This window comes from Haematobia irritans, chromosome 2 (assembly GCF_050003625.1).
Source record: "Haematobia irritans isolate KBUSLIRL chromosome 2, ASM5000362v1, whole genome shotgun sequence".
Taxonomy (NCBI): domain Eukaryota; kingdom Metazoa; phylum Arthropoda; class Insecta; order Diptera; family Muscidae; genus Haematobia; species Haematobia irritans.
The window spans coordinates 172,177,572-172,249,660 of record NC_134398.1 but is presented as its reverse complement, the minus strand read 5'-3'; the positions used below and the strand labels follow the sequence as shown (position 1 = coordinate 172,249,660).

At 33.1% G+C, this 72,089-nt stretch overlaps 1 protein-coding gene and 1 long non-coding RNA gene across 5 annotated transcripts; one reads left to right on the top strand and one right to left on the bottom strand.

The window, feature by feature from the left end:
* Positions 1–38,345: 38,345 nt before the first annotated feature.
* Positions 38,346–68,427, top strand: Sam-S (S-adenosylmethionine Synthetase). Of its 4 annotated transcripts, none has more exons than XM_075296819.1 (8): positions 38,346–38,464; positions 45,244–45,544; positions 57,691–57,768; positions 60,358–60,480; positions 60,650–60,762; positions 64,208–64,351; positions 66,961–67,496; positions 67,564–68,427. In XM_075296819.1, the coding sequence occupies exons 2-8, from the start codon at positions 45,418–45,420 to the stop codon at positions 67,667–67,669; spliced, it is 1,227 nt and encodes a 408-aa protein (XP_075152934.1). In that variant the 5' UTR covers positions 38,346–38,464; positions 45,244–45,417; the 3' UTR covers positions 67,670–68,427. The 4 variants fall into 4 exon arrangements, with proteins under 4 accessions (XP_075152934.1, XP_075152933.1, XP_075152935.1 ...); XM_075296818.1 differs by lacking the exon at positions 38,346–38,464 and adding an exon at positions 44,196–44,337; XM_075296820.1 differs by lacking the exons at positions 38,346–38,464; positions 60,650–60,762 and adding exons at positions 44,590–44,743; positions 62,206–62,318.
* LOC142226695 (uncharacterized) lies at positions 60,262–64,211 on the bottom strand. The gene is made up of 2 exons (XR_012719727.1): positions 63,975–64,211; positions 60,262–60,951 (listed from the first exon to the last, which is right to left on the bottom strand). It is a non-coding gene; the product is annotated as an uncharacterized LOC142226695 (long non-coding RNA).
* Positions 68,428–72,089: the final 3,662 nt, after the last annotated feature.

Genomic DNA, 72,089 nt, shown 5'->3' with positions numbered 1-72,089 from the left:
ATCAAAATTTTATTTCTATAGAAACTTTTATCAAAATTTTATTTCTATAGAAAATTTTGTCAAACTTAATTATATACGTATTTAATCGGCCTTTTTTAGTTTAATATATACTACATATGGACTACCTTGCAATTTAGAAGACGGTGTTAGGAAGTTTTAAGATACTTTACCATCGACAAGTGATACCGCAACCCAAGTAATTCGATTGTGGATGACAGTCTTTAGTAGAAGTGTCTACGCAATCCATGGTGGAAGGTACATAAGCTTCGGCCTGGCCGAACTTACGGCCATATATACTTGTTTTTTTTTTTTTTACTTTTTTTAAGTAATTTAACTAACGTACGCAAAAACGTATTAACCCTTAAATGATACAATTAAAAAAATGCTTACGTCTTAAAATTTTGACCGAATTTTATGAAATCAAGTTTGTTGTATTTAATACATCATAACGTGTTTCTAAAAATATGTTTTTTTCTGGAAAATTTGTTGTACTTCTGAGTAATCTGCAGTCAAAATTAAAAATCAAATTTTTACCAAAAATTCAAAAAACTACAAATTGGAAGTTAAATAATATTTACGAGAGATGAATGTAATGTGGGTAAAATATACTGTGTAGTTTTAAAATATCTCTAGTCTCTAATTAAATCAAATTGTTTATTTGTAAATAAAAGCTTAGCTTAGCGGACTGTTTTTTTAAGATAAAAACACTGTTTAAAAAAAAAGAACAAATATTTTTTTTAAATGTGGTATCTAAATGTTCTTTATTTACCATTTTGCATATTATATTTTTTTGGAGGAATCGGCGATCTTGTGCATTTAAAGATTAAAGGTCGAGGAAAGTTTCTCTAACCATAATAATTCCATGAATTAAAATAGAGTTAAATTGGATTTAGGAACCTAGGGGGTTCACTCTTTCTGAGTGTACCAAAATCTTTGAATTAAATAAAAAAAAAAAAACACATACAAAGAAAACCCTTTGGAAAATGGTCTCAATCGTTGTTCTTCTTTTATATCAGGCACAAATTTTCAGGCAGATCGACCACACATTGGTGTAGGTTATAACGAGATTTCTTTAATTCCTTAGCGATCGATGGAAAATGTTACAGAATAAAACTATAAAATTCCGAAGCTATATTTGCTGCTTATACATACATGCATATATTCATTAGTACTTTATTATTTTGAAAAATTAAAACCGATAAGATGCCTTTGTCTTATCGCAATTCTATTAAATTCTATTAAAATATATTGTCAAGATCTTTAATGCTCAACAAATTTCGTATATGATCACATAGAAGAAATGCGCATCACTTCAATTGCTGAAGAATGCAATAAATGAAAATATGATCATATAAAATAAAAAACAATAGAGCTAAGATTATTTTAGTTATAAATCGACTGTTTTATTAAACAGCAAAGAAAAGTTGAAATCGTTAAATTCGACTTTGGATTATTTTGAAAATCTAAACAAATCGACTTTTAGTGTTGGCCCAAATCCACTCCATGTTTCCGACCTCAATGCTCGCATCAATTTTTAGGGTTTAAATACACCACACACATACACTATTTCACACTTTGAGATATCACTTTATTTTAGCAAATACATAGTACCAATATATAAGTAAGTATATACATGACATATAAGTATATATGTACACACATGCAGATGCCTAATAACGTCATAAAAGCTCTATCTCTTTTAATTTTATTTTATTAGTTGTCTGATCCTAGAGCGCGTGATGTTTATAATCAATGGCCGGATACGGTAGATAATATTTTTTTTCTATTTTATTTCAAATAAATGTAGAGCCTGGTGACAAAATTGTCTATTATTATATTATTATTTTTTAATTAGTGATGTTATTTAGCAGGCAGATGAATATAATAAAAATCTGAAAATTAAAATTATATTATTTATAATTGAACAGCTACCTCTAAATCTTGAAGTAAGCAATTCGTGATTAGTGACTGAGGATGATCTCTCGATTCACATATTGAGGCATAGTTTAGTCGATTTTAAAAAATTGGGCAAATAATATATATTTTTTTTTAATATTTATTGTGAAGGAATTTTGTAAAATGTCGTCAATGCTATACAAAGTTCACGACAAGTAAAATTTAAATAAAATTTCTAATTTTAGGCAGGCATTGTTAAAGAAATGTTAAAATAGTCTGTTCCTTTTACAGGCAAAGAAAAAAAACGTTTGGAAAACGTGTGCCGAAAACGTTTTTCTTTTGTTAGAGTTTTTGCTTCGAAAAGTATACACTTTTATCACCAAAAATATTCGTTTGTTACAAAATGTTTATTTTTTTAATAAAAAAAAAATTATTTTTGAACCGTCAACACAGTCCATTTCGATTATATCAAACACTGTTCTTTTCTGACTTTAGGTTTTTAATAAGACACATTTTACAGTTCATAGTAAAAGTTTATTTATTTATTTATTTATTTATTAAACTTATAGTAAATATAAGAATAATAGAGAAAAATCTAGCATTAGCTACTTAGGCTATCAGCTAGTAAAAATTTAATATAGTAGAATGTAATGTTGAACATTTTTCCGAAAAAAACTTTGGTCGAAGCAGAGATCGAACCCACTACCCTTGGCATGCAAGTCGGACGTAGCAACCGCTGTTCCACGGTGCCCAACTAAATGTATTTTTCTGTTAAATAAACTTTGTTTAATCGGCTCGTGGGCGCCGCAAGCTATGCTATATAAATATAACTTATATGGGTAATTGTCTATTGATGACAATAACGGCTACATAGCTCAAAATTTATAAAATCTTATAATTTCTTCTACATTGTTTGTATTACAGAAAAAAGTGCTAAGAACTAAAAAACTTCGTGGAAGTGAGAAAGGTGTGAGGGAAAATGCAATTAGCCAGAATTTTTTTTTTTGAGTTAGTCTTTATGAAATTGTTTTTACATCCTGGAAAAGAATAAACGTTTATCACAAAAAGTATATACTTTTCTTCCAAATACACTTCCTTTCAACGAAAAGCTAATGAGAAACGAACTTTGTTTGTCTAAAATTTCGTTTGGGAGGAAAGAATTATTTTTTTGCGTGTATATATCAAGTAACCTTAGATTTTTTTCTGTTTGAATTATTCGATTTACTCATTTTAGTAAAACAAAATTGAACTATTTTCGCATTTAGTAAAATTGTGTACTTCATTTGTAAAAACTTGCTTAAAATTTCATATAATTTATTTCTATATTCTCTACTCTTGATATTAAACTATTATTGGATCTACACACTTACAGAAATGCGGTCATTAGAATAATCAATTTTTCAACATATTCCATGTCCCTTGGAATGGGCCCAAGTAGTGTCTTAATGTGCAAATTTACCCTTTGAATGACAACCCCATCCCAGCATAAAAAGAGCTTCCAAAAAAGTAGTTTGGATCTCCAATCTGTGATAGTGCAAACTTGGATCATCTCCAATGAATTTTACATGGGATTGTCATAGGACGGAAGTACTCCCTTTTTGGATCCTTTGCATTGCTTTAGAAGTTGTGCCCTGGAAGTTAATTTGAATGAAGAAATTTAAAACGCGAAAAAAAAAATGTTCCAATTTCATTTTTTTTTTCAACCATATTTTTTTATTACACTATTATTTTCCTAATTATCTAATTTTTTACAATTTGAAGAATTTTTTCGCTCCGACCAGGGATTGAACCTGGGTTTGATGGCACCATAACAGAACGCCTTAGCACACTCAGCCACAAACGCCATTGAACATAAAGCGTCGAAAGGTCAATTCAAATTTTGTGATATGATCGATACGACACCAAGGAATAACATTCTAATTGCTTGTCGAGATTTTCTTTATTAGTATGAACGAAAAAATAAGAAATGCAGGTTCAAATCTCACCAGCGGCAATTTTTTTATCAAATATTTTTCTAAATTTTTTTTTTATGTTATGCATCGTCACAGGTTCAAATCCCAGCGGGGATGAAATTTCTTTATTTTATTATTATTTTTTTTATTTTTTTTATTAGATTTCTATTTTTTTTATTAGTTTTCTATTTTTTTTGTAAAATTTAATTTTCCAAAATTTGCACTTAAAATAGCCTGATTGCTTTCTTTCTAAAACTTGTCCACAAGGACTGCATCGGAAGTAGAAAAAAATCATTGGGGGATCCCAAGATGCGCTTTAGATGAAATGTTTGTGCACTTGTCCAAAAGGACTGCATCGGAAGTGGAAAAAAATCATTGGGGGATCCCACGATGCACTTTAGAAGAAATGTTTGTGGACTTGTCCAAAAGGACTGCGTCCGAAATTGAAAAAACTCGATGGTGGATTCTGGGATGGGCTTTAAAAGAAATGTTTATGGAACAACTTCCAATTTTTTTTACTGGGATGTTATAGAGACCGGTGCCTTCCATACATACCAAGTCTAGTGCCGCTCCTGCTGTTGATCCATTTCCAAAGATTTTTTGTTCTTAAAATATGAATGCATCTTGACTACAAAGCAAAACAGCGTTCAAAAAAAACAGAAGATTTCTTAAATTCTTTATTTTAAAGACGACTTTTACTTGAAACAAAGCATAATTTCTACTTGAAGTTGAGTCTACATTTTGAGAAAAAAGCGAATAAATTCAAATTTGTTCGTGAAATTCAAATTTAAAAGAGAGTTATGTCTTAAATGTATCCTTACTTGAATTCACCGCTTCTTTGGCTCGAACCTGACAAGCTTTTTTCAGTGTAGCGAAAACATACTAAATCTGTGTTATATCGGAGAGAATTATGTTTTAAATGTATCCTTACTTGAATTCACCGCTTCTTTGGCTCGAACCTGACAAGCTTTTTTCAGTGTAGCGAAAACATACTAAATCGGTGTTATATCGGGTACTATCTGGCAACTCTAGGTACACAAAAAAAAGTTTACTTCGATTCAAAGATTTTGACCTTCCTTTAAGGATTTTGGTATTGATTCCGTGCCAAAGATGCGGGTTCTTTAAAATAAGGAAATTTTTTTGCGACCCATCTGGCTTTTAATCTAGGTTGGGTTAGGTTAGGTGGCAGCCCGATGTATCAGGCACACTTAGGCTATTCAGTCCATTGTGATACCACATTGGTGGCCTTAAATCTAGGATCTATAAAATTAAAATTAGGATACAGATCTCATTTATCGAATTTTCATTATATTTTCCCGGTATATTAATAAAGCTATTCACGTACAAACAAATGCCAGTTTAAAAATCCAAATTATGACGGCTACTTCGAAGTACAAAATATTTTCTTAATTCCAAAAAAACTTTAAACCAATGATGCTAAATCATCTAAATAAGTCTTAGCCTATATTTGAAGCGCTTTTATCTTAAATCTAAAGATTCAATATTTCAGTTAATTTAAGGACGATTTCTTTAAATCAAATATGTGTTTCTTTACTTTAAGGAAAATTTGCCTTAGTTTAAAGACAAGCAACTTTAACGAAGGGACACAATTTTTCAAAATGTGTGTCCTAAATTTAATGAAAAAAATTTTTGAAGCAAAATTATAAACTTTCTTTTAATATAAATTTCATTATTTTAAAGAAATTTGTCCTTAATAGTGTGTAAATTGCGCATCCTAAAATTGAGGTTACATAATCTTTAATATCACGTAAATATTTTTTTTTTCAGTATACATCGCCAACAACTACGGGATATTTTTATAAGTATAATATTTATTTCCTCAAATTAAATAATAAAATGCAAAATTATTAGGATATAAAAATGGATTTTCTCCTATTTCGATCACAAAATAATTCAACAAAACTCGATTAATGATAATAAACGATTTCGACCAATTCAATAATTCGTACAACTGCTAAGATGTTTGTAAGATATTTCGGAAAAATACGCTCACGAAAATAATCCCGCCCACGGACATATAACGCTTACGAATTGAATTCATTTAAAATTTTAGTGACACTTGAGATGTTGAGTTTATTTAATAACGGTCTCGATTTTAATCATCCTCATGTTTTCAAACACGTTTCGAAGGTAAATTATTCGTTAATCACGATATTTTTGTGAGTCACTACATTTTCGTGCGTGAGTACAATTTTTTTCGTGAGTGTGCGTGAGTCCTATCAAACAATATCGAGCGTGAGTAAGATTTTTGCGTCTTGAGTGTGCGTGAGTAAAATATTACTCACGTGCACACCTCTAATGTAAATGTCTTTGTTTAGCTGTTATCAATATTTAGATTACTAGAAATAATAGCTTAGAGCTCGCTCCTCCTTGGAGGTATGGTCTGTTTACGCATTTCAATACGCTTTGAAATGGTTCAACACTAATTCATGTGTGGTATTACTTTTGAAAATGTGATAATGATATGCAGCGCAATCTCTGTCAGGAAGTGATTGTTCAAAAGCATTGGTTAGGTACAACAATGGATGAAAAAAAAAACGTTTTGTACTTTTCCAAAAAGCCTTGTACCCGTAAGAAACTTTTTGCAATTGAGTCTTTATGAATATACCGAACACTTGATAAAATAAGAGCAGTAGTGAACTACTTATTAGATATAAGGACCAAATCATAGTCATTTTCACTACCATTTAGTTTAAAAAAAAAAATTCAAAATAATTATTTTTGCTAGATCTTCAATAATTTCCGAAAAATTGAATTAACTAGATGTAAGTGCGATTAACTAAACTGAAGTTCATAACATGTTATAAATTACGAGATATATATTTTTTCTGTGAATGGATTCCATTCTGCACTTCCATTCCTTATTCCTATGGATCTAAATCTACACAGAAAATAATATTTCCAAAATATTTCCAATTAAAAAATTAATTGAAATTGAAAAAAATTGTCAACTAATAAATTAATTGATACAATTAATTTTTACTCAAGATAGAAGCATTAAGTCAATTAAGTCAGTGATTGAAAATTTTTAATTAAAAAATTAAATAAAAAATTAATACTAAATCAGTTAAAAACAAGTATATACAGCCGTAAGTTCGGCCAGGCCGAATCTCCATACGTGCACACAAAAAAATATTTTTTGTCTTCAATCACGAAATTAATTGATCCAATTAATTTTTAATTGAAATGTCTTCAATCACAGAAATGGTAGTATCAATTAAAAAATTAATTGAAAGTCAATTAAAAAATGTATTGATCCAAAAAATTAATTGATACTATTAATTTTGGTGATTGATTTTTGTTTCAATTAAAACCTTTGTTGAATCATTTAATTTTTTAATTGAATATTTTTTAAAACTCAATTAAATCTTTAATTGGATATTTTTTAAAACTCAATTAAAACTTTAATTGGATAATTTTCCGTGAAATTTTTTTCTGTGTGGTATATATTAGACAAAAAAGTTATGTTAGTATACAAATAAGTCTACAAATAATTACGAATCGATATGGACTTTTTGCACGATACGTAGAGAGCCAGAATTGAAATATGGGGGTCGCTTATGTGGGGGCTATATACAATTATGAACTTGATATGGACCAATTTTTGTGTGAGTGCTATATATAACTATAGACCGATATGGACCGATATGGACCTAGTTAGGCAAATTTCAACTGACTCGGTGTAAATTTCCTCCTCCAAGACGCTCCAAAACCAAATCTGGGGATCGGTTTATATGGGGGCTACATATGATTATGGACTGATATGGACCACTTTTGGCATGGTTGTTAAATATCATATACTACCACCACGTACCAAATTTAAACCAGATCGGATGAATTTTGCTTCTCCATAAGGCACCGGAGGTTAAATCTGGGGATCGGTTTATATGGGGGCTATATATAATTATGGACTGATATAAACCAATTCGTCCATGGTTGTTGGATACCATATACTAACATCACGTAGCAAATTTCGACCGAATCGGATGAATTTTGCTCCTCCAAGAGGTTCCGGAGGTCAAATCTGGGGATCGATTTATATGGGGGCTGTATATAATTATGGACCGATATGGACCAATTTTTGCACGGTTGTTAAATACCATATACTAACACCACGTACCAACTTTCAACCGGATCGGATGAATTTTGCTTCTCCAAGAGGCTCCGGAGGTCAAATCTGGGGATCGGTTTATATGGTGGCCAAGGCCGTATTCAGGGGGGGGGGATGAGGGGGATGAGGGGGACCCCCCGAAATGAATGAATATTTTTATATAAATAAATATATATTTTTAGCTGCATAGAAAAATCTTATCGAAGATGTTGAAGAAAAGCTGGAGGTTTTATTTTGAAAAATGCTTACCTATAAAACTTGCACAAATCATAGAATACTAGTTGAAAAGCCCGTCAAACGATGGTAAAAAAAACAAATTGTTTTTGTTCTCGCATCACAAATTTGGTTTTTGGAAAATGTATTTCTGCTTTTTATATGTGTTTATTGTTCTTTTTGTGAACATGACTCGCTTTGTTTGGCCATAGCAACAACAACGAAACAGCCAAACACACAAGTGTAAATGAAATGGCGCAAAATCTGCGAAAAAACCTGCCTAATTCAGCGATGGAAGCAATAAAGAGATATTTCCAAACGTGCATATTCTTTTAAAAATTTTTGGCCACTTTGCCAGTTACTCAGGGATGGAAAATACAATTTTTAAGAAAGTACAAAAAAGGTATTTTTTGAGCGGAACGATTATTGTCAAGAGACTGAATTTTAAAGAAAATAAAATTTTGACAAAATTTTCTATAGAAATAAAATTTTGCAAAAATTTCCTATAGAAATAAAATTTTTACAAAATTTTCAATTGAAATAAAATTTTGACATAATTTTCTATAAAAATAAACTTTTGCAAAAATTCTATATAGAAATAAAATTTTGACAACATTTTCTACCGAAATAAAAAATCGATAATATAGAATCGCATACTTTTTTCGACTAAAACTTTCTTGAAGTTCAATAAAATCCTGTTTTTGACTATGTCTTACAAAATCGAGATTTTCTTCCCACATGAACATGTCTTTTTTCCATATTTGTAAAAGACTATTAGCAAATAAGGTTGATAAAGACTTTCTCAAAATATTAAAATATTTTGTCAAAGCTATTGTACCATAAATCTGATATCGACTCAAAAATGTCTACACAAAAGGTACTAAATCATTCGCGGGGGTACTACGGTACTGACCGGGGTGAAAAAGGTTTGAAAAAAGTACTATAGTACTGCATTTTCCATCCCTGCAGTTACTACGTGCTCATCCGAACGTTCATTTTCAACAATGAAGAGATTAAAGACGTATCTAAGAAATTCGACTAGCGAGAGTAGACTCAAAGGATTGGCATTAATGTCGGTTCATCGCCGAATAAATGTGCCGACTGAAGAAGTCATTGATTTATTTGCTGCCCAAAAAGCCCGTCGGCTCAATTTAATATTATAACCAGTGAGTAAAGTAGAAAGTCGGACGGGGCCGACTATATCATACCCTAAACCACCCCTACTGAATTAGTAAACATAAGCATTTGTGGGGTATCATTGGTATAGGTTTTGGAGAACATAAAGGGGGGTACATGTTTATGTGTGTCGTGGCACAATCTGCGCAGAAATGTCTAATATTAGGAGCTATAGTTTATTTTGCACCAAAAGAGTTAGTATGCCACTAATATTGAGCCCATTATTAAAAAAGAGAAAATCGTTCAATTAGTGTGGGTAATAACTCCAAATTTGTAAAAATCGAGCAATATTCTTATGTAAGAGCTACAAGTACGTATAAATACGATCGGGTAGTACATCAAAATTTAAAATTTGAGTAACATTGGTTAATAAATAAGAGTACTATGGCCAAATTAGGGAAAATAGAGCGATGCATATATATGAAAGCTATATTTAAATCTGAACCAATTTGCATAATATTTTGCGGGTTTGATTATCATCACAAAAGGTTATCTTGTGCAAAATTTGAGAAAGATCAGTTAAGAAATGAGGCCTCTACGGTCAAAAATAAGGTTATTTGGGGCGAATTTTTCAAAACCGGGCGATACATATATGGGAGCTATATCTACATCTGAACCGATTTTGATGAAATTTTGCACATACCGTTAGTACTATAGTGGACTGGATCTAGCCAACTTTGAGTAAGATCGGTTAGTAAATAAGGGTTCTATGGCCAAATTTGGGAAAATCGGGCTATACATATATATGCGAGCTATACCTAAATCTGAACCGATTTCGATGATATTTCGCACATATAGGTAGTGCTATAGAAGATTACATTTAGCCAACTTTGAGTAAGATCGGTTGATAAATAAGGGTTTTATGGCCGAATTTAGAAAAATCGGGCGGTACATATATATGGGAGCTATAGCTAAATCTGAACCGATTTCGATGATTTTTTGCACATATGGTTAATGCTATGGAAGATTACATTTAGCTAACTTTGAGTAAGATCGGTTGATAAATTAAGGTTTTGTGGCCAAATTTGGGAAAATCGGGCGATACATATATATGAGAGCTATATCTAAATCTGAACCGATTTGGATGAAATTTTGCAGACTTGAAGGGCGGTAAAGAAGATAACCTTTTGCCAAATTTGGTGACGATCCGTTTGAAAAAAAGCACAACGTGACCGAATTTGTCGAAATCAGGCGATACATATATGGGAGCTATATCTAAATTTGATCCGATTTCTTCCAAATTCAATAGCGTTCGTCCTTGTGCCAAAAAACTCCCTGTACCAAATTTCATCAAAATCAAATAATTGCGACCGGAATCCTGTGAACAACAAATACATTGACGGACGGACGGACACCAAGCGCTAGATCGACTCAGGAGGTGATTCTGAGTCGATCGGTATATATTTTATGGGGTCTAAAATAAATATTTCTGGTAGGCACATTTTTTGGCAGATCAAACTTATTATACCGTAACCACTACGTGGTTTAGGGTATAATAACCCCTATGTAGTTTAGGGTATAAAAATATTGTATACATACCTATGCATAAATAAAATTTTCTACACATGAGATTATATGAATATTTTTTTTAAAGTTGAACCCCCCCCCCGAATTAAAATCCTGGCTACGGCCTTGATGGGGGCTATATATAATAATGGACCTATATGGACCAATTTTTGCTTGGTTGTTAGAGACCATATACTGAGACCACGTATCAAATTTCAACTACATCGGGCGAATTTTGCTCCTCTAAGAGGCTCCGGAGGTCAAATCTGGGGATCGGTTTATATGGGGCTATATATATATATTTATGGACCGATATGGACCAATTTTTGCATGGTTGTTATCGACCATATACTAACAAACCCATATTAAATTCATCGCTTCTGCGCCAATTTTGCACCACTTCTGGATTCAAAAATCGCATTTTCACTACCTTTTTGGCGACGCTTTTTTCGCTGGGTACTAAATTTGAAAACATAAGCATGTGTAGGTTATCATTGGTATAGTTTTGGGAGATAAACCGGATTTCCATTTTTAAGAACATTAAGGGGTACATGTTTATGAGAGTTTTATCACAATCTTAAAAGAAATATGTCATATTAGAAGCTATAGTTAGGTTAGGTTAAAGTGGCAGCCCGATTAAGTTTCAGGCTCACTTAGACTATTCAGTCCATTGAGATACCACATTTAACTAAAAGTACCTATTACATATGGGAAGCTATAGTTGATTTTACGATTGTATAAAGCGCTTTACAGACTATCAGTTATGCCGGACGGAATGTCGATGTTTGTAAAGAATCTTATAGTGTGTCGCATCGATACGACTTGTCGGCGATGACTAAATAATCGGTTAATGTGTTTTTGATCCCATAAACATCCAGCAGTATCGATTATGCCTTCGGACTTAACTTATAATGTGCAAAATATATGGATATATTCGACACGAGCACTGTCGTCCGGAATAACTGATAGTCTGTAAAGTGCATAATACAACAAATTTTAAAATTTGAGTAACATTGTTTAATAAATAAGAGTATTATGGGCAAATTTGGGAAAATCGAACGATGCATATGGGAGCTATATCTAAATCTAAACCAATTTGGTAGATGCCACAGAAAAATACCTTGTGCTAAATTTGAGTAAGATCGGATAATAAATAGGGTTATAAAGGCAAATTTTTAAAAATTGGACGATACATATATATGAGAGCTATATCAAACCGCTATATATGAACCGATTTGAATGACATTTTGCAGACTTGAAGAGTAATGAAAAAGATTACTTTGTACCTAATTTGATGATGATCGGTTAGTAAAAAAGTGCAACGTGACCCCATTTGTCGGGCGATACATATATATGGGAGCTATATTTAAATGTGAACCGATTGCCATGTTTTTTTGCACATATAGTTAGTACTATAGATGATTAGAGTACGCCAACTTTGAGCAAGATCGGTTGAAAAATAAGGGGTTTCCGGCCAAATTTGGGAAAATCGGGCGATGCATATATACGGGAGCTATATCTAAATCTGAACTGATTTTGATAAAATTTTGCACGCTTAAAGGTGACTTTACGGCAAATTTGACGCTGATCGGTTAGTAAATGAGCGCAAGCTGACTCTATTTATCGAAATCGGCCGATACATATATATGGGAGCTATATCTAAATTTGATCAAATTCAATAGCGTTCGTCCTTGTGCCAAAACAACACCATATACCAAATTTCATCAAAATCGGTGAATAATTGCGACCGGAATCCTGCGAACAACAAATACATGGACAGACGGGCGGACACCAAGGACTAGATCGGCTCAGGAGGTGATTCTAAGTCGATCGGTATATATTTTGTGCGGTCTGAAATCAATATTTCTGGTTGGCGCATTTTTGGTAGATCAAAGTTATACCTTGACCACTATTGATTGGATCAATTAATTTCGTGATTGAATCAGATAAATTTTTTTTGTGTGTATATTTCAAGGAATTTTTACTATATAATCAAAACACGTTATCAATATTCGACACGCGATAGAAAATGCTGAATTCATCAATATTTTTTTTTTTGCTCATTTTGTCTGGCCTATTGTTTGATCTAGGTTGTTGATCAATATTATTAAATAACGAATGCGACAGCAATGATAATAGTTGTGTACCTTTACTTGACTCGCAGTAAATGAGACAAAAATTTGGTTAAAATAATACGGGAAACGGAAAAATATTAAAAATGGTACACAGAAAATATTTTTTCTGATTCAATCAAAGAAATGAATTGATCCATGTCTAAACATAATAGTTTATACCTCATTCACATTATACTCCCAAAATCCACTTTAACTAGATTTCAACTGTAATTTGCCTTATAGAAAAAGGTATTTCAAATTCACTTTTAGTAGAATTCAAGCCTATTGTGAATGGGTTGTTAGACTTAAAATTGTATACTATCATAGACCAAGAAAATATAAAGACATACTTTGATAATTCACCGTGGTTTTGTTTATTTGCAGTGCGCAGTCAATCCACTCAATTGCGCAGTCAAGTGACTCAATTTCTTTTTTTGAAAACGAGAATTACCGTACAAATCAGTCAATTTGCATTACAAAAAAAGTGTGGATGTGTAGAATTTTATAAGCTTTTTCAATATTTGGTGTTTCATCAAAAGAACAAAGGAAAGAAAACAAATTAAAGCCAAATTAAAAAATCACTCATTTGCAGACGAAAAAGAGCCATCTAACAGGCTGGCTGATAAGTCCCCGGTCTGACACATAGATGGTGTCGCTAGTATTAAATGCATATTATTTTTATATAGTACCAACCTTCAAATGATTCGTGTCAAAATTTGACGTCTGTAAGTCAATTAGTTTGTGAGATAGAGCGTCTTTTGTGAAGCAACTTTTGTTATTGTGAAAAAAAATGGAAAAAAAGGAATTTCGTGTTTTGATGAAATACTGTTTTCTGAAGGGAAAAGATACGTTGGAAGCAAAAACTTGGTTTGATAATCAGTTTCCGGACTCTGCCCCAGGGAAATCAACAATAATTGATTGGTATGCAGTGGACGCCCGAAAGAGGTGGTTACCGACGAAAACATCAAAAAAATCCACAAAATGAATTTGAATGACCGTAAAATGAAGTTGATCGAGATAGGAGAGGCCTTAAAGATATCAAAGGAACGTGTTGGTCATATCATTCATCAATATTTGGATATGCGGACGCTCTGTGCAAAATGGGTGCCGCGCGAGCTCACATTTGACCAAAAACAACAACGTGTTGATGATTCTGAGCGGTGTTTGCACCCGTAATACACCCGAGTTTTTCCGTCGATATGTGACAATGGATGAAACATGGCTCCATCACTACACTCCTGATTCCAATCGACAGTCGGCTGAGTGGGCAGCAACCGGTGAACCGTCTCCGAAGCGTGGAAAGACTCAAAAGTCCGCTGGCAAAGTAATGGCCTCTGTTTTTTGGGATGCGCATGGAATAATTTTTATCGATTATCTTGAGAAGGGAAAAACCATCAACAGTGACTATTATATGGTGTTATTGGAGCGTTTGAAGGTCGAAACCGCGGCAAAACGGCCCCATATGAAGAAGAAAAAAGTGTTGTTCCACCAAGACAACGCACCGTGCCTCAAGTCATTGATAACGATGGCAAAAATTCATGAATTGGGCTTCGAATTGCTTCCCCACGTATTCTTCATATCTGGCCCCCAGCGACTTTTTCTTGTTCTCAGACCTCAAAAGGATGCTCGCAGGGAAAAAATTTGGCAGCAATGAAGAGGTGATCGCCGAAACTGTGGCCGAAGGAGTACTACCAAAATGGTATCAAAAAATTGGAAGGTCGTTATAATCGTTGTATCGCTCTTGAAGGGAATTATGTTGAATAATAAAAACGAATTTTGACAAAAAAAAATGTGTTTTCCTTTGTTAGACCGGGGACTTATCAGCCAACCTGTTACGGTGTGCAGACAAACTACAGCGCTGTGAATTCACTTGAGATGTCTATACCTTCCTTGGCCTGTGCTATAGAGTCAATAATCATGTATTTCATAGTTGTAAAAACATTGTTTTTTTGTAGTGATTTATTTATTAAAATATTTAAAAAAAACGTAACTAGTTTCAATCACATTCTACATTGACTTTGTGTTTTTTATTTTGGTTAAAACAATGATTGATTGAAATTTTGCACAGGGAGTAGAATTAGCATTATAGCTATACGTGCCAAATTTGGTTGAAATCGGTTCAGATTTAGATATAGCTCCCATATATAGCTTTCGCCCGATTTACACTCATATGACCACAGAGGCCAATTGTTTGCTCCGATTTAGTTGAAATTTTGCCCAGGGAGTAAAATTAGCATTGTAGCTATACGTGCCAAATTCGGTTGAAACCGATTCAGATTTAGATATAGCTCCAATATATAGCTTTCGGCCGATTTACACTCATATGACCACAGAGGCCAATTTTTTGCTCCGATTTAATTGAAATTTTGTACAGGGAGTAGAATTAGCATTGTAGCTATCCGTGCCAAATTTGGTTGAAATCGGTTCAGATTTAGATATAGCTCCCATATATAGCTTTCGCCCGATTTACACTCATATGACCACAGAGGCCAATTGTTTGCTCCGATTTAGTTGAAATTTTGCGCAGGGAGTAAAATTAGCATTGTAGCTATGCGTGCCAAATTCGGTTGAAATCGATTCAGATTTAGATATAGCTCCAATATATAGCTTTCGGCCGATTTACACTCATATGACCACAGAGGCCAATTTTTTGCTCCGATTTAATTGAAATTTTGCACAGGGAGTAGAATTAGCATTGTAGCTATCCGTGCCAAATTTGGTTGAAATCGGTTCAGATTTAGATATATCTCCCATATATAGCTTTCGCCCGATTTACATTCATATGACCACAGAGGCCAATTTTTAACTCCGATTTAGTTGAAATTTTGCACAGGGAGTAGAATTAGCATTGTCGCTATGCGTGTCAAATTTGGTTGAAATCGGTTCAGATTTAGATATAGCTCCCATATATAGCTTTCGCCCGATTTACACTCATATGACCACAGAGGCCAATTTTTAACCCCGATTTAGTTGAAATTTTTCACAGGTAGTAGAATTAGCATTGTTGCTATACGTACCAAATTTGGTTGAAATCGGTTCAGATTTAGATATAGCTCCCATATATATGTTTTTCTGATTTCGACAAAAATGGTCAAAATACCAACATTTTCCTTGTAAAATCGCCACTGCTTAGTCGAAAAGTTGTAAAAATTACTCTAATTTTCCTAAACTTCTAATACATATATATCGAGCGATAAATCATAAATAAACTTTTGCGAAGTTTCCTTAAAATTGCTTCAGATTTAAATGTTTCCCATATTTATACCCTTCACCACTACTGTGGTACAGGGTATAATAAGTTTGTGCATTTGTATGTAACGCCAAGAAGGAAAAGTCTGAGACCCATCGTTTAGTATACCGATCGTCTTAGAATTAAATTCTGAGTCGATTTAGCGATGTCCGTCTGTCTGTCTGTCTGTCTGTCTGTCTGTCTGTCCGTCTGTCCGTCTGTCCGTCTGTCTGTCTGTCTGTTGATGTATTTTTGTGTGCAAAGTACAGCTCGCAGTTTTAGTCCGATCGTCCTAAAATTTGGTATAGGGTCCTGTTTCGGCTCAAAGACTATCCCTATTGATTTTGGAAAAAATCGGTTCAGATTTAGATATAGCTGCCATATATATTTTTCACCGATCTGGTCATAATTGGCGTGTATATCAACCGATCTTCCTCAAATTCCGTACATCCGAATATTTTATGAGTCTCGAAAAACTTGCAAAATATCAGCCAAATCGGTTCAGATTTAGATATAGCTCCCATATATAGCTTTCGCCCGATTTACACTCATTTGCCCACAGAGGCCAATTTTTACTCCGATTTAGTTGAAATTTTGCACAGGGAGTAGAATTAGCATTGTAGCTATGCGTGCCAAATTTGGTTGAAATCGGTTCAGATTTAGATATAGCTCCCATATATAGCTTTCGCCCGATTTACACTCATATGACCACAGAGGCCAATTTTTTGCTCCGATTTAGTTGAAATTTTGCACAGGGAGTAGAATTAGCATTGTAGCTATGCGTGTCAAATTTGGTTGAAATCGGTTCAGATTTAGATATAGCTCCCATATATAGCTTTCGCCCGATTTACACTCATATGACCACAGAGGCCAATTTTTTGCTCCGATTTAGTTGAAATTTTGCACAGGGAGTAGAATTAGCATTGTAGCTATGCGTGCCAAATTTGGTTGAAATCGGTTCAGATTTAGATATAGCTCCCATATATAGCTTTCGCCCGATTCACACTCATATGACCATAGAGGCCAATTTTTAACTCCGATTTAGTTGAAATTTTGCACAAGGGGTTGAATTAGCATTGTTGCTATGCGTGCCAAATTTGGTTGAAATCGGTTCAGATTTAGATATAGCTCCCATATATATGTTTTTCTGATTTCGACAAAAATGGTCAAAATATCAACATTTTCCATGTAAAATCGCCACTGTTTAGTCGAAAAGTTGTAAAAATGACTCTATTTTTCCTTAACTTCTAATGCATATATATCGAGCGATAAATCATAAATAAACTTTTGCGAAGTTTTCTTAAAATTGCTCCAGATTTAAATGTTTCCCATATTTTTTTACTAACATTGTGTTCCACCCTAGTGCATTAGCCGACTTAAATTTTGAGTCTATAGATTTTGTAGAAGTCTATCAAATTCTGTCCAGATCGAGTGATATTTAAATGTATGTATTTGGGACAAACCTTTATATATAGCCCCAACACATTTGACGGATGTGATATGGTATCCAAAATTTAGATCTACAAAGTGGTGCAGGGTATAATATAGTCGGCCCCGCCCGACTTTAGACTTTCCTTACTGGTTTTTTACTAACATTGTGTTCCACCTTAGTGCATTAGCCGACTTAAATTTTGAGTCTATAGATTTTGTAGAAGTCTATGAAATTCTTCCAGATCGAGTAATATGTAAATGTATGTATTTGGGACAAACCTTTATATATAGCCCCCAACACATTTGACGGATGTGATATGGTATCGAAAATTTAGATATACAAAGTGGTGCAGGGTATAATATAGTCGGCACCGCCCGACTTTAGACTTTCCTTACATGTTTTAACTAAATTTATCTTCCGAGCTTGATTAAATTATATCAATTAATTTTTTAAATAAAACTTTAAAATTTTTCAATCGTGGACCTAATTGACCTAACGTTTCTAGTTTGATTAAAAAGTTAATTGTATCAATGGAAAAAGAGTCAACATTTAATACAACTTTTCTTCTAAACAAACTTTCTTCCAGCGAAAATCAATGGTACAGAATGGTTGTTTTTTTGGTATTTGTTTTACGTTCCAAAGCAAATATTTCAAGTCTCAAAACAGGCTTGATGTGGGCTTTTGTATCTGGCAAATTGTTATCATTTTTGAACAAATTGAATTGTTTGTTTTTGTTCTGACCGCACACTCTATCATAATCTCTGCAACCTCATCTCTCTTATCATAGATCTGGGAATATTTTTTGACGCAAATTCGTTTGTTTACAATGAATCGTTAGAACGCAGAACAAAACTTGGGCATTCTGAATGAAAGGAATTTTGGACTTTCAATAGTAAAATAGTCAAAACATTGCAAAGCTTTAGAAACTAAAATTTCGTAAACAATAAGTGTTGTCAAAGTATATTGAAAAATATAATACTTATACTTAAGGTTTCCAACTGTAGCATATCATCAAAGTCCATATAAAACATATAAGGAAGTGTCGACTGCACACTCAAAAAAAGGGAACTCTCTAGGCCACTAAAGTCAATTTAACTCTATTTTTTCTCATGGCAATTATTTTTAGTAAAAATTTAGAAACAATCGTTACGTTAAATTCGTATTTCCCACAAAATAGTTCAAATTTGTAAATTTTCTATTTTGTGGGAATTTTGTAAATTTTGTAAATTTTACCACAAATTAACTTTGTATGGCGCTAAAGTCATGTTTGCAAAATTGAACTTAAATTTTTCCTTCAAACTACGAAACAAATGAAAAAATTAATTATGTTTTATAAATTTTCTAGTATTTGTCGAAAAATTTTATTATTTTTATGATTTTGAATGTAGATCGACTCTGTTCTTTTAATCAATAATCATTAAAAATTTCTTGGACCTATAAAAAGCATCCCTACACTGAAAAAAATATTTACGTAATATTGAAGATTACGCAACCTAAATTTTAGGATGCGAAATCTACAAAAGGACAAATTTCTTTAAAATAATGAAATTTTAATTAAAATAAAGTTTATAATCTTTGCTTCAAAAAATTTTTTTCATTAAATTTAAATTTTAAATTTTAAAATTTCCGTCCCTTCGTTAAAGGTGCATGTCTTTAAACTAAGGCAAATTTTCCTTAAAGTAAAGAAAAACATTGTTGTTTTAAATAAGATAAAAACGCTTCAAAATAGGCTAAGACTTATTTTGAGAATTTAGCGTTTTTGCTTTAAAGTTTTTTTTTTTTGGAATTAAGAAAACATTTTTTATTTTGAAGTATCCGTTATAATTTGGATTTTTAAACTGGCTTTTGTTTGCACGTGAGTACTTTTATTACCTCGAAGAGAGAATGAAAATTTGACAAATGAGATCTGTATCCTAATTTTAATTTTATTGATCCTACACCCAGAAAAAAGTGACCCCTTCTTTAAGTTAAAATGAACTCATTGTGAAGAAAGTTGAACTTCTTATAGCGCCAAAGACATTTTTATTTGTTTGAACGATGTGATTTTCGTAGAAATTAGGTAGAATGCATTTCATATATTAGTTAACATTTTCCTATATTTATGTACCACTATACTACAGAATGAAAAAAATTAACTGAATTGAATTCATATATGGAATGTTTTTATTGAACTTTTTTCATTCATTTGGACAAATCTTACATATTTCTGGTAAACTTTTTACTTCAAAATTAGAACTGCTTACCTTTGTTTTTAAATACAGTTTTATTTATTTATGTAGGCATTTTTTTCTTAAATAAAAGACATGTTTTATTAATATATTAAATATATTTATTTAGAATCAACAGCATCGACTGACCTCGAAATATTAAAACACATTTTTTTCTTCTTCTAGTACCTTTCACTTTGAAAAAGTTGCTGCCTAGCAATTTTGTCCACCTTTTACAATTTCAATACCTACAAATATAAACAAAAAAATCCTAAACCAATTTTTCCACAAAAGGTTAGCGTCACTGAATATTACCTCATAATTGAAGAATCCAAAATGAAGTCGAATGAAGGGGTTGTTATTCTGCTGGTATTTTCTTTTTTTATAAACCAATTTTCAAAAAACCAAAATTTTCTCACTAATTTAAAATAACAAATATTTTATATATTTTATTTGTTTTTTTATTATATTATTTTACAATATTATTCTCTGACAATCTCTCCGTATACCATAACGCGATTCCAACTAAAAAAACAACCCACGCGCAAACACATCGATTACATCGATGACAGGTATCGATTACAGGTAGATAAAAGATATATAGGAAAATTTCCTTAAGTTTTGAAAGGATTGAATATTTCTTAGTACGAAAATATTTTTCTATGCCAAGTGTTATTCGTATGTATGATAAGATTTCTATTATAAAGGAAGTCAGAATTATCATTTTATAAGAAATCTTACTAAATTTGAGGAAACTTGGTTTTAGTTCGGTTTTTGTTTATTTTTACGAATGCTTTGTTATCAGTGAATAAAATTTTCTTTTTCAGTAGTAAATTCTTATACCCAGCGAAAAACAACAGTTTTAGTAAAATTCCATGCCATATTCTAGTTAATGAACTATTCCTAACTGCTTTCAGTTTAGGATTTTTTTACTGAAACAAGTAAATTTTATTATTTCACACAAAAATTTACCGTAATGGAAATAAAATGGCTAAACTAAATTGATGAACATTTTTTTCTTTAGTTTAGAAGGCAATTTTTTCTGTCCATATAAACCGATGCCCAAATTTGGCTTGCGGAAATTTCAACCGATTCGGTTGAAATTTGGTATGTGGTGTTAATATATGGCCTCAAACACCCATGCAAAAATTGGTCGAAATCGGTCCATAATTATATATAGCCCCCATATAAACCGATCCACAGATTTGACCTCCGGAGCCCCTTGGAATTGAATAATTTCTTCTACAATGTTTGTATTACAGAAAAAGGTGGTAAGAACTAAAAAATCTCGTGGAAGTGAGAAAGATGTCGGGAAATATACAATTGGGCAGAAACAAAATTTTGAGCATTCAGGTCGAAAACCTATGTTGTTAGCACCTATATTACCTGTTTATTTTCATAATTCATTACGATTGTAAATATATAAATAAATAAATAAAATGTTGAGCACAATATTGTTTGGGAGAATTTTTTTTAAGCATATAATATTTTTGGGTGCAAAATGCTTCCAAACATATTATATGGTCACATAATAACATATTGTTTTTTGGAAGACAACATTATTGAATTTGGATGCAAAAATACAAAATGTTTGGAACTTAGACTACCCAAACATATATTGTTTAGACCAATATGCTTTCAAACATATTATATATTGGTAGAGATCAAACATATAAATGTTTGGGCAATACCCAAAAATGTATATGCTTGAAGCCTAATATGTTTGGGAGTATATGTTACAGAAGCGATTTTTTGTGAGGGTGTGTTTGTTAGAGACAATATACTAACACCATGTACCAAATTTCAGCCGGATCGGATGAAATTTGCTTCTCTAAGAGCCCTCGCAAGCCAAATTTGGGGGTCCGTTTATATGGGGGCTATACGTAAAAGTGGACCGATATGGCCCATTTGCAATACCATCCGACCTACATCAATAACAACTACTTGTGCCAAGTTTCAAGTCGATAGCTTGTTTCGTTCGGAAGTTAGCGTGATTTCAACAGACGGGCGGACGGACGGACATGCTCATATCGACTCAGAATTAGATCAATATTTCGATGTGTTACAAACGGAATGACAAAGTTAATATACCCCCCATCCTATGGTGGAGGGTATAAAAACAACCCACGCGCAAACACATCGATTACATCGATGACAGGTATCGATTACAGGTAGATAAAAGAAATATAGGAAAATTTCCTATATTCTAACAAGTGTGTTTCCTTAAGTTTTGAAAGGATTGAATATTTCTTAGTACGAAAATATTTTTCTATGCCAAGTGTTATTCGTATGTATGATAAGATTTCTATAATAAAGGAAGTCAGAATTATCATTTTATAAGAAATCTTACTAAATTTGAGGAAACTTGGTTTTAGTTCGGTTTTTGTTTATTTTTACGAATGCTTTGTTATCAATGAATTCAGTAGTAAATTCTTATACCCAGCGAAAAACAACAGTTTTAGTAAAATTCCATGCCTTATTCTAGTTAATGAACTATTCCTAACTGCTTTCAGTTTAGGATTTTTTTACTGAAACAAGTAAATTTTATTATTTCACACAAAAATTTACCGTAATGGAAATAAAATGGCCTGCGGAGCCCCTTGGAAGAGCAACATTCATCCGATTTGGTTGAAATTTAGTACATGATAAAGGGTGATACTGTCAAAATTTGGTCAAGGGAAAACGCGTGCAAATCGGTGAAATCGTTTATTTAAAAAATCAAATTAAATTTCTTTTTCAAGTCCAATTAGTATAAAATTCAGGAAAAATATTCAGTTAGGCTTTCGCTTTTCCAAATCCGAATTGCCGGGCCTCACGCTTGACACCTGCCATCAGATTTTGTACAGCCACCTTCTTCGCCGCAGAAAGCCAGTTTGCCTTGAACTGCTGCTCGTCCTTAGCGTTTTTTTATACCCTTCACCACTACTGTGGTACAGGGTATAATAAGTTTGTGCATTTGTATGTAACGCCAAGAAGGAGTAATCATAGACCAACCTTTTAGTATACGGATCGGCTTAGAATTAAATTCTGAGTCGATTTAGCGATGTCCGTCTGTCTGTCTGTCCGTCTGTCTGTCCGTCTGTCTGTCCGTCTGTCTGTCCGTCTGTCTGTCTGTCTGTTGATGTATTTTTGTGTGCAAAGTACAGCTCGCAGTTTTAGCCCGATTGTCCTAAAATTTGGTATAGGGTCCTGTTTCGGCTCAAAGACGATCCCTATTGATTTTGGAAAAAATCGGTTCAGATTTAGATATAGCTGCCATATATATATATTTTTCACCGATCTGGTCATAATTGGCGTGTATATCAACCGATCGTCCTCAAATTCCGTACATCCGAATATTTTATGAGTCTCGAAAAACTTGCAAAATATCAGCAAAATCGGTTCAGATGTAGATATAGCTCCCATATATAGCTTTCGCCCGATTTACACTCATTTGCCCACAGAGGCCAATTTTTTGCTCCGATTTAGTTGAAATTTTGCATAGGGAGTAGAATTTGCGTTGTAACTATGCGTGCCAAATTTGCTTGAAATCGGTTCAGATTTGGATATATCTCCCATATAAAGCTTTCGCCCGATTTACACTCATATGACCACAGAGGCCAATTTTTAACTCCGATTTAGTTGAAATTTTGCACAGGGAGTAGAATTAGCATTGTAGCTATGCGTGCCAAATTTGGTTGAAATCGGTTCAGATTTAGATATAGCTCCCATATATATGTTTTTCTGATTTCGACAAAAATGGTCAAAATACCAACATTTTCCTTGTAAAATCGTCACTGCTTAGTCGGAAAGTTGTAAAAATGACTCTAATTTTCCTAAAGTTCTAATACATATATATCGAGCGATAAATCATTAATAAACTTTTTCGAAGTTTCCTTAAAATTGCTTCAGATTTATACGTTTCCCATATTTATTTTTTACTAACATTGTGTTCCACCCTAGTGCATTAGCCGACTTAAATTTTGAGTCTATAGATTTTGTAGAAGTCTATCAAATTCTTCCAGATCGAGTGATATTTAAATGTATGTTTTTAGGACAAACCTTTATATATAGCCCCCAACACATTTGACGGATGTGATATGGTATCGAAAATTTAGATCTACAAAGTGGTGCAGGGTATAATATAGTCGGCCCCGCCCGACTTTAGACTTTCCTTACTGGTTTGGTCTTCTTTAGGTTCCGCTTGACAATAGCCCAGTATTTCTCAATTGGGCGGAGCTCTGTTGCGTGTTGGGAGGGTTCTTGTCCTTGGGAACCACCTGCACGTTGTTGGCGGCGTACCACTCCATGGCCTTTTTACCGTAATGGCAAGATGCCAAATCCGGCCAAAACAGTACGGAACAACCGTGTTTCTTCAGGAAAGGCAGCAGACGTTTATTCGAACACTCTTTCACGTAAATTTATTGGTTGACAGTCCCGGAAGCTATGAAAATGCTGATTTTCAAGCCACAGGTACAGATGGCTTGCCAAACCAGATATTTCTTTGCGAACTTTGACAGTTTTATGTGCTTGAAAATATCTGCTACTTTCCCCTTCCTTTTGCCGTATAAAACTCCTGTCCCGGAAGTCGGCTTTGACGTAGGTTTCGTCGTTCATTACCACGCAGTCAAATTTCGTCAGCATCGTCGTGTACAGCCTCCGGGATCGCGCTCTGGCCGTCCTATTTTGTTTATCATCGCGATTTGGAGTCACTACCTTCTTGTAAGTCGATAGTCCGGCTCGTTTTTTGGCGCGATGCACGGTTGTAGACGATACAACCAGCTTATTTGCGGCATCTCGGAGAGAGAGGTTAGGGTTTCGATTGAAACTACCGGCAACTCTCTTTGTCGTCTCTGCGGCTTCCGGTTTTCGATTTCCCCCCGATCCAGACTTCCTGGCTGTCGACAAACGTTCCCCAAACAATTTAATTACATTTGTAACGGTTGATTTGGCAACTTTTAGCGGTTTTGCCAGCTTTGCGTGCAAGTAGCTCGGACTTTCGCGATGCGCGAGCAAAATTTTGATACGCTGCTCTTCTTGCTTGGACGGCATTTTAACAACTGAAGAATGAATTCCAAAATCGAAATAGGAGCAACATTCTACACACACACCTTCAAAATGAGGGGTGTTCAGGTTTTTTAAATGCAAAATTGAAAGAAATACGTCAAGTTTATATTGACCAAATTTTGACCGTATCACCCTTTATTTAACAACCATGCCAAAAGTGGTCCATATGAGTCCATAATCATATATAGCCCCCATATAAACCGATCCCGAGATTAGGTTTTGGAGCCACTTGGAGGAGCAAATTTCATCCGAGTTAGTTGAAATTTGGTACATTGTGCTAGTATATGGCCATTTTAATCCAATAAAACAAATAAAGCATAGAATAAAGCATATACACTAAAAAAAATGTACGTGATATTAAAAATTATGCGCAAAATATTAAGGACAAATTTCTTGTAAATAATGAAATTTTAATTAAAATAAAATTTACAATATATAATTAATTAAAATAAAATTTACAATCTTTGCTTCAAAATTGTTTTTTTTTTTTTAATTAAATTTGTGTCCCTCTGTTAAAGTTGTAGGCCTTTAATTTTATTGATCCTAGGTTAGGTTATGTGGCAGCTCGATGTACCGGGCTCACTTAGACTATTCAGACCATTGTGATACCACAGTGGTGATAGGTTAGGTTACCCAGCAAAAAATTTTGGAAGTTCTTCCAAAGACACAACTTTAAAAGCACTTCCAGAAGATGCAAAGGAAGTTCTTTTAATTCAATGTATTTATCACTTGGTTTTTTCAATCTTAAAAAATTGTGAATTTTTGAAAATATCTGAGGTCAAACGTTTCCGACAAACGTTAGAATCCATTAAAAATTATAAAAATTATTTATTTGACAAAATATCACAGAATTTTTTAATTTACATCCAAAACATTGAATTCGGATCACATCTTAAGAAGTAATGCAAATTCAGTGCAACGGCTGTTGAAATGGAGGACTTCCGTCCTAGGTTAGGTGGCAGCCCGATGTATCAGGCTCACTTAGACTATTCAGTCCATTGTGATACCGCATTGGTGAATTTCTCTCTAATCACTGAGTGCTGCCCGATTCCATGTTAAGCTCAATCACAAGGAACCTCCTTTTTATAGCCGAGTCCGAACGGCGTTCCACATTGCAGTGAAACCACTTAGAGAAGCTGCATTACTGAGGTGGGATAATCCACCGCTGAATAACTTTTTGATGTTCGGTCATAGCAGGAATCGAACCCACGACCTTGTGTATGCAAGGCGGGTATGCTAACCATTGCAGCACGGTGGCTCCCCACAGTGGTGATCTTCTCTCTTATCACTGAATGCTGCCCAATTCCATCTTAAGCTCAATGACAAAGGATTTCATATTTATAGCCAAGTCCGAACGGCGTTCCGAAGCTTTGAAACACTCAGAAATGTCACCAACACTACTGAGGGATAATCCACCGTTGAAAAACTTTTTGGTGTTCGGTCGAAGCAGGAAGCTAACCCACGACCTTGTGTATGCAAGGCGGACATGCTAACCATTGCACCACGGTGGCTCCCTAGATCCTACACAGAAAAAAATATCATCAAAATATTTCCAATTAAAAAGTTAATTGAAGTTGAAAATTTTTTCAATTAATAAATTAATTGATACAATTAACTTTTTAATCATGATAGAGACATTAAGTTAATTAAGTCAATGATTGAAAATTTTAAAAATTTTAATTAAAAAATTAATTGATACAATTAACTTTTTAATCAAATTCGGAAGACTAAGTCAGTTAAAAAAGTGATGAACATTTTTTTAAATTTTTAATTAAAATTTTTTTTCAAACAATCAATTGTTAATCCATATAAAAATTCTAAGCCAATTCAAAATGTAATTGAAAATAGTTCCCTTTTTTAATTAATAAATTAATTGATTTTTGCAATCAACATCAATTAAATTTTTAATTGAATCAATTAAAAAATTAATTGAAATTTGGCAATGAAATCAATTAATTTTTTAATCAATAATTTTTTCTATGCCCAATTAAAACTATGATTGATACTATCATTTTCGTGATTGAAGACATTTCAATTAAAAAATTAATTGGATCAATTAATTTCGTGATTGAATCAGAAAAATTTTTTTTTGTGTGTAGATTTAAAGTTTAATAAGTCGCAAAAAATGTCTTTATTTTATAGAAGTCGTATCTTTGGCTCGGAATCAATACCAAAATCCTTAAGGGAAGGTCCAAATCGTTGGATCCAAGTAAACTATTTATGTGTATGTTATTTATAGACCAGTTTGAAATAAAACATACAAGCACTTTCATGAAAAAAGCACAAAAAACTTTATTTGCAAACGTGCGATTCTAGCTTTCGTTGATAAAAAAAGAGTTGCCATTCTCTTATTACATTATTGTAATAACCCTAAATTCATGAACCTTTCACTTTTACTTAACTGCATGTTATGTTCTTATTTAAACATTTTCTTATATACAATGTCATTGACCCTTAATTATATTAATCAAAAAAGGAACTAACGCTAATGATAACAATATTATTTTACCAACCCCCCATAGATGTGAACGGAAATTAATTTAAAGGAAATACAATAAAAAGCATAATACTGCGAAATAAAAAACAAAATTCAAGTACACTCTAAAAGCATTAAAAATATCTCAATATGTTTTAATAATCATGTAAAAGATTATATTTATTCATTGGCAAAGTTTGCAACAACCGCGCCTCTAATAATAATTTTAATCTTAAAACATACACTATATTTTAATCTTTGCAACCTCATCTCTCTGTTAGCGTAGATATTTTCACATCGTTGACGCAAATTCATTAATTTAGAATTAATCTCTGAAACGTATGCCAAAGTTGCAAATTAGAATTTCGGAGATTGTTTTGTTGACATTATCAAAAACTTTCAAAAGTATTCCCATTCGCAAAAACTTTTGAAAATAATTTTATGCAAAACCAAAACTGTAATAACCTCCAATCAGAAACTTCAAAGAACAAAACGTAATATAAAACAAGTATAAACGTCGACCAGGCCGAAGCTTATGTACCCTCCTGCCAAACGAAATTTTAGACAAACAAAGAAAAGTATATAATTTTTGTGATGAACGTTTACTCTTTTCCAGGATGTAAAAACAATTTCATAAATTTCCCTTACATCTTTCTCTCTTCCACGAAGTTTTTTAGTTCTTAGCACCTTTTTCTGTAATACAAACAATGTATAAGAAATTATTCGATTTTATAACATTTTTAAATTTTACCTTTCGCCTGGCGGGGAATCGAACCGCGGACCACGCAATTTGTAAGTCAACACACTATCCACTGGGCTACGTAGCTGTTATTGTCATCAGCAGACAATTATCGCTATAAGCAACGCAAACAGTCAAACAGATCTATTTATATAGCATAGTTTTCGGCGCCCACGGGCCGATTAAAAAAATTTTATTTAACGAAAACGTACATTAAGTTGGGCACCGTGGAGCAATGGTTAGTACGTCCGCCTTGCATACCAAGGGTCGTGGGTTCGATCCCTGCTTCAGTTTGGGTTAGGTTAGGTGGCAGCCCAATGTATCAGGCTCACTTAGACTATTCAGTCCATTGTGATACCACATTGGTGAACTTCTCTCTTATCACTGACTGCTGCCCGATTCCATGTTAAGCTCAATGACAAGGGATATCCTTTTTATAGCCGAGTCCGAACGGCTTTGAAACCCTCAGACATGTCAGCTTTGAAACCCTCAGACATGTCACCAGCATTACTGAGGTGGGATAATCCACCGCTGAAAAACTTTTTGGTGTTCGGTCGAAGCAGGAATCGATCCCACAACCTTGTGTATGCAAGGCGGGCATGCTAACCATTGCACCACGGTGGCTCCCCAGTTTGGGTTTACTTTGTTGTAATGTCTGCCTATAAAACGTAATTGATTTAGATGGGGACGATTTCGAAGTTCTCAAATAATACTTCTTTTCAGATCTTCCTTTTCTAAAGACTGGCAGAAAATTAGAGGAGCTGACTTAGCATTTTTTGCTTCTAAATCCATGCATATTATCAGCGATATTGGCATGCCCTGGTACCCACACCAGCTTTAATTTCCCATTATTATCACTTATTGAATTTCTTATTTTGTTTATAATGTTCCAGGACATGTTCGATAAGTTCTTCACAGAGTTTATTACAGACAGGCTATTTGTACAGATGATAGTCATCTTTTTTGATGATTTTGCAATTTCTAATGCATGCAATATACCAGCAGCTTCTGCAGAAAAAAATTGAACAATATTGGAGTAGTAGAAAAAATTGAACAATATTGGAGTCGACGCAAGCAATTTTCCAGCGTACGATGTACAATTTTCTGATGTGAAAAAAAAAATTAATAATATTAATAATAACAACAATAAATAAATTTTGTTTTAGCCGTTTTCAAAAAGTTTAAATTATTTCCGTGTAGGCTAATACCATACATTGAGAAAATGCTTGAAATAGTGTGATGTATATGTAACGAAATCGCCATTTCTTCCACTTCCGGCCTTGCTCAGGGAAATTTGGGGAGGATCTTTTATGGCCGATTACATAACTTTAAAATAGATGGATAGCAGAAAAGGGAGAATAATATCGGACGGAGAGATGAATAATAACGGAGAATATATAAATTTTCGAGAATACATCCGACAAGCCTGGTCTTTCGTCAATAAAACCGTCTTAGCAATTCATTATTTTTAAAATGAAGTTATTATTAACATAAAAAAAATGAATGAAATGGAATAATTAAATACTAATATTGATAAAATAAAATCTTCTTTCAGTGTAGGTTGGAGAACAAATTTTACAGGGAAAGTAAATGTAGGTGTAAGTAGGTATGACTAATTCTATTAATGTAAATCAAGTGAGCGTCTATAAATGTGTGAATTGTAGGAAAGGGATTTACCTTATTTGACATCAGATTGAAGCGATCGCTGCATCCTGGTTTTCAATATTCGGTATGACTTAATCTAGAATGGGAAATGTAAATATGTCTCTAAATGAAAATTAAGGAATAATATAGTAATAATAAATTCATTGATGATTGCATTTCCGTAAGAGATCCATAAAGGTACGTCCGGGTAGTTAGAGGAGCTAATTTGCAGCAATTTCTAGGGTTTTCATCAATTGTGAGAAATAAGCGTTCGAAGTCCCTGAACTCCTTTTGGCTGGTAATTTGCAGTAATTCTTAACGTTTTTGTCAATTCGGAGAAATAAATATTTGAAGCTTTTGAACTCCTTGTGGCTGGTTATTAAACCCAATTAGAACCAAAATCTGCTAATGCCCTTCTAAATCTATGTGAAAAGGCGTCGTTAATTCAAATTTTCCTTTGCCAGCATTCAATTCTTAGCACGAAACTTCACGTAAAATACGACGATCTATCTTTGCTTATATATCGCACTATTTCGCGCTTTTTGTTTTATTTCTTGTATCTCAGTTTAAAAAAAATCCTTCGTTGAATTTTCTTAAAAATTTTTCTTCTTTTTTTTTTTTTTTTCTTAAAACTTTTGCTTTTTCGACTGACAGTTTTTCAAAATCTTTTTTTTCAATATTTTTTTTTTTTTTTTTCATGAAAATTCTTGCTATGCTTCCATGTTTCAACAAAACAAATCTCAACAAGTGTAAATTACTAACAGGTAATTTCCACAATCACACCAACGCATACAAAAAAAAAAAAAAAAAAAAAAAAAAAAAAAAAAAAATGCTTATATCTTTTATTCCCATCCCTACCAAATGTCCTTTGCGTGAAATATTGATAAATTTTTAGTTTCACAGTCTTCCAACTTGTACATACAATTGCCAATTCTTTCTAAAACTTTAGCTCTAACTCCTACCGGACCTAACTTTGCATTAACATGTTTAATGAAATTGCTTTGTTGGAAATTCCTTCTCGTTACAATCTGCCCTTCTTTGAATATTCTATTCTTACTTCTTAAATTGTATGAATGTACATTTTTCTCATAAGCCTTCTTCAATTTCTCTACTACCATTTTCCTAAATTCTACGAACCTATCTCCTCTGTCCAACTCCGGTGGTCCGTCCATACAATTAAGTGTCTTCATTATCCTATAGTCCTCACCATGTGTAACCATATTTTGGCCAAAGACCACATAATATGGAGACATGCCAATTGACTGATGTACCGTATTTCGCAGTGAACTGTTAATGCTACTAATATAATAATCCCATTCTCTTTGATCGGATCGAATATACGATCTCAATGCCTCATTAATACAACGATTGACGCGCTCACTGGCATTCGCTTGTGGGGAATGAAGAGCCGTGTAGATATGTTTGGTTCCGTATTTCTTTAAGAATTCGTTAAAAACTTTACATTTGAATTGGCTACCGTTATCTGATACTATAGACTCCGGGACCCCAAAGCAGTGGAAAATGTCATCTAGTAGGAAGGTTATAATGTCCTTAGCGCAGAATTTTTTCATCGGTTTTAAAAACGTGAATTTCGAAAAATGGTCTAAAACTATACAAACTCCTATGTTACCCTTCTTGCTCCGAGGAAAGGGACCTATTAAATCAATATAAAATTTTTGGAATGGTCTTTCGGACTCTGACATTTTTCCCATTAATGGTCTCAAATTCTGATTGGGTACTTTAGCCGTCTTGCAACTCTCACAATCTGCGATAAATTCTTTTACATCTAACACCATCCTCGGCCAATAAAAAAATCGCCGGATCCTATCTAGGGTTTTTGCTATACCTGGATGGGCAGATGTTGGTGGGTTATGACACGAAATTATTACCTCCTTCCTAAGTGGTTCTGGTACTAAGAGCTTCCATTGTGTAACTTTATCGAAATTGGCTCTAAAATAAATATATTTGTCTTCTATATAATAATCTGGTGAATTAGACTTCATCAATTCGTCGCGGAGCGACTTGTAACCCGCGGAGTCAAACGCGTCTGACTCTAAATCGATGGCTGGAAGGGAATCAGTTTCTACTACCGCTATGTCCTCATTCGGAAAGCCTCTAGATAACGCATCTGGCACCACATTTTCTCTTCCACGCCTATGTTCTATATCAAAGTCATATCCCTGTAGCTTCAACGCCCACCTTGCTAATCTTCCGTTGAGGTCCTTCTGGTGCATTAACCATTTGAGGCTTGCGTGGTCAGTCACTACTGTAAATGGGTGTCCTTCAATATAAATCCTAAATTTCTTTATAGCTAAGACTACTGCTAAGCATTCTAGTTCCGTGACTGTGTAATTTCGTTGCGCTCGGTTCAACTTTTTTGACATGTACGCAATCGGCTTTTCTGCCCCAGTTTCATCTGCTTGAGCCAGTACTGCTCCTACTCCAACACTACTAGCATCGCACTGGACAATAAATTTCTTATTATAGTCAGGGTGAATTAAAACGGGGGCTGTGGCTAACATACGCTTTAACGTATTGAATGAGTCCTGCGCGACTGAGTCCCAATTGAAGGATTTCTTTTTCGTCTGTAGCTCTGTTAAAGGGTTTGACACGGTGGCGAAATCAGAAATAAAACGCCTATACCAACCCGCCATGCCGAGGAATTGACGCAGTTGTCGAACATTTTTGGGAACGGGATAATCAATGATAGCCTTAACTTTCTCTTCGTCAGTCATAATCGCTCCATTTCCTACGATATAACCCAAATAATTTACCCGCTTCAAACCAAAGTTGCTCTTCTTGATATTTATCGTCAATCCAGCTTTTCTCAGTAACTTAGCTACTTCTAGGAGGTGGAAAATATGCTCCTCGAAAGACCTTGACATAACCAACAAGTCGTCTAAATATACGAACACATGGTCTTTTAAATCATACGTAATGACTTTATCCATGAGCCTGCATAACGTTTGTGGGGAATTGCATAACCCAAATGGCATCCGGCAAAATTGGTATAAAGGACGATTTGGTACGGAAAATGCCGTCTTGGGTCGGGATTCTTCTGACAAATTGACTTGCCAAAATGCATCCTTCAAGTCAATTTTGGAGATTATATGTACGGAGGGTAGACGTGATAGTATGCCATCTATGCTTGGCATAGGGTATGCATCTTTTTCTGTTACCTCATTCAGCCTTCTGGAATCTAGACAAAACCTAACTTTTCCTGGCTTCACTATCAGAACCCCAGGCGAAGACCAAGGGGACTGATCTGCTTCCTCGATAACACCTAACGCAAGCATTCTATCCAATTCCTCACATAACAATTTTTCTCGAGCGGGAGATATTGGATAAAATTTTTGTTTGATAGGTTTCGCGTTTCCTGTCTCAATCACATGCTCTATCAAATCTGTTTTACCTAAACCCTCCTTATCTGATGAAGGAAATAATGAAATTACTGCCTTGAGTTGCTGTTCCTGTCTTGAATTGAGCGGATATGAGTCGTTGTCCTTTTCGTCGATTTCGGATATCTCTGATGTATTTTCGATTATTTTTAGTCCAAATATTTTCCAAAAATCAACTCCACATATCACATCCTGACCCAATTCTGGGATAATCAAAACCTTCAGTGATCTTGTTTGTGCTCCAAACCCCATATTTACTAGTATAGTGCCCACTACTCGTTGTTTCTGGCCATCGGCAGTTTTCACCAATCCATAAAATTTATCAATCTCCCCTGTCCTTTCAGTAGCAATATCCCTAGCCAAATTGTTACCGATACATGTTATAGTGGCACCGCTATCCAATAAGGCTAGGAAAGTTTTTCCATATATAGTTATGTTCACGTAAGGCCTAGTGTCATTATCTTTAAAAGTTACAGAAGCAATACAATGTTTTCCTAGTTCTTTTCGTTTCCTCCAAAATGTATTCATTCTCGTCGCTGATCTAATCTTACGTCTGGATACTTTTTGGATGCCCCAGTAGTTATTTCGTATCCTTTTCCATTCGTGGTGGAATAAATTGTAAACATCCGGTTTAAAGGTCACATCATGGTTTGTTTGGCTGTCAAGGGTATTTAATTCCGACTTGTTTTTGGATGTGCGCTCTTTCCCTGACGCACATCCCTTTTTGAGTTTAAAGACTTCTGCCTAGCTATACAATTGGAGCAGTTAGGTTTATACGTGTCTAACTGCCCACAGCCGTAGCAAAATATTCGGCGAGGTGCAAGACAATCTTGGTATCTATGTCCGAAGTCCTCGCAATTCCAGCACTTAATTTCAGTTGCATCTATTATATCCACCTCAACTTCCGACGCGGATTCCTCCGAGAGTAAGTCTATCTCAGCGACCTCTCTACGAGAAACAACACCACTACGTGCTGGCCATTGTTTAATCTCTTCTTTAAATTTTTCATGCTTTCGAACTTCAGCCCGTAGAACAGCAATGTTCGGGATATTTATGTGAAGTAGTTCATATCGAAGCTCATTCTTCAAATTTCTGACGACCATTTCCACAAATTCCTGGTCGCTCAGTGGAACTTGCAAACGGTCACTCATTCTGGTTATAACATCAAGGTAGTCTTCAAATTTTTCTTCAGGCTTTTGTTTTCGTCGCCTTATATCATCCTTTATGTCACTGTCTGTGCTGTTGTCCCTAAATTGTCTTTTAAGCGCCTCACACAAATCCTGCCAGTCAAACAACCCCTGGTTCTGGCGATGAAAACGCCAAAACCACTGCTTAGCTTTTCCATCAAATAAAATATGTGCATGTTGGCACAATAAATCAAAATCTCTATTAAGATGGGACGTCGTTAAAGTCCTTATTCTGTATATAAAATCTTCTATAGGAACATCTCCTGAACATCCTTTAAATGTCACGCGCCAATTATTTATCAGCGTAGCTATTTTCTCAGAAGAAACAGAAGTATTTACCACACTATGACTTCCTCGCATTTCCGGTTCCCCATGCTGGACGGGTTCTGATTCTCTTTGATTTACATTCAAATTGATTTCAGATATCGCATTACGTAACTCTGTATTGATGGTAGTTCTCATTTCCTGACGAAACTCTAACAGCGAATTCCTAACAAAATTTAACACATCACATGCCTCGGCTGATTGGTATGACGGTGGGTCAAGAACCTCTCCCGAATTTTGTACGGCACATGTCCCATCTCTGCGCGCCTGTGACCGCGTTCTAACCCCGATTCTCTCCTCATCTACCGGATTATTGTTTCCGCCATTGGCCGAATTAGCAGGATTAATCCCAGGACTTCGAAACATTTCTTTCTTTTAATTTGAATTACCCAGAAAAATATTAAAACGCAATTAAATTTCTTTTTGTTTACCTGTACTCCTCAAAAAAATTATGATTTATGTGTTATGACTACTCAACAAGGCCTTCGGATATATTCTCTACACCGTTTCAACTTTTAAATTCTAACATCTCTCAGTCCAATATAAAATTAATATAAAATATATAAATGCTATGAAGTACATGTACAAGTAAATTCCAAGAATAAATGATCTTTAAAATATTATTCTCGCACATTAAACACAAATAATAAGATATCTCTATTGTGATGGTCGAAATCAAATTATCTCATAGTTTCAAACTTCCAATCGCAAACAATAGATATCTATATTTAGTTTTGTCTATTAGAATTGGTTTAAAGCGGCTGATAACCAAAGCCGATTTAACATTCCAAACTCCAAATTCACAATACTAGGACCCATCATTCTTTATTTCCCAAGTATTTCTGGTCAAGGTGGAATATGACAGGATTCATCGATGATGAGCCCCACGTTGGGCGCCAAAAATTATGTAACGAAATCGCCATTTCTTCCACTTCCGGCCTTGCTCAGGGAAATTTGGGGAGGATCTTTTATGGCCGATTACATAACTTTAAAATAGATGGATAGCAGAAAAGGGAGAATAATATCGGACGGAGAGATGAATAATAACGGAGAATATATAAATTTTCGAGAATACATCCGACAAGCCTGGTCTTTCGTCAATAAAACCGTCTTAGCAATTCATTATTTTTAAAATGAAGTTATTATTAACATAAAAAAAATGAATGAAATGGAATAATTAAATACTAATATTGATAAAATAAAATCTTCTTTCAGTGTAGGTTGGAGAACAAATTTTACAGGGAAAGTAAATGTAGGTGTAAGTAGGTATGACTAATTCTATTAATGTAAATCAAGTGAGCGTCTATAAATGTGTGAATTGTAGGAAAGGGATTTACCTTATTTGACATCAGATTGAAGCGATCGCTGCATCCTGGTTTTCAATATTCGGTATGACTTAATCTAGAATGGGAAATGTAAATATGTCTCTAAATGAAAATTAAGGAATAATATAGTAATAATAAATTCATTGATGATTGCATTTCCGTAAGAGATCCATAAAGGTACGTCCGGGTAGTTAGAGGAGCTAATTTGCAGCAATTTCTAGGGTTTTCATCAATTGTGAGAAATAAGCGTTCGAAGTCCCTGAACTCCTTTTGGCTGGTAATTTGCAGTAATTCTTAACGTTTTTGTCAATTCGGAGAAATAAATATTTGAAGCTTTTGAACTCCTTGTGGCTGGTTATTAAACCCAATTAGAACCAAAATCTGCTAATGCCCTTCTAAATCTATGTGAAAAGGCGTCGTTAATTCAAATTTTCCTTTGCCAGCATTCAATTCTTAGCACGAAACTTCACGTAAAATACGACGATCTATCTTTGCTTATATATCGCACTATTTCGCGCTTTTTGTTTTATTTCTTGTATCTCAGTTTAAAAAAAATCCTTCGTTGAATTTTCTTAAAAATTTTTCTTCTTTTTTTTTTTTTTTTCTTAAAACTTTTGCTTTTTCGACTGACAGTTTTTCAAAATCTTTTTTTTCAATATTTTTTTTTTTTTTTTTCATGAAAATTCTTGCTATGCTTCCATGTTTCAACAAAACAAATCTCAACAAGTGTAAATTACTAACAGGTAATTTCCACATATATTATCCCTGCCAACATTTTTTGAATTTGGGGACTCTTTTGAGAATCCCCACTACGTCGAAAACAATCATATACGACATCAAAAACTCGTCGGAAAAGCGCCGTCACTATTGAGAAGTTGTACCACGCCAAGTTACTACAAAAATGTTTCGCATGAGTGCAATTATTAGGTGCCTTTATAGATCAATTTAGAACGACGCCAATAAGGGACCCTCCAAACAATCAGAAAAAGTGCATTTTAAGATAGTTGTAAAAGAATCATTGTGGTCGAGTAAAACACGTTTGTTTAGATATTTATTAATTTGATTAAACATTTACAAATTCTTAAAAATATAACATTTATACCACTATCACATTACATTTAACATAATTTTTGGCATTAATGATGATGTTGAGTTACAAGTAACGAGTTAGATGTTGCTGCGTCTATCAACCAGTGTTTTTATTCCATGGAGGCAGCGTGTCTGTAAAATATCTGAAAAACAATCACTTTATTCCATTTGGAAAATCACCAAATTGTTCACCAATATACCTTTCACAATTTTAAGCGTATAATCTATGTTTTCAGAACTTTATTTTCGTTTTTATTTAATTAAAATATAACAAGCTGGTTGCGCTTGGCGTTTCACAAAAAAATGGCTTTTTTAACAGTAGGGATGGCAAATTACTTGCATGTACTTTTTGATGTACCTTTTCATGATGGTTGAAGTGACATTTACGAGTCTGTGGTAACGATGAGGTTGAAATGGAACTTTGAAATGCTGGCAGGGATTGGATTAATGTCGGATATATCCCATTTCTGCTTTTGTATGTTACCCTATCATGGATATTGCTGTGTATCCAGAACAATATTGGAGTAGTAGTTTCGACGCAAGCAATTTGCCAGTATTATCGACTACAGCGTACGATGTACAATTTTCTGTTTTGAAAAAAAAAAAATTAATAATAACAACAATAAATAAATTTTGTTTTACCCGTTTTCGAAAAGTTGAAATTATTTCCGTGTAGGCTAATACCATACATTGAGAAAATGCTTGAAATAATGTGATGTATAGTATTGGATTAATATCGGATATATCCCATTTCTGCTTTTGTATGTTACCCCATCATGGATATTGCTGTGTATCCAGAGCAGACTGAATTTTAAAATTTTGTTTATTTTCTATTCTATCAGAATGAAGTAAGTCAATTTTCTTTGTTCTTTTTTAAAAAGTTGTGAATTTTTTTACATCCTTTTAAACTTTATCTACTTTGCCTGGTATCCATTTTTTGCAACAAATGTCTGTGTTTAGCAGAAGAAAGCAGCTGTTTTACAAAACTGTTTTCTAAGAATTCTTTTGGAGCTTTAAATAAAATAAATTCCAAGATTTAATAAAATATTCTATTAATTTAGAGTCAATCGGTCTCCTTATCAATTCATATTGAATGGCACATCAAATACTTATGTATGCGTACATATATTGATGACTGTGTTGTCATAGGAACATGAACACACGATCTCTGATTACTTTAGGGAAAGAAAGCTAAGCTTTGACACGAGATTGAATTTTTTTGTATACTTTTCCACTGATAATGAGCATTTTGTTTTCTTTCGATGATCCCTATCGTACTTTTCATATTGGGAGTGAAGAAGAAATGTGGGCCGAATGTTATAAATAAAACTACGATTTGCCGATTTCTAACAGTTAAGAAAAAACATCCGTGGCGAGAAGTAAGTTGAAAAGTGAATTTATTTCGATTTAGAATATAAAATAATTAGATGATATTTCTCAAAGTGTAAACCCATGTGTGATGATGTTAAAGGACATTTGAGAAAAAAACCATATTCTTTTTGTACGAAAAATCTTTCTATATTTATCAAAGTGAGTGTGCGTTTGGAAATGTGAATTATAAAACTTTATAGAAAAAATAATAAGTTCTTATATTACAATGTATTTGAAGGTGCTACTTTTACAAATTTCTTATCAATTCGAAAAAGTATAAAACGATTTCTAGAGTCCAATAATTGTATAACCACAAATCATCTCCGATTTCCATTTAACTTCAGTGATAGGCTTGCTTTCCTTTAGTATTGAATATCGGTTTAGTAATGGTCTAAAATAAAAATATTATTCGGCTATCCACAACATGTGCTACACGGGTATCAGCTGTATATAAATGTGGCCGGAAACCAGTGAATTTATAAATTTTCAATGGATTTATTGAATTGCATGAAAAGGCAGTTATTATGTTCGTTCGGTTAATTTCGAAGTTATTTTTTCAAAATTAATCAAAATTATAATTATTAATAAAACTATTCTTGTTAATTTTTGACAAAATCTAGATGGAAAAGAAAGTATGCATCAATTGAGCTAAAATATTGTCTGTAAATCGGAATATTTTAATGAACTTAACGCATAAGTTTCAAGACGAAAGCCGAACATAGTATCGGCCTTTATTGGACAAATTAATCACAATAAATGACTATCGTGAATTGGGGAGTCGTCAATTTATCAACAATCAGCCTGGAGATTGGCCTTGATAACAGGCTATGGATAACCCATTCAAATATTGCATTACTAAACAAACATGCCTAATATGTACACACAAAAAAATTTTTTTCTGATTCAATCACGAAATTAATTGATCCAATTAATTTTTTAATTGAAATGTCTTCAATCACAGAATTGATAGTATCAATTAAAAAATTAATTGACAGTCAATTAAAAAATTAATTGATCCAATTAAATATTTAATTGATACTATTAATTTGTGTGATTGATTTTTATTTGAATTAAAAAATTTGTTGAATCAATTAAATTTTTAACTGAATATTTTTTAAAACTCAATTAAGATTTTAATTGGAAAAATTTTCGTGAAATTTTTTTCTGTGTAGTTATTTAAAATAAAGACAATATTTTTGTTCACTGAATAAGGAAAGATTTGTCCTAATGATTTGTGGAAGTAGACTTTATAACATGTATCGTCCTTTGCGCAGTTTATAAAACAATTTGTAAAAAATGTTTCTAAACTTTCTAACAAGCCAATAACATATTGCATCAACAGGGTATAGTAGACTTGTTATACCCTTCACCACAGGATGGGTGGTATATTAACTTAATCATTCCGTTTGTAACACATCGAAATATTCTTCTAGTTAAGACCCCATAAAATATATATTCTGGGTCGTGGTGAAATTCTGAGTCGATCTAGCCACGTCCGTCCGTCCATCTGTTGAAATCACGCTAACTTCCGAACGAAACAAGGTATCGACTTGAAACTTGGTCACAAGTAGTTGTTATTGATGTAGATCGGATGGTATTGCAAAAGGGCCATATCGGTTCACTTTTACGTATAGCCTCCATACAAACGGACCCCCAGATTTGGCTTTCGGAGCCTCTAAGAGAAGCATATTTCATCCGATCTGGCTGAAATTTGGTAATTGTATTAGAATATGGTCTCTAACAAACATGGAAAAATTGGTCCATATCGACCCATAATTATATATAGCCCCCATAAAAACCGAACCCCAGATTTGGCTTGCGGAACCTCAAAGAGAGGCAAATTTCATCCGATCCGCCTGAAATTTGGTACATGGTGTTGGTATATGGTCTCTAACAACCGTGCAAAAATTGGTCCACATCGGTCCATAATTATATATAGCCCCCATATAAACCGATCCCCAGATTTGGCTTGCGGAGCCTCTAAGAGAACCAAATTTCATTCGATCCGGCTGAAATCTGGAACATGGTGTTGGTATATGGTCCCCAACAACCATGCAAAAATTGGTCCATATCGGTCCATAAATATATATAGCCCTTATACAAACCGATCCCCAGATTTGACCTCCGGAGTCTCTTGAAGGAGCAAAATTTGAAATTTGTTACATTTCGCTAGTATATGACCGATAACAACCATGCCAAAATTGACCCGTATCGATTTATATTATTTATAGCCCCCAAATAAATCTATCCTCAATCACAGAAAAATCACGATTGCCACTCGAGCCAAAAATAATCTATCAAAATTTTATTGCAGTAGAAAATTTTGTCAAAATTTTATATTTTTATAGAATATTTTGTCAACATTTTATTTCTTTCGGAAATTTTGTCAAAATATAATTTCTATAGAAAATTTTGTCAAAAATTTATTTCTATAGAAAATTTTGTCAAAATTTTATTTCTATAGAAAATTTTATTTCTATAGAAAATTTTGTCAAAATTTTATTTCTATAGAAAATTTTGTCAAAATGTTATTTCTATAGAAAGTTTATGAAGCATTTCATAGTTGGAGAGGAATATTTTGCAAAATCGTCCAAAACATCAAGAATTCTACCAATCTACCAAACAGTAAAAATCTGTCATTTTTGGTAGACTCGTGTTCATAATTGTATATAGCCCCTGGGATGTTAAGAGTTTAATAACACTCTCGATTTTAATAATGCTCATGTTTTCAGACACTTCGGTAAGGTTAATTAATTATAAAATTATTCGTAAGTCAGGATATTTTTCGTGAGTAACGATATTTTTCGTGAGTTACGGTATTTTTCGTGAGTCACGACGTTTTCATGCGTGGGTACAAATGTTCTTTTCGTGAGTGTGCGTGAGTAAACTATTACTCACGTGCACACCTCTACTTGCCATCGGCCGCAACCCAAGCAGTTCAATTGTGGATGACCGTCTTTAGTAAAAGTTTCTACGCAATCCATGATGGAGGGTACATAAGATTACTTGTGTAGACTGTATGTATGAATAAAATTTTATATCAAAAAATTACAAAAAAAAATTGTCCGATGCGAAATTCGAGCCTGTGTCTTTATAGCTTTTGTTTGCCATTAAACATTTACATTTCTGATTATAAATTTCCAACCATAATGTTTTCAAATCATGAACGCTGGGTGTTGTTTTGACAACGCATGGCGTCATTTTGTTGTTGTCAGATTGATACCGTCTGTTCTCCATTTGACATCACAAGTGTGTTGATTCACTTTCATGAACGTTTCGTTCTGAAACGCGCGCGCCGTTCATGATTTTTTCTATGGTATCTTCAAGAAGAAGCTAACTTCGCGATTTAAAGATAAAATCAATGGTTGCTTCCACCACATCTTCGTCGGCAGGGATACAAAAGTCGAAAATCATTATTTTTTTTTTTTTTGTAGAGAAAATTAAAAAGTCGAAGTGGACATTTCGTCAAAACCGACTAATATATGAATTTCATCGAAATTAGATTCCCTGGTACCACAATTATTATCGATTTTGAACCAATTTGTCATCTGGTAGCGATGAGAGCTACAGTCTGCACGGAGAATCGTGTAAACGAAAGCGTTTCAGGAGGCAGCTGGCCTATAGAGACAAGATCGGCGATATCCCAGCTCCGAATCCTTTCATGAAAGCGTTTCAGGAGGCAGCTGGCCTATAGAGACAAGGTCGCGATGTCCTAGATCCGATATGCTGTCTCTCTCGCTTCTGAGGAATCCAGGATGTTTGTCTAACATGCGGTCAATCGGCTCACATCAAGAGACATTTTTGTTTATATTAATCCATAAAGTTATATTAGGTTTAGTTAGGTATAGTGTCACCCCGGTATTTCAGGTTCACTTGGACTATTCAATCCATTATGATACCACAATGGTGATCTGCTCTCTTATCACTGGGTTCTGCCCGATTCTATGTTTAGCTCAATGACAAGGGACCTCTTAGGGATGCTTTGAAACACTTAGGGATGCTTTGAGACACTCTGAAATTTCAACAGCATTACTGATTATACCCTTAATCCACCGCTGAAATATGTTTTTGGTGTTTGGTCGAAACTGGGATTGAACCATTGACCCTTTGTATGCAAGGCGGACATCAGCGTTGCCAATTTAGCTTTTTCCCGCTAGATTTGGCTTTTTTTGAAGACGTCTAGCGGGAAAAAAAATGCATTTAGCTTTTAGCTTTTTTTCTGGCTTTTTTCATGACCCTTTTAGCTATTTTTGGCTTTTTTATTTTCGACATGTTCCTATTGAAATATGGATAAAACTTCGTTTTTATCTAAGTCTTGCTGCCAGAATAAGGGTTTCCACACATTTCAAAGCTCAATTGAAGCCTTAATAATTATTCCAGCCATTATGCGGGCATTTTTGCAGCAAATACACCTTATTGTAAAGTTTTTTCCTCTTATTCATAAAAATTATCGTAAACTTTAAATCTACTATTACCATACAAATTCCTTATATAAACTGTCAGTAAATTATTAGGAATAATAGCATTTGACTCGTTTATCCTTTTTATCTTATTATAATACGTATTCTAAAGTTATTATAATATTGCTACATTAAAATAGTAGATGTGAATTGCTTTGTACACTGAAAAAATATTGTCGTGAGGCCAAAGATTTCATGTCATTAAAATACTAGTTTTTTGGCTAGTTTTTTGGACAAATCTAGCGGTTTTTAGTGAAACAATTCTGGCAACGCTGGCGGACATGCTGACTATAGCACCACGGTGGCCCGAAGAAGTTGTTTTGGGGTTTTTCTACAGATCGGGTAAAGTTTGCCTATATCGGACCATGTGTTGATATAGCCCCAAGGTTTGACTAATGACGGTTTAAACCGATTTGAATGAACTTTTGAATGGAGTATTTTTGTTTTTAGGTGGTACTATGTTCGAGTTTAGCCGTTTAAATCGAAAATAAATCTGTAAAAGCAGAATACAATCTTTTCGACAATTTTATAATATCTTAATTTGGGAATGGCCCAAAGCAACAATTGAAAAATTAATTTAAAGAAAACTAATTGTGAAAAACTGGCTATTTTAATAGCGGCCTAAAGACTCAAATGGTATACCGGTGATGACTCCCATTTAAGGTTGAATTACACACCATGCGTCAATCCGTGCGTTGATGGAAGGGTTGATTTTTTTCTGTTTGCGGCAGACTACTCGAGCTTTTGATTTCAAAGAGAAATTTCAACTCTTCAATCATCGCACGCATTCAACGCATGGCATGTAATTCTACCTTTAGGTACCGAACTGTGTAAAATGTTTCAGTTAAATTTAGCGTGTACTTGTCGTAATTCGTTAAATTTTTGTCGCCACTCTTTTATTCTTGCGCATTACTATCCGATGTTCCTTTATGGCATTTTATTTTATTTGAATTTAAAAAATACACCACTAATTTTAAACGAGAATCTCACTGACGCGATTTATAGCGCACATTGTATATTATTGAGGGGTTGATATATGTATATACATAAATTTCTTACAATGTTAATACTTTTTTTCTATCAATTTGTATTCCTTGAGGGCATTGATTGATTATTATTAAATAAAATTAAAAATTACATACAAAATTAATTTGCCAATTTTCATTGGAAAATTATACGAACAGACCTAATAACCCCCACACGGTTGTAGTTTTAAGATGTAATCTAAAAGCGCCAAAGAAATGCGTCACTGTCAAATATATTCGCCTTGGCTGAAAACAGCTGATCACCACATTGTTTTTGGGGCGAGAAAAAAAACAGCAGCACATGGAACAATAAGCGGAGGAAAAAAAATAAAAACACGCTTACAAAAATTTACAAGAATCACGGAAATTTCCATAGCAGCAGCAATTGGTCTGTAGGTAATTTAAGTATCATTAGATATTATTACAAATTTCTTTATTCAATTGAAGGGGAATGAACTGCGACCTGAAATACAAATCGTTTAATGAAGTAGAATTTTTTTTAGCATAAATCTACGGCAACGACAAAATAATCTAATAACACACGCACACACACATACACAGCTTATTTTCCTGGTTAAAGTTGGTTGGAGACGGCGCAAATGTCAACGAATATGGCGAAAGAGTATAAAATGAAAACAATGTGGATGTCGGGCTCTCTTTTACATTTAGAACCTCGAAGTGTGAGGACTTTGCCTTCACTAGCATCTGCCGCTTGTCTATCGAACGAAACCAAAAACGTTTTCCCCCCCAAAGACACATACCAACCAACCAACAACATAGAATCCATTCGTGGTTACCCAAGGTAGTGGAGAATATTTCAAAAATTGTGAATTAAAAAATATTTAATTTTTTTTTGGAATTATGTTAAATTTAATATCAAAATCCGCTTGTGTATGAATTAAACAATTAACATCCGTTTTGAAGAGTCACTTTAAATTGGAATCTCAATGCTTTAGTGCGAAAGAAAGGCATGCAAATTTATTAAGCAGTTACATAAAATTATCTGTTCTATAAAAAAAAAAGTTGAGAAAAAAAAAAGAAAATTTAAAAGCAAAATATAAAAATAAGGCAAAGAGGAAAATAGTGTGTGGTGTATGTGTGTGCGTGCGTGTGTGTTCCCTCAATATGTAGCAGTCTGGTCGGCAAATGAAAAAGAAAAAAAAAACAAACGACAACATCGACGCATACATGGTGGTCACTTTGAGAAAAATCAATTTTAATTTCAAATAAGTTTTATTTATTAATACAAAATATTGAAAAGAGAATAATCACTCAAAAAAAGTTAATCATTCATTCCTTTAGCTTGCCAAAAATCACCATCACAATATCAACGACGACAATACACAGCAGCAATTAGCGGCAGCAACAACTACAGCGGCAGCAGTACCATCAACAGTCTAATACAAACAATAAATTAATTTTTATCGGCCAATCATCCATCCTCTTACTGTATATTAACAAATCAATCCATACAAAATGCCACAAACAGTAACAAATGGTCACTCCAACGGCTGCAGTGTTAATGGCAATGGTACACAATATGACATGGAAGATGGCCAATCATTCTTATTCACTTCCGAATCGGTTGGCGAAGGACATCCAGGTAAGTGTCTAGTAAGATAGGACTCAGTACTAAAAATTTTGGAAATTTAGATTTTTCTAATATACTGCAGATTTAGTTATCGATTGGTTCATGGCCAGATGTGGGAATCTGATGCAGTGAATTTCTTTGCATCGAAAGAAAAATCCAAGTTCGAATTGAAATTAAATTTTTGATTGTGCAACCTAAGGACTTTTGTAAATTAAGTAGGAAAGAATGGAAACTCGATTTGGAAAATGTCCTTTTCATATGTAATATTTTGTCTGGGAAATATTTTGTTGACCCTTCGACTTTTTCTAAGTTTGTCAATGTTTTGGATTTCATAATAATATTGTAAATTTCTTTAATCGGAGGAAGTTCTGAAAAAGCATTCGAATTAACGGCGATTTTAATGAAGCTTCCTTGGGCTTTTTTTCTGAAGCATTCTAATAGTTAGGTTAGGTTAGGTGGCAGCCCAATGTATCAGGCTCGCTTAGACTATTCAGTCCATTGTGATACCACATTGGTGAACTTCTCCCTTATCACTGAGTGCTGCCCGATTCCATGTTAAGCTCATGGACAAGGGACCTCCTTTTTATAGCCGAGTCCGAACGGCGTTCCAAATTGCACTGAAACCACTTAGAGAAGCTTTGAAACCCTTAGAAATGTCACCAGCATTACTGAGGTGGGATAATCCACCGCTGAAAAACTTTTTGGTGTTCGGTCGAAGCAGGAATCGAACCCCCGACCTTGTGTATGCAAGGCGGGCATGCTAACCATTGCACCACGGTGGCTCCTAATAGTGTAAATTACTTAAATCGGAAGATAATTCCACTTAGCAATTGTATTAAGTCAGCTAGCCCACAGAGATTTTTTTGAACTAAATATCAGGGATTGCTATTTTGTGAACTGTGTTCCCATGTTCATATTGAGTCAGATTTTTGAAGAAATAATTACTACAAATTTTTTGTTGGCACACATAGAATTTTGCAACTGGATTTAAAAAACCATGTTCAATTAAAAGCTATTAACTTATTAATAATACGTTTAATTCACAAAAATACCAGCATCATTATATTTTTGATTTGATCAATTCATTTTTGATTTGTTAATATCAATTGCTTCAGACAATTTCACTAAAAAAAATCATTGAATTGATTTCGTAACTGAAACAAAAAAAAGTTCTCTGTTTAATATTAACTAACAGGCCAATTTCCCAAAAATGTTTAATTATAGAATTTTGAATGAAGCAATGTCAGTTTTCAATTTTTCTATTAGTCTATTAGAAATAAAAACATAATTTGTAGCACAGTTAGATTAGGTTAGGTGGCAGCCCGATGTATCAGGCTCACTTAGACTATTCAGTCCATTGTGATACCACAGTGAGTGCTGCCCGATTCCATGTTAAGCTCAATGATAAGGGAACTCCTTTTTATAGTCCGAACGGCGTTCCACTTTGCAGTGAAACCACTTAGAGAAGCTTTGAAACCCTCAGAAATGTCACCAGCATTACTGAGGTGGGATAATCCACCGCTGAAAAACTTTTTGGTGTTTGGTCGAAGCAGGAATCGAACCCACGACCTTGTGTATGCAAGGCGGGCATGCTAACCATTGCACCACGGTGGCTCCCTTTTAGCAAAGTTTTACTTTCATTCTTATATTGCCGCCGTTTTCATTGACTGGTGCCATACGCTACCAGAAAGAGCCACTGCGAAGAATTTTGATTGGTTTTCAGACTGAAATTATGGGTTCATGTTTCACCTCTTGCCACATATCTGTTACGTAAAGGTATTGTAATGAGAATAAAAAAAAAATTCGACTCTTGGACTTACTCCAAATTTGAAATAGTCGGCTTATTCAAAAGTCAATATTTCTTTCATTTTTGTCTTTTTCCAAATTTAAAAACTTTCTTCAAATTTTGCGACCATTACAAAGATGACCTGATGTCGGGACTTTCGACTTTTTGGATTAGTTAACAACATGAAAATAATCACTATCAATTTGGTCACTATCAATTTGACTAGATTTCGAATGTTTTTTGCTTAAATCTATAAAAAAAGCTTCCTAAGTATGGTTTGAATTTTACACGCCTCCCTTTGCGACAGATGCATTGAAATTATTCTTCAGTTAAAATCGAGCCTATTTAAGTACAGCTCCTTTTAATCAGCTACCCACATTTCTCTTCCTTTACGAGTCAAATTTCGACAAGTTTCTTTTCCACACACAATTTTAATATACATATAGTTGAATTTATTGATTTCTCTTATACCTTATTCACATTACACTTCCAAAATCCACTTTCGAGCCTAATGTGTATGAGGTATTATGATTTTAACATCAACCTTTTCAATTTACTTTATGAATTTTTCTGTAAAAATATCGCCAAAAAGTGCCGAATTTTTTTTAAATGCTTTTAATATAATCAAGATTCGGGTTAGAATTTCTTTCAATTGTATAATTTTCTTCTAATTGAAAAGCACTGTTTAATGATCATAACTAATTCAAAAAATTAGTTTAATATAATCTGTTTCTAATGTCATATCCATTTTGGGTATTTTTTAAAACTTATTTATATCTATTTAAACTAATTATTGTAAAAAAAACAGTCAGTATTTATTACCCCTTTATTTAACAAGTCTTATTTTGCAACTAAGATAATGTTTTTTTTAACATATCGTAAAAGGAACAGGTTAAGCTTAAAGATCTCGATTAAATCTTGTTTGGGGTAGTAATGTTTTTGTTTTTATTTATTTATACTTACAGACTACTTATAATTACAAATATATTAAATCTAGTGTATTAACAAATTTAGAGATCTTGTCAAAGATTTCAATATCCTGATGATTCGGGATGATTTTCAATTTAATGCGCGAGTAATTCTCTCATGTGAACCATAAAGCGGTATATCAAAATATTACGCAAAGCCATTAAGGAAACCCCTTAAGTGTATTTATTCAAATAATTTCGGGCAGAAATAATACGAGAAATTAGTTTATAAATGAATAATAAAAACAAATTGGGATGCTGGGTTTTTAAATGTATTCGAATATATGTTACGCTCCATTTTACATTCATAAGTGATGGCAAATGTCATGCTTACACTTGAAGCTTTTTGCAAGATTTTACGATCTTATAGATTGCGTAGAAGAAATCATCTCCCATATCAAGTAGAAGCAAATATTACCCATATCAAATGCAAGTCACTTGCTTTGTGTCACATTTCAAGCTTATCGCATAAAAAATGAAATTTATATATAATTTTTTAAATATCAATACCATTGACATTGTATCCAAAAAATGTATATACCAAATTGTATGCATAGAGTTTATTTTGTGTGAAATTTTAATTTTTTTTTAACATAAAGTGTGTTAAACAATCTGATAGGCAAGGCTGATTCGATCAGTATATAGATTTTGTTATAGGACCAATATGCTGGCTCTGGCCAACTAAGATAGCTCACATCATGTATAGATAATTTGTTAATATCATAGGCGATTTAAGCATAGGACAATTATTATAAACGCTGGCCAAACTCCTCGTTAGGAAAACGGAATTTTTGAGTAATTTTGTAAAAATTATCTATAATTTGTATCCAATATCAAGTGACATGCCTTTCGGTCTTTGCTATAACAATGAGGTCCTCTATAATTGAGAAGAATTAGAAAAGGGTTCCATTCTTAATAATTTTCATTTGTTTTTCATTTGTTATATACAGCAAAAAGAAATATTCATATGTGCTAACGTATAACAAAAAATAAAAAAATTAGGTATTTCAAAAAGCATTTGTGTAAATTTCAAATATTTGTATTGCAAAAAAAAAGTATACCAGGTTTTTTTTCTCCTTTTTATTTATTTTGTTTTATTCGAACTGTTATGAGTTTTGTATCAATGCAAACACATTTCTCATGGGGAATGATCTTTGGTTCTCAGAATGAAAGACTAATGTTGCTCTAGCTCTACATTCATTCGGGAAAGCCCTCCCAAGATGATCTATCTTTCAATTTGTATCTTTTTCATGATTTCCTATAGTCCCCTGTTCTGAAGAACTGCCTGCTCTTGGTAGCTAGACTGTTGGTTGAGAGTAAATTTCACGAATAAATACAGCGATGGAAGAGTATGTGTGTTCTCTTTTTATGTTGTATTTCAAACTAAAATGGCGTTTGGTATTTATTTCTTCCTTGCTTTTGTGTGTTTTCTGTGTTTGCTCGTTAGAATATTGTGGTTCTATTTTCTTATACCTTTTGCGTTTGCTTTTTATTTTTGTTTTTTTTTTTTTTTTCGCCAACCTCCGTCTTTTCCATCCCAGAATTAATGGATGGTTTCTAATGTGTTGTTAGGTTTTAGTTGTTACATATGTTTATTAAGAATACGACGACTGGGATTTTACTGTTGATTTTACTTGTTAATGTTGCCGGACATTGAAGTTAAGGAATACCATTTACACATGTACCAACAGAAACAACCTGTGTGGCGCATTTGTGTGTCTATTATATGTGGTATACATTGTCTCAATTCAAAACATATTGACCATTGTTCAATTTTCCATTCTTTTGGGTTTTAAGAAAATTGCTATTATTTTCGACGTATTGACACAAAATTGATATTAAAGATATCATAGGAATGACCGAAGATAATTTATTTGAGAGTAACTTATTCTATTTTTCCATATACTGTACACTTTCTAATCCACAATGGCTACAGAAGGTGTCAATGCATTTGTTCTGAACTATTTTCAGAGGAAATGGAACATAAATCTCGGTAATCTCTCGGAAATGAAAATCTGTAGGTCAGGATATTACAAGTTAGGGCATATGTTTGCAACACCCCGAAGGAGACGCGACAAAGCTCTCAGGGACATGTCCAGAGAAAAATATTTTAGCAATCAAAGTGGCTTGGGACGCATTTTTAGTCATATCACGATTGATTAAGTTGACATTTGTACTTGTACTATTTGAGTAAAATAAATACCGATGTACCCCCACGACACATTTGTAGCCTTTTCAACTTTCTTTAAGTTCAATATGAAATTTAATTAAAATATGTACTTTTGTCAAAATCAGTCAATTGAAACATTTCTCTTAAATCAAATAGAAAATTTTATTTTTGAAATCCAGTGTGGATGATTGTTTATGCAGAGAATATAAAATGCAACTGTAATAGTTACGACTTGAGATAGATCCCGATAAGACTTCGGTTCCAAACTTCATGAAATTTAGTATTACTAAGTTTCAGAGAATATAAATGCAACTGTGATAGTTACGTCTTGAGATAGATCCCGATAAGACTTTGGTTCCAAACTTCATGAAATTTAGTATTATGTACTAAGTTTTTGCATTTCTGTGTGTATCAACCAATATGACCATTTTAGTATTTTTGCAATTAAATTTATATTCGAAATCACTTTTAGAAGATTTCTAGCCTAATGTGAATGAGCTATTACTATTATTAATTTAGTATTTTAACATTATTCAATACAAACAATTTCAAAGTACTTGATAGAGTAATAAGTTTGTGTACTTGTACATATGTAACATTCAAAAGGAGCGCTTTGATCCCAAAACAAAGTATCCCAATTTTCTGAATAGCATATTTAGTGATTTATATCTGCCTTCGTTATATAAGGTCAATTTTTTTCATATTTAAAAGGCCTTTAATCCTGTGAAATATCAATTGAAATAACAAATATAGCAAACATTTTCTATTAAGCCTGACGAAAAATTAGTTTGTTGGAATATAGTCGGATAATATGACAACATATACAAAATTCTAGATTTATCATTAAACAAGTATATACAGCAAGAAGTTCGGCCAGGCCGAATCTTAAATACCTCCACCAAGAATCACATATAACAGTTACCTTTGAAAACTCTTCGTCGTATCGTGTCACAATGTATAGAATCATAATCTATAGAAATTATTAAATAACGCCTTGATTTGAAATCTAAAATCTATAGGTTTGGATATTTTACTTTCAGTTTCAAGCAACTTTCATGATCAGTACGCCTTTTATACCCTCAAGAAGTGAAATCGGTCTATATGGAGGCCTTACCAAATGGAGCGATAAAAACTTAATCCGTTACAATATCAGGAAAATCGGATAAAAACTAAGGTTTATATAAGCCCAAGGAGTTAAATCGGGAAATCAATCTATATGGGTGCCATGCCAAAATTATGCAACGATACACAAAATTCAGCACACTTAGTTGTGGTTCTGAAAAACTTACAGAATTTAGACGCCAAATCGGAGGGCGGGTTTATAAGAGGGATATGTCAAAATCTATACCGATACACAATTTATTCGGAATCCTCAAAAACCTCTAGATTTCAATTTTCAAGCAAATTGAATAAAAATTATGGTTTCTAGAAGCTTAAGAAGTAAAATCGGGAGATCGGTCTATATGAGGCTATAGCAAACCATAGATCGATACACACCATATTCGGCACACCTTTTTATGGTTCTAACATACCTCTAGATTTCGAATTCCAGGCAAATCGGATAGAAAATAGGGTTTCTAGAAGTCCCCAGTCGGGGGGTCGGTTTATATGGGGGCCATACCAAAACATGGACCGATACACCTCATTTTCGACACACCTATAGATTTCCAATTTCAGAAAAATCGTATTGAAAATACGGTTTCTAGAAGCCCAAGAAGTAAAATTAAGAGATAGGTCTATATGAGGGCTATACCAAAACATGGACCGATAGACACCATTTTCGGCACACTTATTTATGGTTCTAAAATCCCTCTAGATTTCCAATTTCAGGCATATCGGATAGAAAATACGGTTTCTAGAAGCCCAAGACCCCAAATCGGGGGATCGGTTTATATAGGGGCTATACCAAAACATGGACCGATAAACACCATTTTTGGCACACCCCTTTATGGTCCGAAAATATCTCCAGATTTCCAATTTCAGGGAAATCGGATAAAAACTGCGGATTCTAGAAGCCCAAGAAGTAACATCAGGAGATCGGTCTATATGGGGGCTATACCAAAACATGGACCGATAGGCACAATTTTTGACACACCTCTTTATGGTCCTAAATTTTAAATTTCAGGCGAATTTGATAAAATCTACTTTTTCTATAAGCCCAAGACCCCAAATCGGGAGGTCGGTTTATATGGGGACTATAACAAAGCCTGGACCGATATAGCCAATCTTCGAACTTGACCTGCCTGCAAACAAAAGACGAATCTGTGCCAAATTTCAGGACGATAGCTCCATTATTGAAAACTGTGTCGTGATTACAACAGACAGACGGACATGGTTATATCGTCTTAGAATTTCTCCCTGATCAAGAATATATACACGTTATATAGTCGGAAATCGATATTTCGATGTGTTACAAACTGAATGACAAACTTATTATACCCCGTCACCATTCTATGGTGGAGGTATAAAAATGTAAAACTGGACTACTTGGATATGTAAATAACTTTTACATACACACAAAAAAATTGTCAGATTCAATCACGAAATTAATTGATTCAATTATTTTTTTAATTGAAATGTCTTCAATTACAGAAATGATAGTATCAATTAAAAAATTAATTGATCCAATTAACAAATTAATTTATACTATTAATTTGTGTGATTGATTTTTGTTTCAATTAAAAAATTTGTTGAATCAATTAATTTATTAATTGAATTATTGTTTAAAACTCAATTAAGATTTTAATTGGAAAAATTTTCGTGAAATTTTTTTCTGTGTAGTATCAGTGTTCGCCACACTAAAAGGGATATCGTTTCTTTTAATGTATAAGTTTAACGCATTTACTGTAGCATTCAAATTCGTTTAACATCTTAATATATAGTATACTTCTAAAATTAAATATAAACGCATTTGGATGAAGCCCTTCAAGTCCACTACGGTTTTTTTGTCATGAGAAAATTCTGCGTTCGGTAAATGAAATTATCGAATTCTGATATAAATTGCTATATACAAATGACAACATATTATAGTTTTTTTTTAATTTCGTTTTAAATTACTGTTTTTTATTTTTGACTCAGAGAAATTCTAATACGGAATTCACATCACAATTTCTAAAATCCACTTTAACTAGATTTCAGCTGTCATTTGCCATTGCATAAAAAATATGTATAGAACCTATAAGGGGACAAAATTCAGTGAATACCATATTAAATGAAATGTACGTTTTTAAAAATTTTTAAACATTATTTTCTACATTTGTGATAATCTTACAAATTTTCAAAGCCATTTTTATTGTACTCTACTTAAAATTGGTCTCACTTATGGAAGGTTTCTTTTTTCTGGCAGGGTCTGAAATCTCGTCTTGATGTTCTTTAGCTTAATTTCTTCAATATTTTATTAAAATAGTCAATTCCTTCTTATTCTTTTTTAATAAAAAAAACGTGCTTCATACTATTATTTATAAAATAATTTTTTGAAGGTGCTAGGTCTAATTGACAATTATATGAATTTAATACTAGTGGATCTAAGTTATCAATTGGCCAGTAATAAAGAGATTTCGATTAGTATTGATACTATTTTAGGCCGTAGCTCTGTTTTCCGGTAGAATTTGCCGATCAAAACAAAACACAAAATCGCATATAATGATCGTATTCGTATCTTTTTGTTATCGCATAACGCAAAGATAGTGTGAGAGTTGAGCCTTTGCCATTTGAAAAATGTTTTCAGTTCTCCCTTCACCTGTTCTCTTTCCACCTTATAATAGATATACATATGTATATTCCCGCTAAACGTGAAAAAAAACAAACAAACACGCAGCACTGTTGGAACCTCCTATGTATATACAGAGATAAATAAATGAGTATGATGTTATGACGACTATTGGTCGATTGGTGAAACCACGTGTTTTTAAACCTTATTGGTATTTCTTCTATACTTTCCCATGGATTCTTTTTCAATTGTTTTTATTTGTTTTTATTATTTTTTTTTTTGTATTGCGATGTATTCTTGTCTTTTGCTGATATGGTTGGTTCCAGTTTGTTTGGTAGTCAAATGTTTTGGCTTTGTTTTGTTTTATTCTTCTTACCTTTAAAATATAGGTACCCACTTAAAATACATTTTTTTGGTTTGTTATAAACATTCCATTATCAGGAGGAACAATAAATCTATTCAATTTGTTTTTTTTTTTTTTTCAAATATGTATTATCGCTTTGACATTAAACTTGATTTTAAATTAATTTTATTGCTCAATTAAGTATGAGTGCATGTGTATAGCATGGAATAATACCGGTATTAATTGAAATTATTACAAAAATTTAAAGAATAGAGATTAGAAAAGTCGTAATATAATTTGATCTCTTCTTATCTGGAAGACGTTGCTTATTTTAGTCAATGATACCCTTTTCGCCGGTGTCATAAGAAAATAGTTTTTTTAATAGAAATCAATTGGGCATATTCTGAATTCCATTACCAGAATCGCTCGCAATCGCGAAATAAATTAGGAAAAAGGTTTACGTTATCGACCTATAAGATTTATCAAGGTATTCTTACATATACAAAAGTGAACCAATAAAATCGTGAAAGCTAATTATGTTGGATGTTGTTACTAATAAAAATTTTATACATTTCTGCTTCTTAAATCATGGCATTGTACTTAAAGTTTGTCTTCAAAAAACAAAAGATTATGGTTTTTAAATTGAAATATTATAATTTTTTTAATGGCTGGATTCCTTTTTTTGCTGCTGTTATCGAGATATTGGTCAAACGTACAATGACCACATTTGCGTTTTAACATTTCTTTCATTTCTTATCACCATCTCTCTAATTCCAACTATAAGGAATGATTCAATTATACATGTATACGTATACATAATAGTTTAATCCTCTAATTATTTTATTGAACTTTTCGAAAGTAGATCTTGTATTGATTTATAATAATAAAGAAGAGAATAACAATGATAATAATGTCTATTAAAAGTTGCGGGACAACAAACATGATTTATTCATATGAATTATGTTCTTTCTTTGTGGTACTACTAGACGGGGTTTTTGAATTTGTTTAATTTTTGTTTTTTTTTTTTGTTTTTTGTTTTGGTTTGTTTGTTTGTTTTGAAAATAATCTCAAATTTCATTTATAGCATGGTTCATTTCAAAGTGGTGTGCTTCCTTTTTTGTTTTTTTTTTTTTGCTATAATTCTTTTTGGGAAGATTTTAACTTGGCGCTTGTGCCAATTAGTTCTATGTTCACCATATCCATTCGTTTCGTTTTTATACCCTCCACCATCGGATGGGGGTATATTAACTTTGTCATTCCGTTTGTAACACATCAAAATATTGCTCTAAGACCCCATAAAGTATATATATTCTGGGTCGTGATGAAATTCTGAGTCGATCTGAGCATGTCCGTCCGTCTGTTGAAATCACGCTAACTTCCGAAGGAAACAAGCTATTGACTTGAAACTTGGCACAAGTAGTTTTTATTGATGTAGGTCGGATAGTATTGGAACTGGGCCATATCAGTCCACTTTTACGTATAGCCCCCATATAAACGGACCCCCAAATTTGGCTTGCGATTGCTCTAAGAGAAACAAATTTCATCCGATCCGGCTGAAATTTTGTACATGGTGTTAGTATATGGTATCTAACAACCATGCAGAAATTGATCCACATCGGTCCATAATTATATATAGCCCCCATATAAACCGATCCCCCGATTTGGCTTGCGGAGCCTCTTGGAAGACCAAAATTCACCTGATTCAGTTGAAATTTGGTACGTGGTGTTAATATATGGCCTCAAACACCCATGCAAAAATTGGTTGAAACCGGTCATTAATTATATACAGGCCCCATATAAACCGATCCCCAGATTTGACCTCCGGAGCCCTTTGGAAGACCAAAATCCATCCGATTCGGTTGAAATTTGGTACATGATGTTAGTATATGGTATCCACCAACCATGTAGGAATTGGTTCATATCAGACCATAATTACATATATAGCCCCCATATAAACCGATCCCCAGATTTGACCTCCGGTAGCTTTTGGAGAAGCAAAATTCATCCGATCTGGTTGAAATTTGGTACGTGGTGGTAGTATATGATATTTAACAACCATGACAAAAGAGGTCCATATCAGTCCATAATCATATATAGCCCCCATAAAAACCGATCCCGAGATTTGGGCTCGGGATCGGTTTATATGGGGGCCTCTTGGAAGAGCAAATTTCATCCGAGTGAGTTGAAATTTGGTACATTGTGCTAGTATATGGCCGTTAACAACCATGCCTAACTAGGTCCATATCGGTTTATAGTTATATATAGCCCTCAGATAAATCGATCCCCAATCACACAAAAATTGGTCCATATCAAGTTCATAATTCTATAAAGCCCCCATATAAGCGACCCCATATTTCAATTCTGGCTCTCTATGTACCGTGCAAAAGTCCATATCGATTCGTAATTATTTTTATTATTTTATTATTTACTTATACATACCTTTTTTGTCTAATATATACCAAGTATGGACTAACTCACAATTTAGAAAACGATGTTAAGAAGTTTTAAGATACCACAACCCAATTAATTCGATTGTGGATGACAGTCTTTCGTAGAAGTTTCTACGCAATCCATGGTGGAGGGTACATAAGATTCGGCCTGGCCGAACTTACCGTCATATATACTTGTTGTTTTTGTCGTTGTTGTTCAAATGTCTCGCAAATTTTAAAACATCGTCATCGAAAAATACATGTCTTACAAGGTTCTATATTATATTCTATGTCGTCGCTATGGCCCCATATATAACATAGGTAGGGAAGGTAATTATATAGCTTCTCGACTGGTTTTCTGTTCTCTGTCATATGTATATCTGCAAGAGGGTTTCAAATTTCATTGCAAATCTTTGATTATATATTGTGACACTGAACTAAGTGCACACTGTTTAGTTTCGGATTCTAGACACATTGGGCATTAAATTACACACACACAAATGTTTGACAGTGCAATTTTGACTCCTTTCATTGTCTCATTCATATTTATCCACGAAATTTTAAATGCGCGTGCGATATCTCGTGTTGCAAGCTTCCCATAGTTTGATTGTAGTTGTAAAATTTTCGCTCACGCCTGCAGTACAAATGGAATAGTATTTTGCTTAATATTTATTTATAACTATGTACTTTTGTATACATACATATTCTATACAAAAATTTTCAATGTTTTTTTCTTTTCTTTTTCTTTTATAGATAAGATGTGTGATCAAATTAGTGACGCTATTTTGGATGCCCATTTAAAACAAGATCCCGATGCAAAAGTTGCATGTGGTAAATATTTCTTTATTTTCATTTAATTTTATTTTCAAGAAAATTTATTTTAAATAAAGAAACATGAATTAGGATCTCATTTGTGCGAGGAAGCTTTAAGTGAATTAAATCAGATATAACGAAAATGAATAGCACGTGCTTAAATTCTTTGCAAATGACAAGAATTGCAAAGATTTCATTTTCATTAGTTGAATGCAAGTAAATCTGAGGAATATGTCATGTTCTATGTTATTCTATTAAAATATATAGATATTAGATTTTTAAGAATTATTATTATTTGTTTTTTTTTTTCTTTGAACTTGAATAAAAAACATATCGTCAAATTAAATTCATTAAAAAATTACTAGTCAATAAAAAACTCGATTCATTTTTTTACATGTTTCTTAAGTAGAACATAATAGAGCTTAGCTCCCTCTCGATCAGCTATACTCGTAGTATGGTCCATGACTTTTAGAGGAGTTTTTAAATGCTGCAATACTCAGAAATGTCGCCAGTATAGTTGTAGAGTCCAGCCACCGACAAAAAATTTTGCTTTGGTGTCTGGGATTTAAACTAAAACACTATTAGCAACATTTTGTCCAAATAGCATTTAATAGAGAATTTCTTTAAAATTCTGTTTTTTTATATATAAAACATGTAGAGTGCGCATTTATCAGCAATAATGCGCATTTAAAACATTTACCATAACTTACACAGAAAAAATATATTGTCTTTAATCAAGAAATTAATTGATCATTTTTAATCAGAATGTCTTCAGTCACAGAAATTATAGTATCAACCACTAAAGTCAATTAAAAAATTAGTTGTTCCAATTAAAAAGTTAATTGATATAATTATTTTTTTATGGTTGAATTTTGTGTCAATTAAAAATTTTGAACCAATTACATTTTTAATTGAATATAAAAAAAAAAATGTTGGCGATATTTTTTCTGTGCAGTAACGGCTTATTTATTGGGCTATTATTACAGATTTTTTCATACATGTATAAAAAAAGTCAAAAATTAATTTCTCAAATAATGGGGATTTTGTCAACGTCGTAAATCGGAGTTGGTAATCTTCAAGTTTTTCTAATCGAATTTTACTTTGTTCGAATTAAATCGACTTTTCAATGGTCCCAAAAGATGAAAGTAGACCTTTAAAAAAGTACAAATGTGGTCTATTACAAATTTTTGAAAAAATTTACCTTTTTGTTTAGATTACTATTATGGCCATAAAAGCCAAAAATCAAACTTTTATCAAAAAAATGGAAAAGTTAACTTTACCAAATTAAAAAAAAAGTTTAAAAAAAATGTACTTGTCCAAATTAAAAAAAAAAAATAAAAAACAAAAAGTCGACATTTTCAAATTTCCAAAATGGAAAGAAGATTTTTATCAATATTTTAAAGTTTTTTATTTTTTTTTTTAAATTTAGAAAAAGTCGAACTAAAAAAAAAATTAAAAAAACTACACGGGGACTTTTACAAATTTTGAAAAAAAAAAATCGGATTTTTGTTCGGATTACTATTAAGGCTATAAATGTAGAAAAGTGGAAAAGTCGACTTTTCTAAATTTTGAAAAACAATGTCTGAATCTCGAAAAGACCACATTGCCAAATTATGAAAAAATCGAAAGTTCGAATCAACTTTCAAATTTATACATGAGATGTATACATAGGATAACTAAAAATCCTATGTATCTATGTGTTAGGCCGGCGACTTTTCCATTGACCTGGTATGCCTGGTACATTTATTTTGGATTCTCTATATGTAATTAATTAGTTTTAGTGACAATGCGCTATTATTAGCCTTACTGGCTTATTGTAATGTCTTCATTTTTTTTTAAATTTGTTTACACCAGTTTATTACTAATTCTTACACCGATTTCGGAATTGATTTTGTTTCTTGAATAGACGAAATATTTTAAATTGAACCGTAACGTCATAAGCCAATGTGCAATGCAATATAAATTTTATTTCCTTTTGCAATTTTACATTTATACTTATGATATAATATTTTTTTGCTTATGTTTTACAATAATGTGTAAACAATGGGATTTCGCTGAATTAAAATCAGAATCTGAGATTCCACAACAGCTATAACGAATTAGTTTTCAATGCACTTGAAAAAAATATTTTAGATGAATGTCAAGTTCAATATTACTTTGGAAAAATTTTTATATGACATTGCGATTAGCGACTAGAGTTTCCCCGCATCACAAACCAATGTAGTCAATGACATTGTACTATGAATTTCCTTTCATATCAGAATTTTATTGTCTGACCATATTGGTGGCGAGGTAACCTGACTCTTTGGGCGACACATTTCTCAGAATTAAAATTTGCTTTTGCATTTATAATTGTTTTTGTATTATTTTGTAATAAACATTAATGAAGCCAATATAAATAAACTTCCTTGCTTCTTTGTTGAAGAGATTTTCATCGCTATTTGATTTTTTAATGGTTGGAGTATGAAGTGTGCTGGAACAAATTAAAAAAATAAACATTCTAACAATAAATATATGCGAATTTTATTTTTATTTTTAGATTTAGATTTTTCGTGGATTTATGTGTGTTTTTAACAATATTAATTCGAAATTTGTTTTATTTTTTAGAAACTGTCGCTAAAACTGGTATGATCCTCTTGTGTGGGGAAATCACATCAAAAGCTGTTGTAGACTACCAAAAAGTTGTGCGCGAAACAGTCAAACACATTGGCTATGATGATTCTTCAAAGGGTAAGATCCATATTTACAAATGATAAAAGGGGCGGGATGAAATCATTTTTGACAATCATTCTAGGCATTTCAATTGATTTCGTCGTGTTTTTTTTTTACATGGGAGGGGGTTTGTTTTTTGAATTTTTTTAAACTATAATTTATTTTTAACTCGTTTTACGCAATAAAGGCTTCGATTGGAAAACTTTGAATTTACTTGTTGCCCTTGAACAACAGTCTCCCGATATTGCCAATGGTGTTCATGTCAATCGCGAGCAAGAAGATGTTGGTGCTGGTGATCAGGTATTGTAATTGGGTTCTATACAAAAATTTCATTCAATTGCTCTCTTTTTCTACAATATTCTTGTAACGGCGCCCTCAACATTTTTAATGTTGATATTTTTCGCTCTCTATTACACATTTATTTATGTTATACCATGGTCGGCAAATTCATTCGTTTTTTTCTCTCCATATTGTGTTTGAACAACTAATCTATTAAACCAAAACAAAAAAATATATAAAATTTGGGATTTCAAAAAAAAAAAAAAAAATAGCATGTTATATATATCATTGGGGAAAAGTCTATATAGAAATGTGATGTCCCTAAATGTAAATCAAAGGAATTTTAACATTTTTTGCCAAGAAATAAAAGGACTATTCCAAGTCTTCGAAATTTATTGGATAAATTCGACAATGCATTTTGTTGCAGTGTATCTTTTTTTATTTTTAATTATAAACATTTTAGACAATTTTTTAATGAATTTAATTCTGTAATCAAGCTCAAGGACTGTGGAGTCCCAAATCGACTCTTAAATTCAAATTTTCAACATGTGATGTCAAAAACAAAATTGCATGGTTTTTTTTGACAGATTTATAACTAAAATTAATTCATCGTGGGTTGTGATGTCTTCTCTTCAAACCGTATTATTTGTTTGTGATTGTCGTAAAATTTAAGAGAATTATATTAGATATGGGGTCTTTATATATCGTCGCTACCATGCTGTTTTCCATTATTAGCCTTAAAATAAAAGTTTTTATTATTTAATATAATTGTGTATATTACGTTAGGTTAGGTTAAAGTGGCAGCCCGATTAAGTTTCAGACTCACTTAGACTATTAAGTCCATTGTGATACCACATTAACTAAAAGTACCTATTATATATGGGCACTTCTAGTTTTAACCGCTGAACCTTCTAGATTAATGTCTTCTGTTGAACCAACCAGATTGTTCCAATATATTGGATGAGGATAGACTTGGAATGAAATGTGTGATCGTAATCATAAGTAAAAAGATGACCTTACATTTTTTAGTTAAAAACAAAACGGATTTGTAGCACGACGGATGATGGCTTGATTTCTTTATCGATATTGGTGAAACCTCTCAAAAGTGGGCATCCATTGTCGCCTAAATTTTGTCCACATTTGGGAGATGTCTACTGATGAGATGTTCATTTTAATATTTTAATATAGCAAACGTATCACGAAAGCTGACCACTTTTCAGAATTGATTTTATTAAACGCCATCATGACATCGCCTTTTTGGAAAATTTCGGTTATCTATATGAAATAGCATGTTAGCGACGATATATATTTTTGTTATATATTGATAACATACAAAAAATATAATACAATTATTGTGTGCATATATATTTTTTTCTCTTTATTTTCATATATAATATCTCATTTCGACATAAATAACTAAAATCATTAAAAATAAAAATAAAAACAAACTCATGGAAATCTCAGGTTTCGATTATAAAACTTGCAACGTTTTGTTAGCCTTGGATCAGCAATCACCGGAAATTGCCGCTGGAGTGCATGTAAATCGTGCCGAAGAAGAAATTGGTGCCGGAGATCAGGTGTGCCCAAAAATCAAAAACTATATTATTTTCTAATCAGGCTTCCGTTGGTAGATGTTTGCATTTAACACAAAAAAACAAAGCAAAAAATCTTTGTACAGAATTTTTGTTTCTAACTGATCTCCCTTTCCTATCTCCCCTCACTCACTTTAGGCCGCTTAAAATATGCCGCCTTTTTATTGTTTTTTCTTCTTTTTTAACCTATATATTTTGCTAGTGCACACATCCATACAATAAAGTTGTCATAACATCAACTTCAAAGACTTGTTATTTAGTAGAACATAATCTAGATTAGTTTTCTTCAAAATTATTTTTGGATATCGTATGTGTTATTTCGTATAACCATGCCAAAATTGACCACTTCTTCACAAAATTTTAGAACAAATAACAAGTTTTGACAAAAACACTATACCACCTATGTATTCCCTCTTATCTCGGTGTTTGTACTTTTTTTGACACAATTTTTTTTTTAATTCAAAATTTGTAGTTTGAGATTTATATGTTGTAATCTCAAGAAGATTTGTTCAATTGGGTTTCACAAAAATGAAATTGGTTCACATATAGCATATTTTTCTTCATGGTTTATTAGTATATATTTAGAAGTTATTTAAGAATGTCATAACTCAAAATTATATATTCCCAGCAAAAAAAGCGTCACCAAAAAAGTAGTGAAAATGTTCTTTTTGGATCCGGAAGTGCTGCAAAATTGGCACAGAAGCGATGAATTTAACATGGGCTCGTCATAGAACGAATGTCCACCATTTCAAAAGCCGTTGCAATGAATTTGCATCACTTCTTAAGGAGTTATGCGAATTCAGTGTTTGTGAATTAAGAAATTTTGTGAAATTTTGACAAATAAATAAATTTCAAAAATTTCAAATTCAAAAAATATAGCATTTTTTCAACTAAATTTAAATTCTTTGTACCATTTTAGTAATTTTTTACCCACTTGTCATTATGTGAAATTTTGACAAATAAATAAATTTTAAAAATTTTCATGACTTTTAATGAATTCTAACGCTTGTTTGGAACGTTTGACATCAAATATTTTCAAAAACTCGCATATTTTCTAGAATGGATTTAGCTTTTTTTCGTAAAAATTTAAAAAAAATTGTATTATTTTATTTATTCTTAATCTGTTTTTAACCATTTGAAACAAAAAAATTTAAATTTCCCATTAAAAATATGAAAAAAGCGAGTTATAAAAAATTGACTCAAATCAGCTTCCTGTGCAGATAAAATAAAGAACATCTTTGGGAGAACATTTTTAGAAGTTCTCTTAAAGTTGTGCCTTGAGAAGAACTTCAAGATTTTTTTGCTGGGTTGTTAAAAGTAATCACGACTTTTTTTTGAGATTTAAAATTGCAATTACATACCATGCTTTAATCCGTCCTTTGACGTAAGATTGGATTTTTGCTACTTCACTCGTAACTGAGCTGCGCATTCAAAGAAAAAATTCAATTCTTCAATCAACGGGCAGATTGACGATGGAATGTAATTCAAACTTAATACCAAGAAATAATATATATAATAAATAATAAAACTCGTATTATCTCTAAGAATGGAAAGAGAAAAAACACATCCTTAGCAAAGTGTTGATTAAGTTATGACATTTTTAAAACATTTAACGCAGTGTGTATGTATTATCTTACTAACCAAATTCATTAGATGTAACACTACTCAACATTTCATTCAATTCATGGCTTACGTTCATTTCCAACATACGCTTTCTACTGCTTTTAACTGCGTTCTTTCTTTTCCTTTCTGTAACATAACACCTATAGATAATACAAATAATTCATGTTTTATATTGATGTAATTTGATCTTAGAATAGACGATTTAAATTCTAATTGTTTTTAATTTTTTTATTCTTTCCAAAAAAATCAAGGGTATTATGTTTGGTTATGCAACCGATGAAACTGAGGAATGCATGCCCTTGACTGTTGTCTTGGCACATAAATTGAATGAAAAGATTGCTGAATTGCGTCGTTCTGGTGACTTCTGGTGGGCTCGTCCTGATTCAAAGACACAGGTAAGGCTAATTTGTCGATATATTTGCTCACTTATGTGAACATATATTGTAGCTTTATGTAAATCTATCAACAAATTTTCAAAACTCAGTATTAGTTATCTTTAATGAAATAGCATCTAGAGACTCAAAAAGAAATCACAATAAAACAACAAAAATAAGACAACAAGAAGTAAGGTTTTTGTCTGCCGAAATTGATGTCAATTCCTTTTCCTACTACAGCAAACTTACTACTGCCGGGTTTGATTACTCTAGATTACAGTGGCAACCCGTTAAGGCCTGGTTATGCATCTAAAAATGTAGCGTAGCCGTAACATAACGGCAACGTATGAATTTTTGGCGATTAGCCAACAAAACACGTACCAACAAACTATCAAGAACTGGCAGAAAAAAGTTTGTTTCATTCATTTAAAATTAATTTCACGAAAAATGTTAATTTCTCATCGTCCATTTTAACCGAAAACAACACAATACTACATTTTTAATGAAATAAAAATTCGCATTTTTCTTCTTTTGTTTCGGATTTAGATTCCACGTTAGTGGGGTTGGTCGAATACCTACCCCACTAACGGGAATCTAAAACCGGAAAAAATTCAATTTTTTATTTCATTAAAAAATGTACAGCCTGTTTCGATATGTCGATCGACTGAAATGGAAACAAACAGCTGAATTTACAACCAAAAAATCAGCTGTTTCTATGCATTCACACAAAAAAAAATTTCTGATTCAATCACGAAATTAATTGATCCAATTAATTTTTTAATTGAAATGTCTTCAATCACAGAAATGATAGTATCAATTAAAAAATTAATTGAAGGTCAATTAAAAAATTAATTGATCCAATTAAAAAATTAATTGATACTATTAATTTTTGTGATTGATTTTTGTTTCAATTAAAAAATTTGTTGATTCAATTAAATTTTTAATTGAATATTTTTTAAAACTCAATTAAAATTTTAATTGGAAAATTTTTCGTGAATTTTTTTTTCTGTGTTTAAGACGATCGATAGAGCTCGATCGACATACAGAAACAGGGTGGTAGTATTGTCTTTCTTCTTTCAATCGATGACGCTTATTTTTTGATCAGCTGGTAGGACAACGATACGTAAATTTTTGTTTATTTTCTGAATCTTACGACACGTTTACCTTGTGCAAACGTTGGGTAATCGTTTGTATGGGCTGTCGTATATTAAAAACAAACAGCTGACACGCCACACTACGCTTACGACCCGTTTTTGGATACATAACCAGCCCTTTGAATCTTACGACACGTTTACGTTGTGCAAACGTTGGGTAATCGTTTGTATGGGCTGTCGTATATCAAAAACAAACAGCTGACACGCCACACTACGCTTACGACCCGTTTTTGGATGCATAACCGTTGACCACATTAACTAACAGCCTGTTTCTGTATGTCGATCGACTGAAATGCTTGTTTTAATTATGAAAATAAATTTGTTTTCGCAAATGGCGAACATCCCCTTATACGTGAAGATTTGTGACTCCCAACCAGAAAAAATCAAAGATGTTTTGATTTTATGCCAACATGTCCCCGCAACACGCGAACATGGCCTTATACTTGTGGATTTGTCGCCGCAACGTGTTGTGTCGCAGGGTTTATCCGACCGTATAAGGTCCCCTTAAGATTCGTCGGAGGTACGTAAAATATCGATAAATGTGTTAGCGCTCACAGTAACAAGCTGCAGTATCGATTGTCTTTGAATATAACTTATAGTGTGGCCAATATCTGGGAAATGTTTGACATGAGCACTATCGTCCGGATAAACTTATAGTCTGGACGGCGCTTAATGCGCCGCTCATATTATCAGTTTAACCGTACGATATTACCGTGTTCAACTCTTCGATGCCATCATTTATGTTCGACGCCGTTATCGATACTGCATCTGGATAATGTGGTCGCTAACACATTTATCGATTCTTAGCGTTTGGTCACACTGTATGATTCTTTACAAAACAGGCATTTCGTCCTGAAAAACTTATACTATGAACGACGCATCTGGGACTTGACAAATCCAAGTGGTAGCCCGTTATTTCAGGCTCAATTTCATTGTGACGCTACAGTGGCGAACGTCTCTCTTATTGCTGAGTATTGCCCAATTTCATGTTGAACTCAATGACCGAATTTGAACGGCGTTTCACATTATGACGAAACCACGTTTGAAATACTCAAAAATTGCAGCAGCATTAGTGAGAGGGGATAAATACAAGAGTTATAGTTGATAAGCCTTTGCAACGTGTGATTGTTTGGTGTGGTTTATGATCTGGCGGGTTATTGAACATTTTTTCGATAACGAAGTCACTCGATTTGATTTGAATACTTTCCACCCACTTGAGTTCTGGACAGTTTATTGGATTTAACTACAGTGACAATAAGTTATTGTCAAAAAAGACCACTAAGATCAAAAATGAAAAACAGACATAAACTGCAGAGAATCTCTCAATGAAATAGCTGAGACGTTCAATATAAATTTTTCTTTTACTCCGACTTTCCCCTATATATAATAAGAACATACATATGGAAATCCTATAGGCACTTAACAAATATATATCTCCGATATGCCCACTTTTAATTGTTGTTTTCTCTATTTTAGATCACCTGCGAATATCTCTTCAATGCTGGTGCTGCCATACCCAAACGTGTCCATACCATTGTCATTTCCATGCAACACTCCGAAAAGATCACACTCGATGATTTACGTACAGAGGTTATGAATAAAGTTGTGAAAGTAGTCATTCCCGCCAAATATTTCGATGCCAATACCATTGTTCACATAAATCCATGCGGTTTGTTTGTCATCGGAGGACCTATGGGTGATGCCGGTTTGACGGGTCGCAAAATTATTGTCGATACCTATGGTGGTTGGGGTGCCCATGGTGGTGGTGCTTTCTCTGGCAAAGATTACACTAAAGTCGATAGATCGGCCGCTTATGCTGCACGTTGGGTAGCCAAATCGTTGGTTAAGGCTGGTCTCTGTAAGCGTTGTTTGGTTCAGGTGTCATATGCCATTGGTTTGGCCGAACCATTGTCCATTACAGTCTTCGATTATGGCACTTCACACAAATCCCAAAAAGAATTGTTGCAAATCATCAAGACCAATTTCGATTTGAGACCCGGCAAAATTGTGAAGTGAGTGCAAACTTAAAATGTCAGTTTTAGAATGGTAAAATATTGTAATGTTTGTTCCTCTTTGCAGGGATCTCGATTTGAAGAAACCCATCTACCAGCGCACAAGTACTTATGGTCATTTCGGCCGCGAAGTTTTCTCATGGGAGCAGGCTAAACCTTTGAATGTCGCTTGACTAGACGCTGATTTGCAACAGCTGCCTCAGCCTCCGTGTGCTAAAAAATGTAAAACTGCGTAATTTTTAGTTTTAATTTTAAAATTTTATTTGTCCTTTTTTAAATTTTTATTTTAAACTATTAATTTGCGTTTGGCAAAAAGGTAAAGAAGAAAATGAAGCGAAAGACAATTCAAATAATTTTTCCAAATATCGGAAAAACGTACCTCTTCCAAAAAGAGTAATAGTATCGCTATTTACCTTTTTTATAACTTTAAATTAATACATTTAGTTTTAGTTACCCAAAAACAAAAACAAAAAAAAAAAGAAAAACAGAAACAGAAACAACATCAAGATTAAACAAATTGCTAAACTATATTAAGGAAAAACAAAATATAATAAAATATTTTATAAAACAAACAAAAATTCTGCAAACAAGAAAACTGTTCATAAAGAAACGAAGTGAAATACTTATCACTGCTATAATTGTAAATCTAAATAGAAGAAAGGTCCAATAGAAAACCTCTCAACAACGCTATACAAAACCACATCCCCATTTTACGTTCATGAATTCTTTTGTTGTTCAAAATACCAGAAAACTTACCACAACGAAGCAGCTTATTGGAAATTTGTTTCAATTTTTTTATTATTGTGAATTTTTTAACTATCCCCCTTCTTTCGTATGTGTCCGTGTTACTATTTTTCATTTTTAGTGCGTTTACTTATGTATATTTAATTAGTATTTAATTTAACAAAAATAAAAAAATATTTAAAAATAATTTTGTTTGCTTTACCGAATCAAGAAGCCATATGCAGTTGTTGTAAGAGCTAAGTATCATCCCTCACCCCCTCAAAACAAAAAAATCAAGTTTATATCATTTATAAAAACCCTTCCCTCGTTTATTTCTTCTCGAATTATAAAATATGAAAATGTGTATTTTGTATTAAGCAGTAGTTTCTTCTATAAGTGAGAGTAAATAAAAAATATACAACAAAAAAAATTTCAATAAAAACTTTACATAAACCACGCCACAAAAACAATAAACAAAACATCAAACAACAATGTTATAATTATGATCCGAATATTTTTTATTGTTTAATGGCCATTAAATGCAATTTCTCAATAAAAAAAAAAAACAAATAATTATGTGTACTCGTAAGACAAAAGCAAAAAGCAAGTTTTAAAACTAAATTACATTTGGAAAAAATCAATAAAACAAATTACATATTTAAAACCCAAAATGTGAATATTATTTTCATTTAAAATGAGAAATGTGGTCAGCCATAACCGTGGCTAGAGAGGTCAAAAAGTCTCCCACCACGCACCTTTACTGTGCAACTTGACATTAAAATTTGTCTAATAACCCATTCACATTATGCGATTTACAGGTTATCAGTTATTCCGGACGGAATGTCGGTGTTTATAAAGAATCTTACAGTGTGTCGGATCGATACGACTTGTCGGCGATGACTAAATAATCGGTAAATGTGTTATCGATCCCATAAACATGCAGCAGTATCGATTATGCCTTCGGACTTAACTTATAATGTGCACAATATATGGGATATGTTCGACGCGAGCACTGTCGTCCGGAATAACTGATAATCTGTAAAGCGGATTACAGTGTGTCGGATCGATACGACTTGTCGGCGATGACTAAATAATCGGTAAATGTGTTATCGATCCCATAAACATGCAGCAGTATCGATTATGCCTTCGGACTTAACTTATAATAGATCCGTTCGAGAACCCGATAATTTTTGATAATTATTACAAATTTTTACTGGAAGTCGTTGGTTTACACCAAAACGTCATCAAAAGAGAGCCGGAGAGAGACTACATTTGACAGTTATGAAATAGAGAAATTGCAAGTTTTTGCTAGAGTTTTTTTTCCCAGTAAAATCTTGCAAACCATAGCATACGTTGCCAGCGGGTTATTGATAACAAACAAAGTACCAATACAATGTACATGTTCGGCAACTACGATTGGAATTTAAATATACAGGATTCGTTTTTTGTTTTCAATGTTTTCGCAGCTGAAATTTTCAATGTGTAAATAGTTACTGGATACCGTTCGTGTACTTTTCAGCAATTTTAAGTAAAGAGTGTAAAATACACTCTTAGGCTAGGCAAATATTTGACCAAATTGAGTGTCAAACATTTTTCCAGAACCATTTTCCAAATATCTGGATACGGTTTTTGGAAAATAACCCTACCATGATGTTATATATCCAATATGAGCTCAAAGCGTTGGCTGGTTTGGCTGTGGCGACGGATTCTTTTTCGATTTCTGTCAAATATTTGCCCAGTGTGACCACAGCATAACTCTCTTGCTTGTTTTTACTGGAAAAGTACGCGAACAGACCTAATGTGCACAATATATGGGATATGTTCGACACGAACACTGCCGTCCGGAATAACCCTGCCAGCATTTCAAAGTTCCATTTCAACCTCATCGTTACCACAGGCTCGTAAATGTCACTTCAACCATCATGAAAAGGTATATCAAAAAGTACATGCAAGTAATTTGCCATCCCTACTGTTAAAAAAGCCATTTTTTTGTGAAACGCCAAGCGCAACCAGCTTGTTATATTTTAATTAAATAAAAACGAAAATAAAGTTCTGAAAACATAGATTATACGCTTAAAATTGTGAAAGGTATATTGGTGAACAATTTGGTGATTTTCCAAATGGAATAATGTGATTGTTTTTCAGATATTTTACAGACACGCTGCCTCCATGGAATAAAAACACTGGTTGATAGACGCAGCAACATGTAACTCGCTACTTGTAACTCAACATCATCATTAATGCCAAAAATTATGTTAAATGTAATGTGATAGTGGTATAAATGTTATATTTTTAAGAATTTGTAAATGTTTAATCAAATTAATAAATATCTAAACAAACGTGTTTTACTCGACCACAATGATTCTTTTACAACTATCTTAAAATGCACTTTTTCTGATTGTTTGGAGGGTCCCTTATTGGCGTCGTTCTAAATTGATCTATAAAGGCACCTAATAACTGCACTCATGCGAAACATTTTTGTAGTAACTTGGCGTGGTACAACTTCTCAATAGTGACGGCGCTTTTCCGACGAGTTTTTGATGTCGTATATGATTGTTTTCGACGTAGTGGGGATTCTCAAAAGAGTCCCCAAATTCAAAAAATGTTGGCAGGGATAAGAGTAAATTAAAAAGCAATTTCAAATTGCTATAATACTTAATGAACACCCAAGCCAATTCAACAAGAAAATAAAATCAAAAAATTATGACAAAAATAATTTAAAAATTTATTTAAAATCAATTAATTCAGCAAAACATTTTAAAGGATTTTTATCCGATTAATTATATTTTTGTGCACTTGTGTTAATTCTTTAGTACTTCATCGTCTGAAGTAACTTCTTAAAAATATCAAGGCGTCCAAATATAAGATATAAATATAAATTATAAGATAAATGCGATCTTGTCGTTTTTTTCTACAGTATAACAGGTTGGCTGATAAGTCCCCGGTCTAAAGCTGAGTACTACAGTTTTCAAGCTGAAAACCAGCTTGTTTTCACGGTTACTTTTTTTAATTAATTGATATAGAAATATAATATTATTTGCAATCAATTCCTTGGATCTTTCCTTCCATTATTTGGTAAGACTTGATCAAAATATAATCGTCTTCATACATATTTTTGTACTTTTAGTTTAGTGTTTTGGTGAAAAACCCGAACATAGTACTCACCTTAATAAAGAAAAACACTTTTTTTTGTCAAAATTCGTTTTTAATTTTCAACATAGTTCCCTTCAAGAGCGATACAAGGACTATAACGACCTTCCAATTTTTGATACCATTTTGGTAGTACTCCTTCGGTTTTCCTCAAAATAGGCCTCAGTTTCGGCGATCACCTCTTCATTGCAGCCAAATTTTTTCCCTGCGAGCATCCTTTTGAGGTCTGAGAACAAGAAAAAGTCGCTGGGGACCAGATTTGGAGAATACGGTGGGTGGGGAAGCAATTCGAAGCCCAATTCATGAATTTTTGCCATCGTTCTCAATGACTTGTGGCACGGTGCGTTGTCTTGGTGGAACAACACTTTTTTCTTCTTCATATGGTCCCGTTTTGCCGCGATTTCGACTTTCAAACGCTCCAATAACGCCATATAATAGTCACTGTTGATGGTTTTTCCCTTCTCAAGATAATCGATAAAAATTATTCCATGCGCATCCCAAAAAACAGAGGCCATTACTTTGCCAGCGGACTTTTGAGTGTTTCCACGCTTCGGAGACGGTACACCGGACGCTGTCCACTCAGCCGACTGTCGATTGGACTCAGGAGTGTAGTGATGGAGCCATGTTTCATCCATTGTCACTTATCGACGGAAAAACTCTTGTGTATTACGAGTTAACAGCTGCAAACACCGCTCAGAATCATCAACACGTTGTTGTTTT

Coding starts and splice junctions, on each gene's coding strand:
- Sam-S (XM_075296819.1), top strand. CDS start 45,418: ATGCCACAAACAGTAACAAATGGTCACTCCAACGGCTGCAGTGTTAAT. Junction 45,545..57,690: donor GGTTGGCGAAGGACATCCAG/GTAAGTGTCTAG, acceptor TTTCTTTTATAG/ATAAGATGTGTGATCAAATT. Junction 67,497..67,563: donor AGACCCGGCAAAATTGTGAA/GTGAGTGCAAAC, acceptor TCCTCTTTGCAG/GGATCTCGATTTGAAGAAAC.